Genomic DNA, 72,089 nt, shown 5'->3' on the forward strand with positions numbered 1-72,089 from the left:
TTCAGGAAGCCCTTGACAGGGTTCCTCACCAAAGGCTCTTAAGCAAAGTAAGAGGAAAGGTACTCTCATCAGTACCTGATCACAGGACAGGAAACAAAGGGTAGGAATAAGCAGTCAGTTTTCAGAATGGAGAGAGGTAAATAGTGGTGTCCTTCAGGGGTCTGTACTGGGACTGATACCTTTCAACATATTCATAAATAATCTGGAAAAAGGGTAAACAATGGGGTGGCAAAGTTTGCAGATGATACAGAATTATTCAAGATAATTAAGTCCCAAGCAGACTGTGCAGAGTTCCAAAGGGATCTCACAAACCTGTGTGACGAGGCAGCCGAATGGAAGATAAAATTCAATGTTGATAAATGCAAAGTAACGCAAATTGGAAAACATAATCCCAACTATACATATAAAATGATGGGCTTCAAAATTACCTGTTACCACTCAAGAAAGAGATCTTGGAGTCATTGTGGATATTTCTTTGGAAAAATCTGCTCAATGTGCAGCAGCCATCAAAAAAGCTAACAGAGTGTTAAGAACCATTATGAAAGGGATGACAGTAAATGTCATAATGCCACTATATAAATCCATGGTACATCCACACCTTGAATACTGCATGCAGTTTTGATCGCCCCATGTCAAAAGAGATACATTAGAAAAGGAAAAAATATAGAGAGAGCAACAAAAATGATTAGGGGTATGGCAAAGCTTCCATCTAAGGAGAGATGGAGCATCTGGCATTGGCCACTGTTGGAAGATAGTTTATTTTAAACTGGCATACAGGCTTCTGAAAATGCCTTTTAAAAGGTAGACATATTTTATCTTAATTAACAAATGGAAAAGATACGCCATAAGGTAGCTTGAACCAGTGGCTAAGCAGTTTGCCCAGGGTTGCACAGCAAGCCATTGGCAGAGATGAGGATGCGCTAAACACTAAACAAAATCTCTGCTGTAAACACTAAACAAAACAATCTCCTTTAAGTAAAAATTGTCAGATATCACAGAGAAGAACACCTCCATATCACATGGTAAAGTAAACTCTAGGGGCATGGGAGAGAAAAAAGTCCAATTTAAGATTTTAAAAATAAAAACAGTATATTACTCAACTACTAAAAAATCAGGAAAGGGTTTAAGATCATAGCCTACATGAGTATAAGGAACTAGTGAGACTATATTTAAAATACTGTGTGCAATTCTGCTACAAGGTGAGCATGATAGAGATGAAACAGGCAGCTATCAAAATGATTTATAGTATTAAGATTATATGTTATGATTTAAAGACAGTTTAGCCAGACACGGCCCTCTCATTTAAGTGGAAGGGAGGAGATGGTGTTATTAGGCACACAATATCTGTATTTATATTCAGGAAATGAAAGAAATGAATGGATAGCCATAAACCGCTTATGATAGTAGCATATAACTAATTTGAAAATAAAAAGGCAAGGATTAAAGTTAATGAGGGGACTAGCCTAAATGCAATTCAGCCAGAATTACTTAACAAAGAGTCAGGTCAAAATACGGAATAGAGTACTAAAGGGAGCAATAGAAGAAAGGGCTGTAAATCAGTTTGAGATAAAGAGAGAGCAAGAGCACTGGACCCACTTTCAGGGATGGAGGAAATCAGAAAGTACGTAGATTGATGGAATAAAAATGATGAGATAGAAGTTGGTATGTATTTGCTCTAGTTAATTATGAGCCTGGCTTCAATGGGTCATTTAGTTTTCCTGGGATCATTAAACATTTTAATGTGTTTGTATGAACTATCAGTGTTTGCATGTGTTATCAGTGTAACAGGGATTCTTGGGTATTTAAGCTTACTGTTTGGAATTTCTATAGATAATGGGGGGCTTAGAAAATGACATATAGACTGCAAACTTTATCACTTGGCAACTTTTCAGTGTTAAATGTTTCTCTAGCCAAATCAGCTGAGAAAGGAACAGCAAGAGACTGAGCCTTTAAATAATGTCTCAAACATTTTTATTTTTCTGTAAAAAAGGGAATGATAAAAGGGACATAGTCTTGATCTATATTATTCCTTGAAAAAAATACCCCAAACTGTAGATTGTGGACAATGTCAAGAATTTGGGAATTATAAGGAAACAAAGTGCTTTTAGATTGGATTTTTATAATAAATATTGTCTTTTAGTATACTTGCAACAAAGGGTTATAACATTTGAGTGTCCTTTCATTTGTTGTCTTCTGATAAGCTGATATTTCAGAAAGCTCCTTTTGATTAAACTCTCTGTGGTGTTCATTACTAGGACCTTTGAAGTTACCCTAGTTCGATAAACTGTTAATCTATTGGTCCCTTTGCATTAAGGTACCTGCAGGGTTCTTTCCCCTTGGAGCTGGAAAACAGGGTATTTCTCCAATACAAGTCTTAAACATCATTAAAGTTAGGTTCAAAAATAGAGCAAAAATAAGTAAACAAAAGCAATCATCTTGGTTAGGGTCACATATTGCTATAAGACTGCCATTCATAGCTCAGTTACAGTAAGCAACGAACAAACCTCACCTTCTGTTTCAGCCAGAAGCCCTGTCATCCTTCTGGTCCTAGCTAACTAACAGCCTGTCATACTGTTTTGGGATGGAATCTGTCTGTGGTTCAGGTTTTTATCAATTCCTTTGTCCTAGGACTGATGTATCAGATGCTTTGTTACTATCACAGTCACAGAGCATCCAGCTGAGGCAAGAGCAAATGCAGACTGGAGTATAGGCTGGCTAGTGTGGAAAGAGCCACAACTAGAGCAGGAGCAAGGGCAGACTGTGTGTGTTCCCAACCAAGTAGTGACATTAAGCAGACTGAAGATAATGTTTCCCTTAGGAGCCTATATAGCTGCCTTCGAATCACCAGGGTGCATCCTTGCCTGTGGATTGGCTGATTCCTGCTTGAATGTGTGGGCCGCTCACAAGACCTGCAGGAAATTGCTTCTGATGACTCATCATACACTCTGGTTCAGGGCTGACTCCTCATGTTTAAGCAGGCTCAGGCTCCAAGAAAGCTCAGGCTTAGGCAGGTTCAGGCTCAGAGGTTTCACAGATACACACTCCACACCACTAACTCAAGACCACTTCAATTAGTTGTGATGAAAGCCAATCAGGCTAATTAAAAGCAAATAGCCCCATGTGATTGCTGTATTGTCTGGGTGGATGGATCCATGGAGTATTAATAGTTTGTACTTATTATCCTGATTGCCCCATCCCTGAGGGTTGGAAGTTTGCAGATACTCAAATTTTCTTCCCAGTTGGAGCTAGTTGAAAATGTCAGACACTCTGCTGGCATGTTAAAATACACATTCAAATATACATACAAAAATAATTAATAAGGGGCCTTCTATTTGTCATAACTGCTAGCCTGTCTGATCTATAATTTTGTGGCCAGCTACCAGGTATTCCATCAAAAGGTCTTTATCATTTCCACATGCATGGATTCTCTATACCAAATGGCTTCCTACTTCTACCAATCATATGGAAAATAGAGCTTTAGCTCAAAACACAAAATGAGGAGGGGGTGTCTAAATTTAGCATTTTGGTTTGGTCCGGTATTTCCACTTATTTGACTACTTATCTAAATTCTTATATGATTCCTCTCACTGTAGTATCTGATTGTCTTTCCAAATTACAAATAAAAAAACAATATTAGTATCTCTCTCTTAGGAGTAAGTCACTTAATTAGGTTAGTGGAGTACATGGGTATGGGTGTGCACCTGCAACTTACTGAGGGAAAACTAAGTTGAAGCGGTACGTTTTTTTATTTAGCTCTGAATGCAGTGAGGTCCATAGTCATACTTATCTCTTGAGGGTGTAAGCTGCAGAGTCTTTTCCGAGCTCATGTAAAAGCTTTGCCTCCATTGTTGCTTAACTTCCCTTTAGCTGTCACAGTTTCAGGAATGTTGCGGTTGTGGAAGGCCGGGGTGGGAATCTCTCAGGTAGCTAGGGCAGTCCTATTGAATTCTTTGAATATTGGGAGCACTTCAATTGTTAGTCCAGTGGTTCTCAAACTAGGGCTGCCGCTTGTTCAGGGAAAGTCCCAGGTGGGCCGGGCCGGATTGTTAACCTGCCGTGTCCGCAGGTTCAGCCGATCCCGGCTCCCACTGGGAGGGTCCATAAACCAATCAGATGCAGAACCTAGAAGAAACATTTTCAAAAGAAGGGCCAGATTCTGCAAAGTGATGAGTGTTCTCAACTCCCATTGAAGTGAGTCAGTTTTTAGCACCACAAGCCCTGATTCAATAAAATACTTAATCGCATGCTTAACTTTAAACCCATGAGTAGTCCCATGGGAGCTAAATACTTTAAGTGATTTGCAAAACAGAAATGAATTTACTCACATGCTTAAAGTTATTACAACCTTAATCTTCTAGCTTCTGCAAGGCTCTGGGCATGATATAGTTCTTAAGACTTTTCTTCATTTCCTGCTACCTAATTCCCCCCTCCCTTCCCCACTTTATGAATTCTTCATTGACTTTAATTATAAGATTCCTCAGTCTGGTGACCCTTTTTCTTTTAAAGAAGCAAGCTTACTCACCAGGCAGGATTCTTAATCTCTCACAGCTCAAATAATGGCTTCCGACGTTAAGAGTTTCAACATGTACAGGCAATATTTCAGTGTCCTAAAATCCTAATCTGTTATAATCCAGATTAATTCAATTATTGATCCAATTACTCAAGAAACTCTATTAAATACTGGAGATATACGCATCAGGAAATTCAGCAAAAAGTGGTTACATTGATTTAACATTTGTCTGGAGGACTTGGGAGGGTGGGATAAAATTAATTGAGGAGAATTTTTATGAATAGGACTCTAAGGCAGGAAGAATAGACACTGGGCAGGCTGTTTTTATATACGGTCTGATTGATCAAAGCATTCCAAAGCATGAAGATACGATACTGGACTGGGAATATTCAAAGATTGCAAATTACTCAAGAAAAATATTGCATATATTCAAAAGGAGATTCTCATTAGAGTCAGAGTTATTAAACTGTGCTTCATGAACTCCTGGTAATTACAGAATAATTGCTCATGGTTTGAACAAAGTGGCCTGGTCATATGGTGCAAGCTACTCCTCCTTGTTTCAAGCTGCTAAAGTGCAGTAGAACACAACTTAAAACACATCAAATACTTTCCTCATTACTTTTCTAGGCAGCAATTGTTTTATTTACCAGGGGACACTGTGCAATCAGAAATGGGAGCAGGTGGTCTGTGCAATCACAAAGGGTAGAAAGTCTGACTTACTGTGAAGGAGAGGGTCCCATGCTTCTGTGGAAGGTTGGGAGAGGTGTCCACAAATTAATCTCTCCTTTAAATTGTAATCAACATTGAGAAAGTCAGTGGATTGGGGTCTGCAGGTCAAATTTACCCATACACTCAACCACTGAATTGGATCACTCCAACTTTTGGAAAAATTCACATCCACATCTGGATTCAACTCTCCCAAATTCAGGAATATTTGGGTCTGCAAGAACATCTATACCCATTATTGAGATACGGATTTTGTATGTGAATACAGAGTCTGGAACTGAGGTTTTAGTTTGGACTCATCTCTAATTTCTATGTTTGAGTCTGCATGATCAATATTTTTTTCATCATGTTGACCAGTTGCCCACTTGCATGGAATTTACTTGCACCAATAAGCAGGATTTGACACATTTATATTTGTGTACTGTTCAGCACCAATCACACAGTATATGCTCAACTCACAAGTAATTTCATCTACATCATTTTAAATCGTCTTGACGTAGCTGCTGAATAGACTTTAGCATACTGAATAGTGTAACAATTCAACTGTTGCCTTCTATAGAGACACAGTAGCTATCAGATAAATTATTGAATCCAAAGTTCAGGGTGATATTTTACAGAAAACAAGCCTAACAGGTATAACTTTTCACTGACCAGTGCATCAATCTGTTTGGACATTAAAGATAACATTTTCTATTTACTACTCTGAAACGTCAGAGTTATAACTATAGTTCTGCAATTTGGCATATGATTAATGAGTTCTGTTCTCAGTTGTATTAAAGAATTGAATGAAATCTTAACTACCAAAGGACACATACATCACTTCAAAACATATCAATAAATTAATTAAATATATAAATAAAAGATACACAACTCGTTCACAATTCCCTTGATGCTGGTAAAAATCTTTAGAAAAATAAACACACACACACAAATCAATAGTTGTACATCTTCAAAGTGAGATGCTGAACCAATTCTATGTAATGGCTCACATAGCTAAATAAAGGTCAAAATAGTAGTAGGGAGTATATGTAGTCTCTGCATTATTGATTTAAAATAATGTAATAGGTTACAGAAGTTGTAGACTAATCTGATATTCCAAAAAAGAACAGAAGCGAGCCCTCAGCTCAGGGTAGGCTACCCCAACAAAGATTGGAGCCTCATTGTGCAACTAGGCAATGTAATTAAACTGATGTGTGACACTGGGCAAGTTAGTTGGCCTCCCTGAGCCTCATTTTCTCCTGCCATCATTTGTCTGCCTTGACTTGTTAGTGTGTAAATTCTCTGGGGAAGAGATTGTTTCTCACTATATATACGTAAAGTGACTAGCAAAATGTGTCCCTGATCTCCATTGTTGCCTCTGGGTGCTACCAAAATACAAATAATATGATTATAATATAGCAGCTAGAAAGGAATGTTTGTTAAGAATTATAATCTGGTTCAAGTGTACAGAAACAGGAGGAAAAGTTTCCACAACACTAGCCAGGGAAGAGTGGGAGCTCTCCCTCTGCTTTTAGTAGACAAGGAGGAGCTGCATGCTAGCTTCCTTTTCCCTCTCACTCTCCCTTGCTTTAGTCTCTGGAATTATACAAACAAAACAGTTGATTCAGAAAGTACTGTATTTCAAAAGGTAGCAAATGTCATTCAAAAGATAAACCATATCAGTAGTAATAACAATTCATGCTTGTATAGTGCAGTTGAACCCCCAAAAGCATCTTTAAAAACTGTAGTCTATCTCATAACACCACTGTAACATAGGTAAATAACATCTCCATTTCACAGATAGTAAAATCAGGGTATACAGAGGTTAACTGAATTCTCCACAGTCACTGGCAGAGTTGGAACTAAAGGACTCCTAGTTACAGGTCAGGAAAACTCTGGCTCTATTTTAGTATGGTATTAGTAACAATACAATTCCCTTAAGAGTTCCATTGTAATTTTCCCTGCACAGATCAGAAGCGTTTTAAATCTAGAAATAACAAGTGTCTTCTTTTATATAAATGAAAAAATTGCAAAAACAGAAGGTAGGATGACTCATTCACGCAAAGAAAGTAAAGCTTGCACTAAAGCTATGAGTAGACATTTTGCCAGATAACTTTTTCTATAATCATAGTATTGATTCAATAGAAAAAGACTTGCCTGAGTTATCAAAGGACAAACTTATACTTTAAATTTCCAACTAAGAGAAAATGCATGCACATGGCCTGCCGAATGTTAAAATAAAGTTAACATAGGGTAGATTATTTAATGGCAGTCAATTTGTGATTTAAAATATAATGCTGAATCTCCCCACACACATTTTAAAGTACATTTTAGCCACAAATTCACCGCCAAAAAATATGGCAGACCTTGAACTTTATTTAATGTATTCTATAGAATAATTAAATGTACTGTAAGCATGCTGATAGTGACGATACATAATTAGAGTTTACATTTAAGTATTTGTTATGTGAAAGAAAAAAGAAAGAAGACGAAAGAAAATGAATAGATAAAGAAGGCAGAAGTAATTAAGAACCTAAAATACAGGCCCAGGGAAAATCTTGAACCTTGTACTCAACCTAAATAAACAGGCTATATGTTAAGGAGGTGTGGGGAGGAGGGGGAACTATTTCAGCCTCTCGGATGTAGTAGCCCCCAGCTTTGCCACATGCACCTGCAAGTTACATGAAATAATGGTCAACTATTCCACTTTGTTGTTCTACCCCCACGAAAGAGCCGTGTAAATGGGATACAGAGAGCTGTGACTGATCACAGCCATGTTGTAAACTACAGGTTCACAAGCCCATGTAGACTGCCAGAGTGAAACCATGGCTCCATTGAAGTGAACAGCAAAACTCCCATTGACTTGAATGGAGCCAGGATGTCACTCATATCATGCAGCAGAACCACACCAATTCCACTCCCAGGGTCTCCTGCAAGGAGGGGATGGGAGACTTGTCACATTGTTCCAAAAAAGATTTGTTTTTTTTTTTACACTAGTTATCAGGTCATTGCCCCATGTTGTTATATATTTTAACAAACTACACAGTATTTCAGTAAAAGCTTCAGAATCTCTAGAACCAATCAGTGCCCTAGCCTGGGTGTCTTGTTTTTCTGGTCAATTACACCTACCACTTATGTGCAGTACCTTCTAATCAATGGCATTAATGAGCACTACCAATGCATTTGAGAACCATTGACACTTGCTACAACTTTCTCTCTCCTTCCCATAAAGATGGATAGATACACACATTGAGTCTAGCTGGTTGGCTGCTTCTTACCATATCTAACACCTTTAAACCTTAAAAGGTCTTTCTGCATGAATGAATTTTAAACCAAAGTCTGAATGAATTTGAAATTTCCAAAATTATCAGATTAAAAAAGAAAGAAAGAAAACAAATAGCCAATAGGGCCAAAATCTGGAAATTTAGGTACCTAAAATTGGGCACCTACATTCTGAATTTAGGCACTTGAATAAAGCATCCTGACTTTCAGAGTTGCTGACCACCTGCAGCTCCCAAATGACTAATCTGAATTATTTGATTATTCATTTGGTATCTTGTCAATCAACAGGACTAGAAAGAACTCGTACATTTCACTGGAAAGTTGGGGGATTGTCCAGGGTGAATAGCATTAATTTCTATCCTTGGTGGTCTTAGACTGGCTCAGAAACTTGTCTAACCTGGCAGATAAAGACTGGGTAATGTTTCGGAGAAGAGGGTCCTCGGACAAATTTGAAAAGATTTGGTGTAACTTTCTCGAAATCGTTGATTTGATTTCTAGCACATGGAAACCAAGATGCCACTCTTGTCTCTCCTTCGTGCCCCCACCTTCATTTTCTTTCCCATTCTTCCCATTCCTTTACTTTTTTCATCTTTGTTTCTGTTCTCCCTTTATTTTTGAAAAACAACAATAAAACATAAATTAAAAAATTACCATTTCTAGATGTGGTCACCAGGCCTTCAAACCACTGAGTCCTACTGATGATTTACCAGCTACAGCAGAATATTTTCAATATCCCAATCTTGGCTCAGTCTGCCTTTGGCTGCAATAGGAGCTTGCCTCTATGCGGAGTGCCTAAATGGGCAGGATTGAAACACCCCTGTATCCTTCTCTTCTTTGCACTCATCTGGTTTAGTTCATTTGACTAGATGTAGTAGGATATGCAGCTGATGGCCAGGGATGCTGAGAGCAAACCCTGAATGAAAGTATATATATAATTTTCTGTATAAACCAATATTTACCATAAGCTCTAGCTGTAATTTTTGTTATGGCAGCATATGTTGAAATGGCTCACGCTGTGCTTGTTCTGTGGGACTAGATCCAGGTTTACCCTGGATTAACTGGAAATGAATGTAGCTGCTGTGCTGAGGTAAGGGGTAATGTGGAATTTCATGAATTGACTGCGAATAGTGGAGGAAGATAATAGTTTACAAGAAGCTCTTCTCACCCCTCTTTAACTCTATGGGGAGTGAGGACCAGAACATTTTTAAAAATCCTTTCATGACTAGCCAATTTTTAGATGAGAAAATAAATCAGTTCTTCAGCCTTCACTGACAATTTCTGCTTAGACAAGGTGGGGGAGGTAATATCTTTCATTGGACCAACTTTCTGTGGGTGAAAGATTCAAGCTTTCAAGCTTATCGTTGGTCCAGTGAAAGATATTACCTCATCACCCCCTTGTGTCTTTAATAACCTGGGACCAACATGGCAACAACAACACTGCAAACAATTTCTGCTGAAGACAGCCCTTCGATATAATGCACTTGAGTGCTGGATCCAAGAGATCAAGAAGACACTGTACGATTACAGCAATATATTTTGATAGCTTCCTTTCTTATCTGTCTTCATTGTCATTCACATGGTGATGCTAATTAATGCTGTTCATGTGTGGTAGAAGGATGTCAATATTCAATATTGCACTAATCAATTTGTAGAAAAAATATTAGTATGACTGATTGTACTTAGCGGTAGATTTCAAATTTTACAGAGTTGCATGAATCCATCTATAACAATAAATAGAGATCACAGTGAAAAATACTAATTAGTTTTGTGTTTTCAGTCTTGTATATTGTATGCTACTGAACTGCAATATTCAGTTGTAGGAGTCGTAAAATCACAGAGGAAAAAGTATACTGAAGATGTTAATTAAAATTGATATAATTTAATTGATGTTTTAATATAACAGGAGCAGCATGCATTGCTAAGTAGTAAAAGCAATATCACTACTGAAATAGATACTAAGGAGATAGAATACATAGCTGGGTAATGGGTGTGATACCTCACTTACACTTGTATAAATGAGGAGTAATTCCACTAAAAACAGTATGAAACCAGAATCAGGTCCAAATGTCCCTATTCACAAATGAATTACTCTTTGTCTGTGTTGAAGTATTGTGTGTCTGAATCCTTCTTACAACAGATCCTCCAACACGTCCTGATTCTTCACATACAGTTGATGGCCTTCTATATCCCAGTACTAAGCAACCAGAGGATCTAACGAACAGAAGCAACTAAGAGTGGAGTTTTCCAAGGAAGTTTAGAGGGGGAGTGGGAGAATGTATGTGTGTGTGGGGGGAGGGGCTAAATACATTTCATTAACATTCTTTAAACTTAAGGCAATAAACACCCCTCATAAAAACAAAATAACAATAAAGGAATGAGCTGCAGGAACAAAAAGAGAATGCAGGCAGAAGTCCAGCAACAGAGTGAGGACTATCCAGTTTATTGCACTGAATGCAGCATGTATGATTACCTGCCCTATGTGTGGGTGGCATATGTGTGCATTCGGCGCAAGGAGCATCTAGCCCTCAGAGACCACGTATGGGCTTTGGAGACAAGAGTGACTGAATTGGAGGAGCTAAGGGATACAGAGAGGCACATAGATGAGACTTTCTGGGAGACAGTAGAACAGTCCCACCACCGTCCCAGTCTGACGGCTTCTGTGCTGTTGAGAAGAATGGAAGTCTCAGAGAAGGAGAACATCAAACTGGAGCAGAGGGAAATGATTCCTTAGTTGGGACCCTCCTTCCAGATGATGTCATGGTATCCTCTGCTCCAGTTATTAGGAAGTGACAGGTAATAGTAACAGGGGATTGGATCACTAGAAACATAGATAGCTGGGTTTGTGATGACTGGGAGAACTGCATGGTGACTTGCCTGCCGGGTGCAAAGGTTGCGGATCTCTGGAGACATCTAGACAGATTTATGTGTAGTGCTGAGAGGAGGAGCTGGTGGTCGTGGTACATGTAGGTACCAGTGACATAGGGAAAGATAGGAGAGAAGTCCTGGAAGCCAAATGTATGCTGCTAGGTAAGAGATTGAAGTCCAGGACCTCCATGGTAGCATTCTGTGAAAAGCTTCCAGTTCCACATGCAGCACCAGTTAGATAGATAGAACTGCAGAGTCTCAATGTGTGTATGAGACGATGGTGTAGGGAGGAGAGGTTTAGTTTATTAGGAAATGGGGACACTTTGGGGAAAGGGGGAGCCTATACAGGAAGGATGGGCTCCATCTAAACCAAAATAGAACCAGATTGCTGGCACATAAAATTTAAAAGGTCGTAGAGCAGTTTTTAAACTAAAAGCTGGGGGAAAGCTGCCAGGTTTGGAGGAGCACATGGTTCGGACAGAGACATCCCTTAGGGGAAGATCTGTTAATGGAGATTGTCTATATCCTAGTAAGGAGGAGAGGGTGGAAGATGATAAAACATGGGTAGGATGTCTGATGAGAAACAATAAAATGAAAAAGAGTCCCAATCAATTACATCATGTAATGGCAGACAGCTAAAAAGTGACAATTTTAAAGTGCTTATATACAAATACAAGTATATATAAGTGCTTATATACAAATGAGTGAACTAGAGTGCCTTGTATTAAATGAGCATATTGATATAATAGGCATCACAGAAATTTGGTGGAATGAAGATAATGAATGGGTTACAGTAATACCAGGGAACAAAATATATCGGAAGGACAGAACAGGTCATACTGGTAGGGGAGTAACACTATATGTGAAAGAAAGTGTAGAATCAAATGAAGTAAAAAACTTAAATGAACCAAACTGTACCATAGAATCTCTATGGATAGTAATTCCATGCTCGAATAATAAGAATATAGCAGTAGGATATACTACCGACTGCCTGACCACGATGATGACTGTGAAATGCTTAGGGAGATTAGAGAGGCTATAAAATAAAAACTCAATAATAATGGGGGGTTTCAACTATCCCCATATTGACTGGGCACATGTCACATCAGGATGGGATGCAGAGATAAAGTTTCTTGACACCTTAAATGACTGCTTCTTGCAGCAGCTAGTCCTGAAACCCACAAGAGGAGAGGCAATTATTGATTTAGTCCTAAGTAGAACACAGGATCTGGTCCAAGAGGTGAATATTGCTGAACCACTTGATAGTAGAGACCATAATATAATTAAATTTAACATCCCTGTGGCAGGGAAAACACCACAATGGCTCACAGAAAGGGGAACTGCACAAAAATGAGGAAGTTAAAGAGAAATTAAAGATACAGTGCTAAAAGTGAAATACCTGCAAGTTGCACGGAAACTTTTTAAAGACACCATAACAGAGGCTCAAATTAAATGTATACCCCAAATTAAAAAACATAGTAAGAGGACCAAAAAAGTACCACCGTGGCTAAACAACAAAGTAAGAGAAGCATTTAGAGGCAAAAAGACATCTTTTAAAAAGTGGAAGTTAAATCCTATTAAGGAAAATAGAAAGGCGTATAAACTCTTGCAAGTGAAGTTATAATAGGAAGGCCAAAACAGAATTTGAAAAACAGCTAGCCAAAGACTCAAAAAGTAACAGTAATTTTTTTTAAGTACATCAGAAGCAGGAAGCCTGGCAAACAACTAGTGGGGCCTGTGGAAGATTGAGATGCTAAAGGAGCACTCAAGGATGAGAAGGCCATTGCAGAGAAACTAAATGAATTCTTTTCATCGGTCTTCATGGCTGAAGATGTGAGGGAGATTCCCAACCCTGAGCCATTCTCTTTAGGTGACAAACCTGAGGAACTATCCCAGATTGAGGTGTCATTAGAGGAGGTTTTGGAACAAATTGATAAATTAAACAGTAATAAGTCACCAGGACCAGATGGTATTCACCCAAGAGTTCTGAAGGAATTCAAATGTGAAATTGCAAAACTATTAACTGTGATATGTAAAACATCATTTAAATCAGCTTCTGTACCAAATGACTGGAAGATAGCTAATGTGACACCAATTTTTGAAAAGGGCTCCAAACATGATCCCAGCAATTACAGGCCAGTAAGCCTGACTTCAGTACTGGGCAAACTGGTTGGAACTATAGTAAAGAACAAAATTGTCCAACACATAGATGAACATAATTTGTTGGAGAAGAGTCAACATGATTTTTGTAAAGGGAAATCATGTCTCACCAATCTACGAGAATTATTTGAGGGGATCAACAAGCAAGGGTGATCCAGTGGATGTAGTGTACTTAGATTTTCAGAAAGCTTTTGACAAGGGTCCTCACCAAAGGCTCTAAAGCAATGTAAGCTATCACAGGATAAGAGGGAAGATCCTCTCATGGATCAGTAACTTTTTAAAAGATAGGAAACAAAGGGTAGGAATAAATGGTCAGTTTTCAGAATGGAGAGAGGTAAACAGTGGTGTCCCCCAAGGGTCTGTACTGGGAGCAGTCCTATTCAACATATTCATAAGTGATCAGTAAAAAAGGGGTAAACAGTGAGGTGGCAAAGTTTGTAGATGACACAAAACTATTCAAGATAGTTAAGTCCAAAGCAGAATGCGAAGAGTTACAAAGGGATCTCACAAAACTGGGTGATGGGGCAACAAAATGGAAGATGAATTTCAATGTTGATAAATGCAAAGTAATGCACATTGGAGAACATAATACCATTATACATATAAAATTATGGGGTCTAAATTAACTGTTACCACTCAAGAAAGAGATCTTGGAGTCATTGTGGATAGTTCTCTGAAAACATCCACTCAATGTGCAGCAGCAGTCAAAAAAGCTAACAGAATATTGGGAATCATTAGGAAAGGGATGGGAAATATATGGCCTCTATATAAATCCTTGATACTCCCATATCTTGAATATTGCATGCAGATCTGGTTGCCACATCTCAGAAAAGATATACTGGAATTGGAAAAGGTACAGAAAGGAGCAACAAAAATGATTGGGTTATGGAAATCCTTCCATATGAGGAGAGATTAATAAGAGTGGGACTTTTTGTCCTCGAAAAGAGACGACTAATGTGGGCTATGATAAAGGGATATAAAGTCATGACAGGTATGGAGAAAGTAAATAAGGAAGTGTTATTTATTTCTCCTCATAACACAAGAACTAGGGATCACCAAATAAAATTAATTGGCAGTGGGTTTAAAATAAACAAAAGGAAGTATTTCTTTACACATCATACAGTCATCCTGTGGAACTCTTTGCCAGAGGATATTGTGAAGGCCAAGACTATAACAGGGTTCAGAAAAGAACTACATAAGTTCATGGTTAGGACCCACATAAAAAATGCGTCACAGACTGTGAAATCTGGTCTTCCACTCTGAAATCTGGCCTTTTGTATGCTTTTACCCTATACTATACAGATTTCACAGAGGATACCAGCATTTCTCATATTGGGGGTCCTGACCCAAAAAGGAGTTGCGGGGGCGGGAGGGGGGGTTGCAAGGTTATTTGAGGTGGGGGGTTCATGGTATTGCTACCCTTACTTCTGAGCTGCCTTCAGAGCAGGTGGCCGGAGAGTGATGGCCGTTGGCCAGGCCCCCAGCTCTGAAGCAGCGCCCCATCAACAGCAGCACAGAAGGGTGGCATTACTATACCATGCCACCCTTACTTCTGTGCTGGTAGGCTGGAGAGTGGCAGCTGCTGACTGAGGGCCAAGCTCTACAGGCAGCAGCGCAGAAATAAGGGTGGCAATACCATACTATGCCATTCTTCCTTCTGCGCTTCTTCTGTCTTCAGAGCTGGGCTTCCGGCCGCTGCACTCCAGTTGCCCCGTTTTAAAGGCAGCATCACCACCAGCAGGAGCACAGAAGTAAGGGTGGCAGTACCACAACCCCCACTACACTAACCTTGCAACCACCCCACAACTCCTTTTTGGGTCAGGATCTCAACAATTACAACACTGTGAAATTTCAGATTTCAATAGCTGAAATCATGAAATGTACTATTTTAAAAATCCTATGACTATTAAATTGACCAAAATGAACCGTGAATTTTGAAGGACCCTATTCATGGAGGATAGGTCCATCAATAGGCAGGAATGGTGTCCCTAGCCTCTGTTTGCTAGAAGCTGGGAATGGGCAACGGGATGGATCACTTGATGATTACCTGTTCTGTTCGTTCCCTCTGGGGCGCCTGGCATTGGACACTGTCGGAAGACAGGATACGGGGCTATATGGACCTTTGGTCTGACCAAGTATGGCTGGTCTTATGTTCCAAACCTTTCCACTCATCTCCCATTCTCTTTAGAAGCACCCAGATCTTAAGGTGGTGGCCTTCTTTTCACTCCTTCATACCTCTTTCTTCAGGATGATGGGCCAGTTGTGCCTGCTCCCCAACCAGGTAGCCTAGCATTTAATGGGCCCTGCAGCTTTAGGCATGGAAAGGTTATTTTTTCTGTTGCTGCAGCTGCTACATGCATTGGCTCTGGGACTGAGAAATGTTGCCAGAATCCACCAGGGTTAAGGAAATTCCCTTTTTTTCCCCAAAGAGGACAAGTCAGTGCAATGGCAGTAACACTGTGCCTTGTGCTAGCCTGCAGTAGAGCCAGTTTCCTGGCAACCTAATGTGTGTAGTTGGCCCTGATAAAATCTGTCTGATTGCTTTAGCCACCTGATTGGCTGCAGGAGTCAACAGGCTGATACTTAAGCACAGTAGCTGCTCAGTGTGGTCCCCACCTGCAGCTATGCTTGGTCTCCTCCTTGCTGTCTCTTGTGCAGCCTCATAGAATATCAAGGTTGGAAGGGACCTCAGGAGGTCATCTAGTCCAACCCCCTGCTCAAAGCAGGACCAATCCCCAATTTTTGCCCCAGATCCCTAAATGGCCCCCTCAAGGATTGAACTCACAACCCTGGGTTTAGCAGGCCAATGCTCAAACCACTGAGCTATCCCTCTCCTCCCTTCTCTTCCCTTCCCCCGAACTGACCTGGTTTCTGACTCCTAGCTCTGACCTTTGGCTATGCCTCCTGACTGTGACTATGTATAACACTTCAAGTTAGGTTTCAGCTTCTGACTCCTGGCTCCGATCTTTAGCTTTGCTCCTGGACCGTATTCTCGCTTGATTCAGTTATAACTGCTAGGCTGGATTGTTGCTCCAACCTTTAAACTAGTCCATCACAACTCAGTTGCTCACACAGTGAGCACAAGAGCCTTTCTCTCCAGGTGCTGCAGAGAGAGGTGCTGCTATCTTGCCAGGCCCTCTAAGCATACACAATAGGGGGAGTGGACCAGCTAGCTAATTCCTGAAAACAAGAAATAAGAGTAGGGGAAGCAGAGGTTCAGATTGAATCTCCACCACTTAAAGGATCCTATTATTAACAATGATTAATAGTAAAATTATTGAGACTTTCCAGAAACCCTAATCAGATCAATACCCTATCATGCTAGCACTATACAAGTGTAAGGGGACTGTTGCCCCCTTACTAACATTCAGTGGGGGTGTTTTAGTTGCTAGCTCCCAGTACTAAAAAGGGGGAAGGGGGAATCAGGACCCTGAGACTGTCAGTGCCCAGGAACAATGGGGAGAGGCCAATGCTCCAGGTCAGCCTGAATGACAGGGCGGGCAGGCTAATCAGGGAGTCAGGAGGCCAGGGAGGTCCCGTCCTCCGTGTGAGCTGGATTTGCCTGGGTCAGACAGAGTGGGGCTGAGCTAAGGAAAAAGCAGGGGCCCAAGCTAAGCTGGGGAGCAGAGCTGTGCCAGATCCAGAGGGACCAGAAAAGCAGCCCAGAGAGAGCAGACCCTGTCCTGGGAGCAGAGCTGCAGCCCCAAAGCCAGAGGAACAGCCCATAGAGAGCAGACTCGCCCTGGGAGCAGAGCTGCAGCAACCAGAGCCAGAGGGGCCAGAAAAGCAGCCCAGGAAGCAGGTCAGTGCTGGGAGCAGAGTCACAGAAGCAGCCTGCAGAGCAGACCTGTCCTGGGAGCAGAGCTGTAGCAACCAGAGGCAGAGGGGCCAAAGAAGCAGCCCAGGGAGCTGGAGGCAGAGCAGGAGCAGCGCTGAGACAGAGTGGTGGAGCTGGAGCAGTTCGGAGCTGGGTGTGGTGAGCAGCTGGGGAGACCGAGGGGAACCCTGGGCAGCAGGCCCAGCACAGGGAGACGCCTCAGCCAAGGGGCTCTGCAGGCCAGGCTTGGATCGTAACCCCGACAGGGCAGGGGCGACACTGGGAAGAAGGGTCCTACCACTGAGAGCGTGTGGCCACCACCTGAGCAAGTGTCCAACCCACAGCATCCCTGCAACACAGCCAGGGCCTGAGAAGAAGGCCTGGGACTTACAAGGAACAGACTGTGAACTGCCCGGACATTCCAGAGACAGTGTGTGTGATGTTCCCTGCCACAGAGCGGGTTGATGTGTTTCCTTTAACCTTTCCCATTTTTCCTTATTCTTTTTAAAATTAATTGTTGATTAAATAACTTGCATTTGCTTTAACTTGTATGTAATGGTAAGTGGGTCAGAGAAGTGCCCAGTGCAGAGAGAGTACCCCGAAGTGGGGACACCCTAGCCCCTGTCCTAGGTGACCACAGCAGGGTTGGAGGTCGAGCCCCCCAGGAATCCTGGGCCCAGCCTTGTTGGGGTTACGAGGACTCTACCAGACAAGAGAGTGGAAGGGGAGTCCTCAAGGGCAGGGAGGCCACTGGGTAAAGGAAGTGGGAGCGAGGACTCAGATCCTTTCGCTAGCCCACTTCACCAGGGTAGTGCAGAAGCCAGGAAAGTTCCCCACAATAGCGGGACTATTCCCCCGCTTACACAAGCACCCAAGTAGAGACTTGACAGGTTTTAAGAGGACAGGAAATGGAGTCACTGGGGTAAGTGGAGAGGGCTGAGAAGAACCTTCCCTGTTGGTAACAGGGCAGAAGAAGGAAAAGATGTTAGGAGATAGGCGCAATGGAGGGTGATCACAATATCAATATCATTTCTTTGGAAAAAGTTGGCAAGATCTTATACAAAAATAGAGGATGGTGCAAGAGGGAGAATAGATTTTTAAAAGTAGGGGCAGATTTTCAAAGGTATTTAGATATAGATAGGCAGATACGTGCTTTTGAAAATCCCACTAAACAGGTTAGGTGTCTAAATTTCATCAAAATCATTCTATCAAATTTACAGTTCTTTATGTAAAGGAAATATGCTAAAAAACTATTTATAGGGCTCCTTGTTTGTCACGGAGGTTGCAGAAGTCACAGATTTCGTGGCTTCCTGTGACCTCCGTGACTTCTGCAGCAGCCAGTGTTGCTGACCCCAGAGCTGCCTGGGACCAGCTGCTCAGGCAGCCCTGGTGACAGCCACACCAGCCGCTGCTGGAGTGGCTCTGCAGTGAGCTGCTCAGGCAGCCCACAGGCAGCCACATCGGCCGCTGCTCTGGCGGGCCCGGGGACCACCTGAGCAGTGGCTGATGTAGCTGGCCCCAGGGACCACCTGAGCAGTGGTCCCGGGGCTGCCAGAGCAGTGGCTGGGCCCCGGGACTCCCCAACCCAGTGGCAGCCAGAGCAGCCGCTGGCCCCCTGGGGCTGCCCCCTTCTGGCGATGGCCGGAGCAGCCACTGGCCCCCCGGGGCTCCCCGCCCCCAGTGGTGGCCAGAGTTGACACTGGCCCCCCAGGTCTCCCTCCGGCAGCGAGCCCACCTGGACTCTTCCCCCCGCAAGATTCAGTCAGGGGTGTTTATGGTATAAGTCATGGACAGGTCATGGGCTGTGATTTTTTGGGTTTTGCCTGTGACCTGTCCATGACTTTTACTAAAAATATCCGTGACTAAATTGTAGCCTTAACTATTTCCCATCCCCATTCTGTCATTAAATGCATAACGCTTTAATTCCCACACAAGTAAATTCACTAGGCGAAAACTAATACTCCATTTGCTACTTGGGAATGGACAAATTGCAGCATTTTAGGGCCAAATCCATTCTTATGCAGTTTTTTGGGGGCTGCAAGAGAGTCCCATCCTCTGTGGATCAGGCACAGAGGGAACATGTTACATACACTCACCAGTGAGTGGCGTACTTCCTCTGGACAGAGGCCCAGGACAGATTGAATCCCAGGCAGGCGCCTACCTATGTGACAGCCATTATCCTGGCCTGCACAGTGGGGCTTCAGTCAGGTACTCTCACAGCTGAAAGCAGGAATCTCTACAGCTTGAGCTAAAGAGCCAGTTTCTGTAGCTAACAGACATAATATCCTCTGTGGATTGCGCACAGGGAGGGATATGTACACATACTGACCAGTGGGTTACATGTTTACCCTTATTTTAAGTACTTCAAGCAATAGGGCATCTGTCCAGAGGAAGTATGCCACCCATTGGGGAGTGTGTGTTACATGTCCCTTCTGTGCCTGATTCACAGAAGATGGGAGTTTCCTAGTATTCTAGTGGGTATCTAACCCCTTTGCCATACTGTATATATATTCCGTTCATGTTCTTTTAATCTTCCTCATAAATCACTCTTTCCGGCTGCTTAAATCATTTTTATTGCCCTCTTCTGAATTCCCTTCAGTTTTTGATAATGAGGTGCCCAGAACTGTGAGTATTCTAGGTGTATGGTCTCACATTGCCATATGGAGAGGGACTCTCATCCCCTTGGTCTATCATTTGATTATCCTGTGTACTGCACACAGACAAAATTGTCCTTTCTTTCCACTGTCACATTGCATTGCTGTATGTGCAGCTCAAAGCCACTTTGTTTCTAATTTGCTGCCACTTTAGAGCCCTGGGTCCCATTCAGTGTTACTGTATTTGCAAGTATCTCACACCCATTGAATATCTGTGTTTTGGATTATTATTAATCCCCAGGTGTATTTGGTATGCAGTTTTCCTGGCTGAAGTTCATTTTGTTATTTCCTGCCCATACTTCATTTCTCATGGTTTTAGATCCCTTTGTATTTCTCATGCTTCAGTAGTGTTTGCAACACCTCTTAATTTGGTATTATCTGCAAATTCAATTAATGCTCTGTTTATCCCTTCTTCCAGATCATTAATAAAAATGCTTTATGGTGCAATGTCCCACTGAGGCATAAAGAACTGCAGTAATCAATCTTGAGAATATATTAAAAAATGTGATTCCTATTGTGAGGATGCATCAGAAACCCAAAATGTTTGAAATGAAAACGGAAGAGAGCATATTCTGAGAACGAGGTTAAATTATATAAATATAGGGGGACTTGATGGTTCATGGCTCTGTTTCTAGGAAGCATAGCTTTTAACCATTAAACTATAGGTTCAAATCTGGCACAGGTTAGTTGTGACCAATGTTGTTGTCATGTTACACCTCTTTCTTTGGTTGTATAGTTTCCTGGTGGCCTTAGACCAGTTCCTAGGAGATGAGACAAGTAACCGCATTATAAATTAGATGTTACCCTTGCTGACTATCTAAGCTGAGATGGATTGAATTAAACATGGAGATTGAACTTCTCTTATACCTTAGGTTGGATCTCCCTGGTGTAGTTCACCCCAGTACGAGGCCCTATGCATCACTTCAGCACCTCAAGTTTCATGTTAAGGGCTAAATCCAGCCCCCTATTACATAGCTCCAGAGGTCCTCTAGGCAGTGGAATCAATTAGGGATACAACATTTGTGGGAAGAGGGAGGGCATTCATCCCCCCAGGTCACAGAGACCTCCACTCCATAAACTCTTTGCACGGACACACACAGAGTCAGGTCAGAGATATCCCACCTATCTCCCTGGACATGAAATGGCCTATGGTGGCTACTTTCGCTATTGAGCTGAAATATCATAATCAGCAGTGGCGCAGGAACATGTTTAATAGTGGAGGTGCTACACCCCTTTAACCCTATCCGAGCCTCCCACCGCTCCGTAGACCTGGGGCTGGGAGCAGGGCTGTGGCTCTGGGGTGGGGGTGTAGACAGGAGAAGGAGCAAGGCTGGGGCTGGCATCCAGGACCCTAGGCATCGGGCCAGCTGTTGGGATCCCAGGCGTTGGGCCAGGAGCAGAGCCCCACATAAAACATGGGGGTGTTGCAGCCCGAGTTCCCATGCCTATACGAATCAGAGTGGCTCTCCAGTCACTTTACAATCTAGCAGGAAGGATTACTCCCTGCTTTTCCATGTATGTATCCAGTATCCAATTTAGGGTTGCCAACTCTCAAGTCTCCAGGAAGTAAAGATTAATTAAAGAATTAAAGAAACCTCCAGGAATATGTTCAACCAAAATCGGCAACCCTAATCCAACCTGTCCACGGAGACTGATCAATGGGCAAAGGATCTTTTGGGAGGGGGCATAAGAGATGTATGTGGGGGCTCCCGAGTGAGTTTAACCCAAGTTTTGCCAATTTTGTACTACACATAACCAGAGGTTTTCTGCTTTCTGTGATCTCCATCTGGCACCTGTCAAAAGCACCATTCCTGCATTCTTTGTACACCTGCAACCACCACTGAGTTCAGCAGGAGCTACGTTTGTGGAAGAAATGAAGGATCAAATTCTATTCCACATTGTATAGTTTACCTAAACCTAATTTGTTAATAAACATAATTCAAAATTTAGTCAGCAGAGAATTTAAAACGTATCGGTACAGTGAACCAAATTTTTAATTTTAATTAAATCTTTCAAAAAGGGATTTTTGTAAGAGTTCAATTCAGTTTCATGTTAATTTAATATGTATTACTCATAAAGATGGTCAAAAATTGCTGAAACCTTTTTTCAGTGAAAAATGTCCTTTTCTAGGAAAAACACTTTATTTTTTTCAAAATTTTCTGAATTTTGACAAAAAAATATTTTTCCCCTTATTAAAAATATGGAAACTTTCAAATTTGAAAAAAGTCTGAAAAATTAAATTGTCATGAAACATATTTATCATTTTTTGACCAGCTCCACTCAAAAAACTCTAAAAGAACAAGGTACAAGTTACCTTTCTCAATTAGTGACTCTAACCAACATTAAAAAAAAAATTCTAAAATTAGGCAGCTAATTCTGTATATAGTCACTGAAATAAGTGGCTTGAAGTCAGTGGGAGATGCTGGCACCTCAGCACTTTTGAAAATAGGTCAAATTTTTGGTACCTTAGTGAAGATGTAGCAGCATAATTTAGGCAGGCATTTTTGAAAATCTTGTCCCCTCTCTTTTCTTGATCTCTTGTTTATGGCAACTATTGCAGGTCTCCTTCCAGCCAATCCTTCCAACAGGATCCTGGCTGGAAGCTATGCTTGACAAACTGAGACTAAGCCCCGGTCTACACTAGGAGTTGAGATCAAATTTAGCAGCGTTAAATTGATTTAACCCTGCACCCGTCCACACGACGAAGCCCTTTTTTTCAACTAAAAGGGCTCTTAACATCGATTTCCTTACTCCACCCCTGACAAGTGGATTAGCGCTGAAATTGGCCTTGCCGGGTCGAATTTGGGGGACTGTGGACGCAATTAGATGGTATTGGCCTCTGGGAGCTATCCCAGAGTGCTCCATTGTGACCGCTCTGGACAGCACTCTCAACTCAGATGCACTGGCCAGGTAGACAGGAAAAGGCCCACGAACTTTTGAATTTCATTTCCTGTTTGGTCAGCGTGGCAAACTGCAGGTGAGTGCAGAGCTCATCAGCAGAGGTGACCATGATGAAGTCCCAGAATCGCAAAAGAACTCTAGCATGGACCAAACAGGAGGTATGGGATCTGATCGCTGTATGGGGAGAGGAATCCGTGCTATCAGAACTCCGTTACAGTTTTCAAAATGCCAAAACATTTCTCAAAATCTCCCAGGGCATGAAGGACAGAGGCGATAACAGGGACCCGAAGCAGTGCCGCGTGAAACTTAAGGAGCTGAGGCACTCCTACCAGAAAACCAGAGAGGCAAACGGCCACTCCTGGTCAGAGCCCCAAACATGCCGCTTCTATGATGAGCTGCATGCCATTTTAGGGAGTTCAGCCACCACTACCCCAGCCGTGTTGTTTGACTCCTTCAATGGAGATGGAGGCAACACGGAAGCAGGTTTTGAGGACGAGGAAGATGATGATGATAAGGTTGTAGATAGCTCACAGCAAGCAAGCAGAGAAACTGGTTTTCCTGACAGCCAGGAACTGTTTCTCACCCTGGACCTGGAGCCAGTACTCCCCGAACCCACCCAAGGCTGCCTTCCGGACCCGCCAGGTGGAGAAGGGACCTCTGGTGAGTGTACCTTTTTAAATAGTATACATGGTTTAAAAGCAAGTGTGTTTAATGATTAATTTGCCCTGGCATTCACGGCCAGTACAGCTACTGGAAAAGTCTGGTAACGTGTCTGGGGATGGAGCGAAAATCCTCCAGGGACATCTCCATAAAGCTCTCCTGGATATACTCCCAAAGCCTTTGCAAAAGGTTTCTGGGGAGGGTATCCTTATTCCGTCCACCATGGTAGGACACTTTACCACGCCAAGCCAGTAGCACATAGCTGGGAATCATTGCAGAACAAAGCATTGCAGTGTATGTTTGCTGGCATTCAAACAACATCCGTTCTTTATCTCTCTGTGTTATCCTCAGGAGAGTGAGATATCATTCATGGTCACCTGGTTGAAATAGGGTGCTTTTCTTAAGGGGACATTCAGAGGTGGCCGTTTCTGCTGGGCTGTTTGCCTGTGACTGAACAGAAATATTCCCCACTGTTAGCCACGGGAAGGGTGGGGGGAGGCAAAATGAGACCTTGGAATGAAAGCACATGTACTATGTATGTAATGTTAACAGCAAGGTTTACCGTGAAAGAGTGTACACATTGTTCTATAAAATGTGTCTTTTTAAATACCACGTCCCTTTTTTTTTCTCCACCAGCTGCATGTGTTTCAAGGATCACAGGATCTTCTTCCCAGAGGCTAGCGAAGATTAGAAGGCGAAAAAAAAAGCACCCGCGATGAAATGTTCTCTGAGCTCATGCTGTCCTCCCACACTGACAGAGCACAGACGAATACATGGAGCAGACAATGTTAGAGTGCAGGGAAAGCACAAAATGACGGGGAGGAGAGGTGGTGGGCTGAAGAGAGTAAGTGTCGGGCTGAGGAGAGGGCTGAAGCTGAAAGGTGGCGGCAGCGTGATGAGAGGAGGCAAGATTCAATGCTGAGGCTGCTGGAGGATCAAACTAATATGCTCCAGAGTATGGTTGAGCTGCAGGAAAGTCAGCAGGAGGACAGACCGCCGCTACAGCCCCTGTGTAACCAACTGCCCTCCTCCCCAGGTTCCATAGCCTCCTCACCCAGACACCCAAGAAAGTAGTGGGGGGGCCTCCGGCCTCCCAGCCACTCCACCCCAGAGGATTGCCCAAGCAACAGAAGGCTGGCATTCAATAAGTTTTAAAGTTTTAAACTTTTAAAGTGCTGTGTGGCCTTGTCCTTCCCTCCTCCACCACCCCTCCCGGGCTACCTTGGCAGTTATCCCCCTAGTTGTGTGATGAATTAATAAAGAATGCATGAATATGAAGCAACAATGGCTTTATTGCCTCTGCAAGCGGTGATCAAAGGGAGGAGGGGAGGGTGGTTAGCTTATAGGGAAGAAGAGTGAACCAAGGGGTGGGGGGTTTCATCAAGGAGAAACAAACAGAACTTTCACACCGTAGCCTGGCCAGTCCTGAAACTGGTTTTCAAAGCTTCTCTGATGCGCACCGCGCCCTCCTGTGCTCTTCTAACTGCCCTGGTGTCTGGCTGCGCGTAACCAGTGGCCAGGAGATTTGCCTCAACCTCCCACCCCGCCATAAACGTCTCCCCCTTACTCTCACAGATATTGTGGAGCGCACAGCAAGCAGTAATAACGGTGGAAATATTGGTTTTGCTGAAGTCTAACCGAGTCAGTAAACTGCACCAGCGCACTTTTAAACGTCCAAATGCACATTCTACCACCATTCTGCACTTGCTCAGCCTGTAGTTGAACAGCTCCTGACTACTGCCCAGGAACAGTTCCTGACTACTGCTTCATGAGCCATGGCATTAAGGGGTAGGCTGGGTCCCCAAGGATCACTATAGGCATTTCAACATCTCCAACGGTTATTTTCTGTTCTGGAAAGTAAGTCCCTTGCTGCAGCCATTCAGACAGACCAGAGTTCCTGAAGATCCGAGCATCATGTACCTTTCCCGGCCATCTCACGTTGATGCTGGAGAAAAGTCCCTTGTGATCCACCAGTGCTTGCAGCACTATTGAAAAGTACCCCTTGCGGTTTATGTACTCACCGGCTTGGTGCTCCAGTGCCAAGATAGGGATATGGTGCTCCAGTGCCAAGATAGGGATATGGGTTCTGTCTATGGCCTCACCACAGTTAGGGAATCCCATTGCAGCAAAGCCATCCACTCTGACCTGCACATTTCCCAGGGTCACTACCCTTGATAACAGGAGATCTTTGATTGTGTTGGCTACTTGCATGACAACAGCCCCCACAGTAGATTTGCCCACTCCAAATTGATTCCCGACTGACCGGTAGCTGTCTGGTGTTGCAAGCTTCCACAGGGCTATTGCCACTTGCTTCTCAACTGTGAGGGCTGCTGTCATCTTGGTATTTTTGCACCTCAGGAAAGAGGAAAGCAAGTCACAAAGTTCCATGAAAGTGCCCTTATGCATGCAAAAGTTTTGCAGCCACTGGGAATCGTCCCAGACCTGCAACACTTTGCGGTCCCACCAGTCTGCTTGTTTCCTGGGCGAAGAATCGGCATTCCACCACATGAATCTGCCCCATTAGCACCACAATGCCCACATTGCCAGGGCCCGTGCTTTGAGAGAGGTCTGTGTCCATGTCCTCATCACTCTCGTCACCGCGCTGACATCGCCTACTCGCCCGGTTTCACTTTGCCAGGTTCTGGTGCTGCATATAGTGCTGGATAATGCGCGTGGTGTTTAATGTGCTCCTGATTGCCAAAGTGATCTGAGCAGGCTCCATGCTTGCCTTGGTATGGCGTCTGCACAGAAAAAAGGCGCGGAACGATTGTCTGCCATTGCTCTGACGGAGGGAGGGGCGACTGATGACATGGCTTACAGGGTTGGCTTACAGGGAATTAAAATCAACAGAATGGCCCCCTCAAGGATTGAACTCAAAACGCTGGGTTTAGCAGGCCAGTGCTCAACCCAATGCTCAATCCACTGAGCTATCCCTCCCCTTGGTATTTCAGGCAGGACTGAATCTCCATTAAACTTTTCAACGTGCCCCTCACAGACCTCAACAAAACGATTGTTGGCCGTTGATTTCATGGAGGGAGGGAGGGGGGAGCAAATGAATACAAAACAAATCTGGTGTATTTCTTGTTTTGATCCACTCCATCTATCTTTTACATCTTTGGCTGGCAGCAGATGGTGCAGTAGGACTGCTGGCCATCCTCATCTCCTGGCTGCTCGGCAGAAGACGGTACAATAGGACTGCTGGCAGGACTAAAGAGAATGACCTGGTCGAGCCACTCCTATTTTAGTCCCTGCAGCCATGTCTGCCCAGGTGCTCCTGACTGACCTTACCGAGGCGGCCAGGAGCACCTCGGACATGAGTACGATGGTTATCAGGGCTATTGCACTGTCTGCTGCCACAAGGCAATGGGTTGCTGCTGTGTAGCAATGCAGTACCGCGTCTGCCAGCACCCAGGAGACGCACGGTGACAGTGAGCTGAGCGGGCTCCATGCTTGCCGTGGTATGGCATCTGCACAGGTAACTCAGGAAAAAAGGTGTGAAACGATCGTCTGCCATTGCTTTCACGGAGGGAGGGCCTGATGACGTACCCAGAACCACCCATGAAAATGTTTTTGCCCCATTAGGCATTGGGATCTCAACCCAGAATTCCAATGGTCGGCAGAGATTGCGGGAACTGTGGGATAGCTACCCACAGTGCAACGCTCCGGAAGTCTACGTTAGCCTCGGTACTATGGAAGCACTCTGCCGAGTTAATGCACTTAGAGCATTTTGTGTGGGGACACACACAATCAACTATATAAAAACGATTTCTAAAAAAACGACTTCTATAAATTCGACCTAATTTCATAGTGTAGACATACCCTAGAAATAGAATGCAAATTCTTAAGTGAGGGTAATTAACCTTTGGAAGAACAAGAAGGGTTGTGGCTGATTCTCCATCAAGGAAAATCATAAAATTGAGATTAGATTTTTTTTTAAAGAGATGCTCTGGTTCAAACAGGAATTAATTCAGGGAAGTCCTATGGTCTGCATTATGGAGAAGGTCAGACCACTGCTTTCCCTTCTGACCTTTATAATCTATGAATCTTCAGTGCTGAAATATGCCATTCTGAGTGATCACTCTTTTACCTGTTATCTGCCTTATGGGTGTCATTGCTTAATGATATCAGTAATGACTGCATTTGCTTTATGTAAAAGACTTTCAGGAGAATTATTTTAAAGTTTTACCTATTCAAAGATGAAGGAATGTATTTATTCATTTAGAATTAGCATGTTTGCTGATTGTCAAAATTATTTGTATTTAAATGGGGATTTGTTTCTTCCCAGCTCATCCTCTTTTCCTTCTTAATCTTACAGGGAACCTATAATGCTGATTTTTTAAAATCACATTCATTTCCATCACAATAGATGGCATAGTGGCACCTACATATAGGCAAGGTTGTGGCGTCACAGCAAGATCAAGCAGATGACCAAACTGATATGAAGGAATAATAATAAGCACTTATTCAAATCCAAATATCTGAAATAATAGCAAAGGTATTATTAAAATGGCAGGCCAATAAATTGCCTTCCTCTCTGCCCCCTTTTGCTCTAGTGTGAAAGTTCCTTTTTCGCTCTAAACATAAGACGTATTTGTTTTCAATGGACCACATTAATCCTTTCTGTAACTCTCCTGAGATCTTGGAAGTTACACAGGGGATGAATTTGGTCCATTAGATTTTATCTAAACAGCAAATCTACAAAATGGATTAACCTTTAGTTTTAATGTTATATTATGAAGCACCTTGAGATGGCTTGTAATGATAAGGTACTATAAAAGTTTAAGCAGCTGTTGTTGGTATAACTCTGTGTTAAGTGATCACTGGCTATGTGGCAGGATCTAATTTGCTATATAGTTTTCTTTCAGCAAATGGCTTATAGTTTTAGCAAATGTAAATGCTGGTGAATGGGATGGGAGAGGCTTTGGAACTTTTTTAGATTGTTTGTATAACTCTTGCCTTCATGATACATTTTCTCTCTCATTATCCTTGACAGAGAGCTGCATATGTTCACCTTTTCTATTAGCAATTGCAGGTTACTTAACCTGAAATAAATAGTAACATTGAGAAACATTTTTGTGTTTCATGAAATAGCACTATTCAGTATAAAACCTGGAGCCACACAAAACTCACATGAGAACTCTGTGCCATCATGATTCTGCATGGTTCAGCAGGAAGCTGGGTGGTATGACAGAGTTTCTTGTGAGTTTATTTTAACCTAACACCACCAAAAGTCTTTGGTTTGGCTTTGAGGAAGAGGGGTAGACTTAAACATGTGCTGGAGTGCTTTCTGGAATTGGGGGCCTAAGGGCAAGATTGTCCCACACTTACTTTTACTGAGTGTATCTTACACCTCAAGGAGTACTTGGTATAAGTAAAGGTGGAAAAGCTTTATAGAATGTCTGAGTTCTTGTGTTGCCAGTGACATAAAACATCTGTGACATTTTTACCTCTTAAACTGGTAATTACAACTCTTTAAACGAAATCACTGAATTGGTATGCGGATATTAATAATATTTCATCACCCTTAATCATGTAACATGCAATCAGATTAATTGTAGGTCATACTGTACTGACTAGAGATGTGCATACAGTAAACAGCATCTGGTTCTACCAAATTAATTCTTTCTTCGAACACACAGATCATTAGCTAATATCTAGCTGAGAATGTTAATTAAATTATTTTTATAGTACTGAGCCTAATTTTCATCATCAAGGATTTCCTTTCATCCTTACATTTTCTGTACAATCCCATGAGAATGGTACTCTAATTCTGATGTTATCCAGGAGTTTAAGATGGTGTGGTGAGGGGTGAGGGACAAGAATTATGGGAGTGACTGCAGCAAGGAGTTAGGGTTTCTTGAATATCATTTCTACATAACCTTGAACATGACAAATGAGGAACTGAAGAGCATTAATAATATATGGGGAATGCAATCCATTTTCTGACTCCATGATCATAATTAGGTTCTGATAATGCCGTCTGTACAATTTACTGAGAAACTTTTAGTTTAAAAAAAACACATCTCAGAGTATTTGCCGATGATAGGGAAGAGACATCAAGGCCAACTGCAGAAGTAAAATGATGACTAAGATGATATAAGTTAACTCCCTTTCTACTTAGTTACACGCCCCCTGGCCAATTCTGCACAGAGGTAAGGGAGTCTAAACCAGTGTAATATATTAAGACCTTACTCCTGCAAAATGAAGTATGTGAACAGATTGCTGTGCCCACAAAGTGAGCTTGGACCTTGGCCTAAGAAGCCACTTCTGAATTTGGCTGATTGCTAAATACTTAGACAAAACAAACAGCACTCACTCTGTGCTAGAAATTCACATTCTCTCATTAATTTGGAATCTGTTTGGAAATTTGGAGCCATCTACTATGAAAACTCCTTTATTTGTTCTATAGATGTGCACATTCAATCAGTTTTCTGTGGTTGTGAAAGCATTTTCTCAAAAATAGAATAATTATGTGGTAGGAATTTTTACATTTCTAATGTAATTTTTTATAGGTAAGAGAAAATACCATATTACAGCATTGAAACCTGAGTGTAATGCATTTTCGAAAGAAATGTTGCTTGGAACAAAACCAGAAAAGGTAAAATGGAATGTCTGCAGATGTGATTAATCATTGTAACCTTTCACAAGCAATTTTTATCACATTTTCTTTTCTTTTTTTTAAAGAGGTTGATATAGACCATTTGATAATACTGGTTTATTCTAATGCTGAAGGAAAGCACAGTAGAGAATAATAAAATAATATTTATTTTCCGGAATTGGTGATAACTTTCACTCACAAGTGGCAAAGCAAAGCACAGTCATCTGTGAAATATACTAGGCTGTGCCAATGCAGTGCACACATATGTAGAAAAAAAAAAAAACCTGTGGACCAATGGCATTTTTGAAATGTGTCAGCTCTCACTGATCTCTGGGAGCAGTATCTGACCCAAATGTGTAACTCAGATTTAGCTAGTCTTGAGACACCAAGGGGTGCTGAGTAAAACTGGTCAAAATATGCTCATTTATTATTTTTATTAATAAAAATGAAAGGCACATTTTTGTGAAAATTTTAATGAAAAATTCCTCCCAGTTTTAGGTTAGTTCTAGAGCTGAGATCATGTGCACAGAGGCTGTCCTGAAGAAGGACTTTTATGTGCCTCAGTGACTATCATAGAATATTTTCCTCCTGGGCTTATAACGGCTGGCATAATGGCTGACCTCTAGTGTTACAAGAAGTGAATTATTAAAAGATGGTGTTAACAGGTATCTCAGATTTGACCCAGAAATGTTTCAACATGTTCCTAATATATATGTAACCCTTCTGCCAGGCCGAGTTGATAGCAGCAAGGGGCGGGTTCAGTATACAGGGGTTCCCTCTCATCAAAGCAAATGCAAAACTGGCTCGAGCCCCCACCCAGTGACCTGGGAAAATCTTATACACACCCCTGGGCGCCTCAAAGAGGCAATACTTCCCCTCTCACAAGCACAGAGTCTCGGTGTAGCAGAGAATATTTAATAACATGAGGTAAACGACATCAGCATTAAATTGGGAAAACACCACAGCTAGGTGGTGCTCCCAAACCATGAGCAAAGACCCACCCCAACAAATTGGGCCATGTCCTTTCCCTCGGGTTCTAGAGTCCAACAACCCAAACGTCTCTTGAGTCCAGCAATCCAAAAATCACCCAAAGTCCAAAAAGTCCAACAACCCAAAAGTCCAGCCCCAGAGTTCAAAGTTCATCTGCAGAGTGTTACTACCCAGTCTGGGTGAAAATGTGTATGTGTGGGGGGCGGGGGAAGAAGAGGTAAGGGGCACCTTACATGATCTGAAGCTGACTGCCCCACAGCTCCATAGGGCTTCACTCCGATCTGCTCCGCTCCGCCAGCCGTCCCACGAACTGCTCCGCTCCACATCCCATAAGGAGCTCCCGCCGTCCCATGAACTGCTCCACCAGCTGGTCCACAAGCTGCTCCAGCCGTCCCACGAACTGCTCCTCTCCGCAACAGATCTTCAGGCTCCCCACTACTTAACACAGTGCTCAGTGATTTCAGCTTGTAGTAGTGGGAGCCCCAGTGCTGGTGCACCATAAGGCCAAAGTGAATTCAGCTCAGCACCTGTAGTTAGACTCCTAATAGACCCAAAATTAGCTCTGATGTTCCACAGTGGAGAGAGACAGAGGTGTAATTGATGTTTCAGGCCCCCACAAGGGGGCCCACACCACCAGGTACTAACACCTGTCTCCAACCTCTCTCAATTCACAGAGTTTTGGAACCCATGTCCCTTGCCTAGCGACTTAGTTGATGGTGAGTCCCTCCATCATAACAAAAGACCAAGTACAGTTCCACTGTCCTTGATTCCCATAATCAGGGTAATAACAATTTATTCTTCCTGCCCCAATAACAGAGACACTGGGGATCCCACATCAGCCAAAATGACCATTTGGGCAACTATGGCCTCATTCTAGGCGGGGTGGGTGTGCTTATGCAAATGAGATCAGCCCCTGAAGTTCTTTTCCACAACTTGCCACACCTCACCATTAGATGTCAGGGTGGAGCTCATCCTGACTCTGCTTACATCTATGAGGAGTTATAAATAATAAATGTTTATTAATTTATTTCAATAAATTTATTAAATTTAAATCTGGAGGCCAAGTGGTAAGCAAGGCCATACAGAAGAGGAGGTTCAGCTCATTGTCGGGGGAGCTCATTTAAAGAAATGTTTGGATTCCAGTTGAGACCAACTATATATATATATATATATATATATATAATATATATATATATATATATATATATATATATATATAAATATATATATGTATGTATGAACTTGTTTGCCCATTGTCCAGTTGATACTGACCCCTGTCATGTGACACAAGTATTAACCATTTGTAACCATTTGTAACATTGTTCATATCCAGTGACTGGGGCTAGGAAATAAAGCTTTATTCCACAGCTTTATTACACTCAGGCTTCACAACTAATCGCTTCACTTTTCTCTTGTGATTATCAGTATTGCCAATCCCGAAAACCATGTGTTATGCTCCCCAAAAATCACATATTTGACTTGTAAATCACAAACAGTTTAAAAATGAGAATTTTGGGGTTCATTTGCATTCTGGTGCGTGAGCTTTTAGGGGTCACATTTTCAAGCTATTGGGCTCAACAATGAGGGATAGAAATTTACTTTAAAAAATGAAAGCTGAGATTCTCAGGCAAGCATATGGCTCCAGGAGCTGCACTTTAAGAAAAACACCAAATATAACGAAGATCATGATAAAATCATGAGAGCTGACAACAGAGGGTTACCATGTTAACATACTGAACTCTTTGTGTACCTGTTGGCATATAGCCAACATTAACTGCATCATATCTGTGGTTTGTCTGTACATCCGAATCTAAGGTATGTACACCCCCAAACACACAATCATATTTATTTATATTCAGACAAAATTACCATTGAAGCCAGTTGACAAGTTTATCTCCGCTTGTGCTCTGCAAATCTTTCCCTGCAGTACTTAATGATTTATAATGGAAATTTCTAATCTGTCCCACAGAATCCCTTGCCTCCTGTTGTGCACTTTTCAGTTTTACTTGTCTCTGTAAAAGTGACAACACTTTTCAGTTTTACTTGTCTCTACTGGATATAAATGCAGCACATTTCAGAGCAAACATCCATTAATGACATAGGTGGGGATCTGAAAGTCGGACATCCATGTTATTCAGTTTAGTATTTGAGATATTTATAAAACATTAGAGGGTAGGGAATAATTGTTAAACACATGTTCAATCAGTGTCTCAGACTACCCAATGGATACAGTTGTATAAAGAATGCATTCTATGAGACTTTCTTTGTTAGGAACATAAAAGTTATAACTACAGTAGTAGGGCATTGAGCTCTCCAACTCAGTGTTGTAGTTAAGCCAATTGTTATCAAACTCTCTAAGGGCTTGTCTTCAGTACCTGGGTAAGTTGACCTAAGTTACACTACTCCAGCTACATGAGTAATGTAGTTGAAGTCGACGTAGCTTATGTCGACTTACCCTGGTGTCTTCACTGTGCTGCATCGATGGGAGATACTTTCTCTGGTCGACTTCCCTTACTCTTCTTGGAGAGGCAGAGTACGGGGGTTGAACAGAAAGAGCTCTGCCATCAATTTAGTGGGTCTTCACTAGACCCGCTAAATTGACTCGTGCTGTCGATTGCAGCAGTGTCGATCTAGTGAAAACCAGCCCTAAGTAATGAACTTCAGGGGTGATACTCTAAGGAACTCTCTGTTCCTTCAGGAAGATGTATTTTATGCAAGTTAGACAACAGTCATAAGAAAATCAAAATAGATTCTGCTGTTCTACCTTAGGTGAATCATTTTTTTAAAATGTGTGATTATACACGTGAAACTTTCTATTCCTCCCTTTATCTATCTGTCAAACTGCTTTAATACATTTCAGGGGTAAAGGTTATTTAACAATTATTTTTTGTGAAGATCTTTGAGATCTCTGAATTCAAGTTCCTAAATGAGGGCAAATTATTATTTTAGGGGGAAAAATCCTATATTATATTTATGTGCACTGCTCCAGTGCTTTCTTTAGTGCGTAACAATACATTAGCCCACCTTGGGACTCCAGAGAACCATTAGCTGAAGCTCCATGCTGTGCTTTGCTAAAATGGGGCAGAAATAGATCCAGCAGTGTAAAGTAGAAGAACAATACTCTTGCACTGAAGGGGAGAGCTGGGAGATATGAAAGGAGTGAGGCAAGTGGAGTTGGGCTGGGAAGGGAAAATGAAAGAAGGCAAGGAGAGTCAATCAGACGTGAGAGGTAGCATGAGGCTTTCAGAGGGGACAGTAGAGAGGGATACAGATGAAAGGACAGAAGAGGAAGTAAGGGAGGAGATGATAATAACTGAACAGGTTTGAGGAGAATTTAGAAGAAGAACAAAGGATGTAGAATGTAGATGTTAGAATGTAGAATGCAGACAAGAGCGAGGAAAAGAGCAGCCAATGTGAAAAGGAGTGGGAATAGCTTCTGTCACTAAGATCTCACCTTATTATGGAGAAACCTTTGGATTCTGCGAATGGACCCTGTCATTACCATAGCATTTCTCCTCCCATGAGCATGCGCACACTTCCCTAGGCTCATTTTTAAATGATATTCGGTAGATTTGGCTCCTGAACTTCAAGAGTTACTATTTCCCTAATAGCTTTAGCTTCCAATTTACTGGTCATATTATAAATCTTAATTCAAACCAAATTTGGTTTTAAAACCTACATTTTTAAGAGTAGAACATCCATTTCAATATGTATAATATATTAATGTCATTATTATGACATTTATAATATATTAATATAAATTCTAAAAATAGCTTAATTCAAAGTACACAATAAGTATTTTAATAAGTTTGTTTCAACTGGATACCAGTGATGTCACTTTACTACTGAATAAAGTTATATTCTAAGGGATTGTTTCTCCCATATGATGGGAAAGAGATGTACACACATTTCAGAATTACCTGTATGACATCAAAGTATTTTTATTTTCTTAAAAATAATTTTAGTGAACTAAATGCACATTAACCATGCCAAATTGGAGAAGGATAGTTATGGTGACTGAAGTTCTTTATCAGAAGGCATATAGAACATGGGCAAGCTTTCACGTACTCTCCCTTCACTGTGCCACAGTCTAAATTGAAAGTATAACACCTGGGTTAAGAGAGTAGTTTAACTTTGATGTCCATTCAGTCCTTGAATTCTCTGGTATGACTGCCAACAAGGATTCCAAGTACAGTGTTCTCATCAGATGGATACATGTCCATTAGGAATTGCATGGAAAGCACCAGCTTATCCGTCTACTCCCTACCAGTTGCTAGACAGTAGAAACTTGGAAAGGATTCAGAAAAGAACTACAGGAATTAGTCAAGTTCTGGAAAATGTGCCTGTAATGAGAGACTAAAGAAGCTCAACCTATTTAGTTTATCAAAGAGCAGGTTGAAGTGACTTGTGGTCTACAACAAAGAGATTTCTGATAGTAGATGGCTTTTTAATCTATCAGAAAAAGGCATAACAAGATCCAATGGTTGGAACTGAAATTAAATTCAGACTAGAAATAAGGTGCAATTTTTAAAAGTGAGGGTAATTAACCATCTAAACAGCATACCTAGGGACATGGTCACTTGCAGTTTTTTATAAAGACTGGATATCCTTCTAAACGTGCTATAGCTCAAACAAAAGGTATAGGCTTGATGAAAAAATTATTAGGTGACCATAGTGATGCTGGAGGTCAGAATAAATTATCATAATGGTCCCTTCTGGCCTTAAAATCTATTAATGTATTAAATTTTTGATCCCTGCTAGAAATAACCTAAGTTGGACTCATTACTAGCACTCTGAGCCATTTGTCCACCATATTTAAAATGATTCTAAAACTTATTTATTTATTTTTATTCATTAAGGGAGTGATCCAACTCCCATTAAAGTCACTGGAAAGACTGCCTTTGGCTTGAATAGGAGCTGGATTGTACTTCAATGAAATACAATTGTAATTAACTAACAGTAAAAAAAACAGGACTGATCTGCAATAAATGATGCATGCTTTTCCTTTATAAAGGTTACTGTGCCTTTAAGTAATAGGCAACTGAGAACTTGGAGATAATGGTTGTTATTACAATTGTCAGTCAGTCTATTGCCTAACTGCTGTTCTGCATTTTGTTGGTTGGAATCATAAATAACTATTTCTATGTGAGCATTCCATTTATCTCCAGCCAGGCTGTCAAAGCTGTGATGGATACAAAAAAGCTTGTATCTTTTTTTTTTTTTCAACCAGATACCCAGACAGGAAGGATATCTATTCCTCATCTCAGACTAATCACTAGTTTCATAGTTAGTGACAAATCAGCTAAAATGAAAACTTCATTTACAGTTGGTTTTGAAAAGAAGATTTTACCCTCCAACTGTTTTGTGGTAATAAACCCACGTCTGCCATCAGAGTTAAACTGAGTCTCCTCATTGAATTAAAAACAATGTCTATGATAAGGATATACCTGGCAGCACAGGCTTATACAGTGTTTAATTTAGCTGAGTTAAAGATACTCCTCTCAGTTCTTAGTGACTTACTTACACTGTGTATATATATAAAACCTTCATGTTTTCCTTGAGGGGTGGATTTATACATCATTATAAAGTCTTGGCTTGATCAACAGCTTGCAACCAAAGAATAAAAAAAAATCCCTATGTCTCTCCTTGAGTTCACATGTGTAATAAATGTAAATTGAACATCTTAGGGGTTCATTTTCAAGATATTGTGTGGATAGTGTTCACACAAATCCCATTAATTAATATTAACAGAATTTATGCTTCAGGAACTGATTTAAAAACATATTCCTTTGTTCTGTTATTGACTGCGAGGGAACCAAAATTTAAGTCTCAATGATAAGGAAACCTCAGTTAGTAGTCTGTCTGAAGTACTTACATGGTCCCCATTACTGTAGAATCTGAGTACCTGTGTGTGTGTGGGGGGGGTGTTATCTGCCCTTTGTGGATCCCTACAGGATGCCCCAGGGTCACCCTACCCCAGTAAAGGAGCAGTGAAGATGGATTCTCCAGGCCTGCCTAGAGAAGCCTCATGGAAGCAGCCAATTAAAGCAGGCTCAGATAAAAGGAACTGCAGGGGCTCATCCAGTCAGGTACTCTGGTCTATTTTATCATCCCAGGCAATCTGTGATAAATGGTCAGTTTACACCAAAGATCACAAAATATTTGGGCTACTCCCAGTCCCAAAGGACCAGTCATTTACCCCAGGTCAATTTGCACCCTAAATCTCACACCAAAGAAAATGCTTGTTGTAAACTAAGGGTTTATAACTATGAAAAAGAAATGAGTTATTTACAAAGTAAAAGCAAGTAACATACATAAACAAAAATAATATCTTAAATTCCAAATGATAATCAAAACTGTTCTAATAAGCAAATATTATGTCTATTAGGGCTAGCCAAAGCTAAACAGTTGGGGACTCTTGCTTATGCTTAGAAATCCCCACCCCTCAAGTATTCAAGCAGCATAGGAATAATAAATTCTCCTTAACAGGCATTTGTATTATTTTCCCCCAGCATTCAAGCTGTGATGGGAGGAGGGATTGGGCACCTACCTGCTTCAGGGCTATGGGGAAAGCAATCAACAAAGTCTTTGTTCTACAGTGGCTCATTTGGATTCAACCATCCTTTCTGATGGGCAAGAGATAACACCTTCTGTAGCATTCCAGCATTTTGCATTAGGTAAAGTGCCATAGGCTGTATGTATCCCATGCTACCCCAGTGACTAAAGGGTTAAAACAGACCCTGCCAGCCACTATTGATAGGAACCTCTCAACAACTGGGGAGATAAAAGGGCTGAGAAGCAGAGAGATGGGACAGCTACCAGAAGGGAGTTAAGAGGTAGGAGGAAGGAGCTTCTGTCTGCAAGCTACCAGAAAGTTGCCCAAAAACTGTGCCCAGGGCAGGGGACAATCTGACCAGAAGACTAAAGAGACTGCAGAGACCCAAGGGGGAGGTAGGAAGGAGCTCAGGGCACTGAGAGGATTGTAACACATCTGACCCTGTTTACTTAATTTGAGGGCCCTGAGCTGGAGCCCAGTGGAGTGCGTGGGTCTGGGTTGGGACTCCCCGAACCTCCATTGGACTACATGAGTCCAGACTCTGTGCCACATCTGGCTAGAGAGAGGCATCGTTGAGCTGACATGCAACTTCACAGGATATTTTTTTCCTGTTTGAGTTATAGAGTTTCAGAACAAACATTTAACACTTGTAGAACAAACGCTTAAGTATTACATTATAGCATGGGCTATAGAGGTTATACGTGAGATTAATGCATGCAACAACTTACAAGCATTTCATAACATTTAAACACTAAACACATTTATATAAGTCCAATACCTATCTAACAATACACAGGTGAGACAGACTGGTTTCCAGCTATGTATTTGTCAGACCTAGGGGCCTTGGCATGAGCTGGCATCTGGTCTGCCAGCATCACAGTCCCCCTACCAGCAAAGTGGTGTTAACCCTGAGAAGCTTGGGAGCTTGAGCAAAGGAATGAATTTAAAGGGCCCAGAGCTGGGGCTGAAGATCCAGATGAGGACAAATAGACAATTTTGTTGGACTTTCCCTACTCAGAAAGGGTTCACTTTCATTGTGTGACTTGGGCAGAGGGCTGAGCTATTGAAGATAGATAGATAGATAGATAGATAGATTAGACTGGGGGGAGGGATAACTCAGTGGTTTGAGCATTAGGGTTGTGAGCTCAATCCTTGAGGGGGCCATTTGGGATCTGGGGCAAAAATTGGGGATTGGTCCTGCTTTGAGCAGGGGGTTGGACTAGATGACCTCCTGAGGTCCCTTCCAACCCTGATATTCTATGATCCACCAAGTGAGGTCAACAGCCTACAGAGGGCACCAGGAGCAGGAAAAGGACTGCCATACCATATGCAGCAACAGAAGGTGCTCAAGAGGTGTGTCCCCCTACATTACAGTACCTCAATATCTTTAGTATGTTTATCCTTACAACACCCTTTTGAGGAAGAGAAGTGCTATTATCCCCATTTTACCAATTATCCAATGCAGATTTAATCAAGAGACATTTCCCAAAATTCTCTCAAATGCTTTCACAAACCCTATTTTCTCCTTTTGAGCCAAAATATTCTGTATTTCCTTTTTTGATCTGATCTATAAAGTTATTGTTTCCCTATCCTATTTCAAATCTTTCCTCAAACTTTGTTTCTTCTGGGATGTCTACAATAGGCTGAACAAAAAAAAATAAAAAACCCACCAATTTTTCAAAAGCTAAATGTTTCCCGGGAATGTCCCCTTTGACAATTTTGAAACAAATTGAAGAAAAATTCAAGAAAGTTGAAACATTCCATTCTAACCTTTTTTGTTAGACTGGAACACTTTGATTTTCCTTTTCAAAATTATTGTTTCAGTGTTTTATATTATAAAATATAATATGAAACTTTAAAATGTCAAAATCAGAATTTATGCAGTTCTGTATCTGTGTTGGTCCAAGGGTATTAGAGACAAGGTGGGTGAAATAATACCTTTTATTAGACCAACTTCTGTTGGTGAGATTGACAAGCTTTTGAGTTTAGACTCTCTCTCAGAAGTTGATACAACAAAAGTATTACCTCACCCACCTTGTTTCTCTAAAATCAGAATGGAATGTTTCAGTGTGATCAAAATAAAATTTTCCTATCAACCTGAAATGCAATTGTTCTCAGAATTTCAGTTAATGGGAAACTTCCAATTTTGAGGGGGTTCTTGCATCTAGAACAAATTTCAAAATCACAAACTCCACCAAAATGTTTCCTCATAGCCGTGGTTTTAACAGCATTGTGTATAAATTGTCACTTTGTGTTTTGTACAGCACCTAGCACAATAGAATTCTGAACCTAGCTGGACCTTTGGGTGCGATTGCAGAACAATTAAATAATAAAGCAACAGAAAACTTGTAGTGTATTTGTGAACTGAACAACTTGTTTGTTTGTAAAGTATGGCGTGTATACACTTCTCCCCTCACTATCACTGGTTGTAACCAAGATACCACCAGAGACTCGGGGGGAGGTTAATACTGATTTACACCAGTTTAAGGGGGAATGCTGAATGCACATTTTCACTAAAAAATACATTTCTTTGGCTATCTAAATAATGCAAGTATTCATTTTTTTTCCTCTTTGTGTTATATCCTTACATCCATTTTTAAACAGTGGGTTTGATTCCTAATTTATGGCATTTTTACACCAGGATAACCTCATTGACTTCAATGAAATTACTTCTGATTTACGTCAGTGGAAGCAGGATCAAAATCAGGTCACATGTTTGTAACCTAAAACTAAAGCCATGGAGGGAGGAGTGTGAAATCTCCTGGTTTTGTTATAAGGAATAGACTGAGATCAGGTTCATAAAAGACTTAAGCCTTTAAGCAAACTAGGACCCAATTTTAATCCAGTTTGTGCAAGTTTTATAGTTACTGGTTGAAATCATGCCAAATTATGTAGCCTTTGAGGTGAAACCAGGTTAAACTTTACAGTTTGGAGTGAATTTCACTTTGAGATTTTTGAAGTCGTTTGAATATAAAAGCAAAAGTCTCTGGCTATTGTGAACAATGTGGATCAAACATGAAGAAAGTACTTTCATGAAATGCTAGTGATGTGCAACCACTGAGACTTATACAAGTTCTACCAGAATAGAACAGGAGTGAAACCTCTTGGCTCACATATTTACGTTTGAGGCTATGCTTACTTAGAAATGTAGGGATGCTTCCCTCATCTTCCTGTGCAAATGAAACTTTATACAGTAAATGACACCTATAAAAGTTTCCATTTCAGTTCATTCAGGACAGAATTTTTTGAAACTTCCTGTTAGATATCAACAAAATCTTTAACTAGTCTAAGATGCACGGTCTGTGTTAAAATATCTTGCAGGTACCTTTGCTCTCTGAGGTATTTTGGGAAAACTGATATGCCGAGATAGGAAAGGAATTAACTCTACAAATACAAATTACAATTTTTAGCACAGAAATATGCAACATACTATTTTAATAAAATATAAATAAAACCTTATGCAACTGTGACAACCGATGAGGAGGAAGCGTTAGGTGGGTGACAGCATGCAGTGGGTGGTACCTTTTTAGAATAAGTTGCTGATGGGATATAAAGACTTGTACCATGAAACGCAAGCTGATGGGCTTCAACAAAACTAAAACAAAGCAATTGAAAAATAGAAGAGTTAAATGCTGCCTGGGTGGTCTGATGATAGGAGATTTATTGCAGTATGTTGCACATAAAAAGGGACTCAAAGTAACCAGGAGGAATAGAGAGGAGAGGGATAGCTCAGTGGTTTGAGCATTGGCCTGCTAAACTCAGGCTTATGAGTTCAACCCTTGAGGGGGGCATTTAGGGATCTGGGGCAAAAACTGGGGATTGGTCCTTCTTTGAGCAGGGGGTTGAATTAGATGACCTCCTGAGGGTCCTTTCCAACCCTGATATTCTATGATTCTACAAGAGTATAAAACTTAAATTTAAAAGACACATAGGAGCAAAGTGCCAAAAACAGAGGCTCCTAAGGGAGACTGTAAAAACAAATAAAAATTGATTCACATTTCATTAGAGAAGTGAGGAGAAAGTGATCAACGTAGCCTGAAGAGCAACTTTCACACTGGCTGCAACTTTATCTTCCATAGATTTTTTTTTTAATAGGGCCTGTTAGGATTATCTGGCCTGACCTCCTAAATAACACTGGCCGTAGAACGTCATCTAATAATTCCTGCATGAAGCCCGTAACTTGTGGTTGAACTAGAGTATATTTTTAAGGCTACCTTTAAACTACAGGGTAGGCATGAGAGTCCCTGCTTGTGAACACACACTTGCACTCGCCAGCACTGAGCGTGTGCAAATATAAATAGCTGTGTAGCTGTAGTAGCATGAGCAGTGGCAGCAGTCGTACAGCTGAGCCATGCTGAGCACAAGCCTGCTTGGAATGGCTGGGTGTGTATTTGGTCTGGCTCAGCCAGGCCTCTGCTGCCACTACCCATACTACTGCTGCTATGCTGCTATCAAGCTAGCACACGTATGTGTGCATGAGCAAGGGAATTTACACCTCTAGCTCATTGTTGGGACATAACATAAGACAGACATCAAATCTTGATTTAAAGACTTCAAATAATGGAGAACCCATCACTTGCCTTGGTTAGCTGTTGCAGTGGTTGATTACCCTCACTGTGAAAAATGTGCACATTATTTCCAGGTTGAGCTTCTCTAACTTCAGCTTCCCCTAACTCAATAAAAAGCCCCAGGTATCAAAGATGCAAGACCACTTACTGCAACCAGATCTGTTCTAAAAGGGAATAAATTGTGGATTGGAATACTTTTATAAATCCAAGAGATTAGAACCTCTGGCAGGAATGGTTTAGCATTGTCTACAGAAGGAATGACTCCATTAAAGACAGTAGGAATTTTAACATGGGGCCCTTGTTGGAGTGAAGAAATCTTGCGATTTGAGGGTATCTCTGCAACTGTGCTTTGTTCTGAATCTGAAAATTCTAAGATGCCATTTACAGAGTAAAAGGTTGTGTGTCTTCCATTGTAAAGATACAGCTGTCAAAACACTAATCTAGTTTTTCAAAAAAATGTCTGAAGCCAAATAGCCACACCAAATAGGGGGAATTACTCCATCTTCCATACCTTGAAAACCCAAGATATATTTTAAAATGCTAAAATTATTAAACACAGATGATTTCTCCATGACAAAGTAAAGATACTAAATTAAAACAAAACTGAAATCCTACATCAATACAATCCTTAATGATGGCGAGTCAAACAATACATAAGTCAAGGTTCCAAAAGAAAAGTTAAGTGAGTTAACCTGTGTTGAACACATATAGGATTCTTTACTTCTGTTTTTATGAATGAATATTAGGGTTTATGATGTAAACTGTATAACATATCTAGGATGTGCAACATGGCAGAATCTTAACTTTACTCTATACTGTCTTCTTGTAATTTTATTTAATTATATTTCTTATTTAACAGTTATTTCTATGACACTCATCATAGTATTTGAAATTCCTACATCATGGAATTCACCCAAAGCCAATGAAAGAAATAGGACGCTTTCCACAAACTTCAAAGGCACATGGATTGGAGCCCACGCGAACTTTTGCAGCCTTATTTGTTTCATTAATGTGGGAGGACGGGAGGCTTTGTATTGAATTTAGTATCAGGTGAAATTCATGTGTAAGGCCCTGATCCTGCAATGAGCTCCCTCTGAGTAAGGGATTCATTGCAGTTTGGGGTCTAAATTGTTGCTGAGATTTCTTTCCCGTACCGTACAATATAAGAAATACTCAATTTGCTGAAACATTCATGTGTGAGTTTCCTGACACCACCATCATAAAGAAGTGAGAATCAGCCAGGTTACATCCTGGCAGTTAAAGGGAGTGGAAGCCTGTGCACCCACTGTATTATCTAATGACAGCTACTGTGAAACCTAATAGCATTTTTTTGCTTCAAGTGGTATATACCTTTTGCTGTAGTCAACCACTTCTTTAATACCTTCCCTCCCTTTATCTCTTATCATATTTTGTATTAGAATCATATAATCATAGAATAACAGAGTTGGAAGGGACCTCTGGAGGCCATCTAGTCCAACCCCCTGCCCAGAGCAGGACCAATCCCAGCTAAATCATCCCAAGCAGGGCTTTGTCAAGCCTGACCTTAAAAACTTCTAAGGAAGGGGATTCCACCACCTCCCTAGGTAACGCATTCCAGTGTTTCACCACCCTCCTAGTGAAAAAGTTTTTCCTAATATCCAACCTAAATCTCCCTCACTGCAACTTGAGACCATTACTCCTTGTCCTGTCATCTGCTATCACTGAGAATAGTCTAGATCCATCCTCTTTGGATCCACCTTTCAGGTAGTTAAAAGCAGCTATCAAATCCCCCCTCATTCTTCTCATCCGTAGACTAAACAATCCCAGTTCCCTCAGCCTCTCCTCATAACTCATGTGTTCCAGTCCCCTAATCATTTTTGTTGCCCTTCGCTGGACTCTCTCCAATTTCTCCACAGCCTTCTTGTAGTGTGGGGCCCAAAACTGGACACAGTACTCCAGATGAGGTCTCACCAATGTCGAATAGAGGGGAATGATCACGTCCCTCGATCTGCTGGCAATGCCCCTACTTATACAGCCCAAAATGCCATTGGCCTTCTTGGCAACAAGGGCACACTGTTGACTCATATCCAGCTTCTCGTCCACTGTCACCCCTAGGTTCTTCTCTGCAGAACTGCTGCCTAGTCATTCGGTCCCTAGTCTGTAGCGGTGCATGGGATTCTTCCGTCCTAAGTGCAGGACTCTGCACTTGTCCTTGTTGAACCTCATCAGATTTCTTTTGGCCCAATCCTCCAATTTGTCTAGGTCCCTCTGTATCCTATCCCTACCCTCCAGCATATCTACCACTCCTCCCAGTTTAGTATCATCCGCAAACTTGCTGAGGGTGCAATCCACACCATCCTCCAGATCATTAATGAAGATATTGAACAAAACCGGCCCCAGGACCGACCCTTGTGGCACTCCGCTAGATACCGGCTGCCAACTAGACATGGAGCCATTGATCACTACCCGTTGAGCCCGACAATCTAGCCAACTTTCTACCCACCTTGTAGTGCATCCATCCAGCCCATACTTCTTTAACTTGCTGACAAGAATACTGTGGGAGACCGTGTCAAAAGCTTTGCTAAAGTCGAGGAATAACACGTCCACTGCTTTCCCTTCATCCACAGAACCAGCTATCTCATCATAGAAGGCAATTAGATTAGTCAGGCATGCCTTTCCTTTGGTGAATCCATGCTGACTGTTCCTGATCACTTTCCTTTCATCTAAGTGCTTCAGAATTGATTCCTTGAGAACATGCTCCATGATTTTTCTGGGGACTGAGGTGAGGCTGACCGGCCTGTAGTTCCCAGGATCATCCTTCTTCCCTTTTTAAAGATGGGCACTACATTAGCCTTTTTCCAGTCTTCTGGGACTTCCCCCGATCGCCATGAGTTTTCAAAGATAATGGCCAACGGCTCTGCAATCACATCTGCCAATTCCTTTAGCACTCTCGGATGCAACGCATCCGGCCCCATGGACTTGTGCACGTCCAGTTTTTCTAAATAGTCCCGAACCACTTCTTCCTTCACAGAGGGCTGGCCACCTCCTCCCCATGCTGTGCTGCCCAGTGCAAGGGAGCTGACCTTGTTAGTGAAGACAGAGGCAAAAAAAGCATTGAGTACGTTAGCTTTTTCCACATCCTCTGTCACTAGGTTGCCTCCCTCATTTAGTAAGGGGCCCATACTTTCCTTGGCTTTCTTCTTATTGCCAACATACCTGAAGAAACCCTTCTTGTTACTCTTAACATCCCTCGCTAGCTGCAACTCCAGGTGTGATTTAGCCTTCCTGATTCCATTCCTACATGCCCGAGCAATATTTATATACTCATCCCTGGTCATTTGTCCAATCTTCCACTTCTTGTAAGCCTCTTTTTTGTGTTTAAGATCAACAAGGATTTCACTGTTAAGCCAAGCTGGTCGCCTGCCATATTTAGTATTCTTTCTACCATCGGGATTGTCTACACATTGTCCCTGTAACCTCAATAAGGATTCTTTAAAATACAGCCAGCTCTCCTGGACTCCTTTCCCCCTGATGTTATTCTCCCAGGGGATCTTGCCCATCAGTTCCCTGAGGGAGTCAAAGTCTGCTTTTCTGAAGTCCAGGGTCCATATTCTGCTGCTTTCCTTTCTTCCTTGTGTCAGGATCCTGAACTCGACCATCTCATGGTCACTGCCTCCCAGGTTCCCATCCACTTTTGCTTCCCCTACTAATTCTTCCCGGTTTGGTAGCAGCAGGTCAAGAAGAGCTCCACCCCTAGTTGGTTCCTCCAGCACTTGCACCAGGAAATTGTCCCCTACAGTTTTCAAAAACTTCCTGGATTGTCTGTGCACCACTGTATTGCTCTCCCAGCAGATATCAGAATGATTGAAGTCACCCATGAGAACCAGGGCATGCGATTTAGTAGCTTCTGCGACTTGCCGGAAGACTAAGGATTTTGCTTCCCTTCTTACTACAAGTTCTGACTGTCATTTCCTCTATGCTTTCAAGACAACTTTCCCTTTGCAACAACATCTCTCATTGCCATCCACTCCTTCCATTCATTCTAACGGGGCTTTTGCTTTTCTCTGGTGCCGTAAAAAATAAGTCATTTTTTCCGTATTACAGTTTTCTGTAACACACTTCTTGCTGCTGTCCTACAGATCCTATTCTTATTGGCCTTTTGATGTAACCAACATTAAATTTCGCCATCTTTTGAATTATTTGAAATCAACCTGATTAAGTAGTTCAATGGATGATTATAGGCAGTATGCCAGTAAAAATCTAGCTAACTACTTTGTGTTCTGTTTGGTCTATTTTTAGCATTTGTTTTCAAAGACTAAGGTATTTGATATGATGTCAAGGTTTTCCCTTTTTTTTGTAACTGCTCTTATTTTCTGAAACATAATATACTGACATATGTACTTATCCACCCATCACCAAATACATTTGTTATGGTAGTTCTAACATTTGTCAAACTTATCGCACATTTTCATATCTAATCATTCTAGAAATACTTTGCATTTATGGTAGTATATGTTTTTACAAAGTCAGCATTTTCAAGAGCCATAGTATCACAATGGCAGGCATCACAATTTCTCTTAATTGTTGCAACTCTTGGTAAATAGTGTTGTGTAACTGCCATTACAAAATATCAGTACTTCCAACCCCAAACAAAAAAAAAAAAACAACCCCAAGTCTGACCCAAAAATATCATAGGATTGAAGTAAAAATTACAAATTTTTTTTAAAAAATAAACTTTTAGGTTCCTTTTTATTTGACTTCTGGGTTTTGAGCCATAGGATTCAATTTTTCAACCTTTTATTCAAAATAATGCTTTTAATCAAATATAGACAAACCTGAAATATTTCAGGTTTGGGATTTTCATATTTTTTGTAGAAATGTTCTCTGGAAAAAGACTATTTCCCATTAATCTTCTCTCCTAGAAATATTTTCTTTTAAATGATGGATGACATTTCTACATAACCCATTACACCACGTGCTGGGGCTTTAAGAAGAACATCAGACATTTTCATACAACAAAACTGCAAGAGATGACATCAGCACTAGATAGTCCCTTTTGTCTAAGGATTTAAAATAACTTTACAAAATTGAATTAAGCTTAGACAAGTTAGATGTCTTCCAGTCACCAGGGCCTAATGAAATAAATCCTACAATACACAAGGAGCTGACTAAGGAGATATCTGAGCCATTAGCAAAGTCTTTGCAAAGTCATGGAAGATGGGAGAGATTCCAGAGGACTGGAAAAGGGCAAATATAGTGCCAATCTATAAAAAGGGGAATAAAGACAACCTGGGGAATTACAGACCAGTCAGCTTAACTTCAGTACCCAAAAAGATAATGCAGCAAATAATTAAACAAACACCTAGAAGATAATAAGATGATAAGTAATAGTCAGCATGGCTTTGTCAAGAACAAATCGTGTCAGACCAAGCTGATTGCTTTTTTTGACAGGGTAACAAGCCTTGTGGATGGGGGGAAGTGATATATGTGGTATATCTTGACTTCAGTAAGGCTTTTGACACTGTCTCAAATGAACTGGTTAAAAGACAGGGAACAAAGGGTAGGAATAAATAGTAAATTTTCAGAATGGAGAGGGGTAACTAGTGTTGTTCTCCAAAGGTCAGTCTTAGGACAAATCCTATTCAACTTATTAATAAATGATGTGGAGAAAGGGGTAAACAGTGAGGTGGCAAAATTTTCAGATGATATTAAACTGCTCAAGATAGTTAAGACCAAAGCAGACTGTGAAGAACTTCAAAAAAATCTCACAAAACTAAGTGATTGGGCAACAAAATGGCAAATGAAATTTAATGTGGATAAATGTAAAGTAATGCACATTGGAAAAAATAACCCCAACTATACATACAATATGATGGGGGCTAATTTAGCTACAACTAATCAGGAAAAAGATCTTGGAGTCATCATCGCCTTCCTCTGTAGCATGGGGCACGGGTCACTTGCTGGAGGATTCTCTGCTCCTTGAAGTCTTTAAACTACGATTTGAGGACTTCAATAGCACAGATATAGGTGTGAGGTTTTTTTGTAGGAGTGGTGGGTGAAATTCTGTGGCCTGCGTTGTGCAGGAGGTCAGACTAGATGATCATAATGGTCCCTTCTGACCTAAATATCTATGAATCTATGAATCTATGAATCGATAGTTCTCTGAAGTCATCCACGCAGTGTGCAGCAGCAGTCAAAAAAGCAAATGGGATGTTAGGAATCATTAAAAAAGGAATAGAGAATAAGATGGAGAATATCTTACTGCCTTTATATAAATCCATGGTATGCCCACATCTTGAATATTGCATACAAAGGTGGTCCCCTCATCTCAAAAAAGATATGCCGTTGTTCGAAAAGGTTCAGAAAAGGGCAACTAAAATGATTAGGGGTTTGGAATGGGTCCCTTATGTGGAGAGATTAAAGAGGCTAGGACTTTTCAGCTTGAAAAAGAGGAGACTAAGGGGGGATATGGTAGAGGTATGTAAAATCATGAGTGGTATGAAGAAAGTGAATAAGAAAAAGTTATTTACTTGTTCCCATAATATAAGAACTAGGGGCCACCAAATGAAATTAATGGGCAGCGAGTTTAAAACAAATAAAAGGAAGTTCTTTACACAGCGCACAGTCCACCTGTGGAACTCCTTGCCTGAGGAGCTTGTGAAGACTAGGACTGTAACAGGGTTTAAAAGAGAACTGGATAAATTCATGGAGGTTAAGTCTATTAATGGCTATTAGCCAGGATGGGTAAGGAATGATGCCCCTAGCCTCTGTTTGTCAGAGGGTAGAGATGGATGGCAGGAGAGAGATCACTTGATCATTACCTGTTAGGTTCACTCCCTCTGGGGCACCTAGCATTGGCCACTGTCGGTAGAGAGGATACTGGGCTGGATGGACCTTTGGTCTGACCCAGTATGGCCATTCTTATGTTCTTATGACCTTCTCATAAACAAACTAGAGAAATAAAACCTAGATGGAGCTACTATAAGGTGAGTGCATAACTGGTTGGAAAATCATTCCCAGAGAGTAGTTATCAATGGTTCACAGTCAAGCTGGAACGGCATATCAAGTGGGATCCTGCAGGGATCAGTTCTGGGTCCAGTTCTGTTCAATATATTCATTAATGATTTAAGTAATGACATAGAGAGTACACTTATAAAGTTTGAGGATAATACCAAGATGGGAAGGGTTGAAAGTGCCTTGGAGGATAGATTAAAATTCAAAATGATCTGGACAAACTCCATTAGTGGAGATTTTTAAGAGTAGGTTTGATAAGCACCTGTCAGGGACGATCTAGATAATACTTATTCCTGCCTTGAGTGCAGGAGACTAGACTAGATGACCTCTCGTGGTCCCTTCCAGTGCAATGATTCTATGATTCTCAATATCTCTGGCCTCAGGTAGCCTCATATTACAGATTGGAAAATTGAGGCTTAGATACATTAAGTGTCTTACCAAAAATCACACAGCAAGTCAGCAGCAAAACTGAAAATGAGTCTGAGGTTTTGGCTCCCAGTCCCTTTCTCTAATTACTGGGCACACTCCCACTCGGAGTCGTATTTATATTTAACATAAACTCAAGTAAAACTGATGTAGATGTAAATTGTTCTTCATGGCAGTTTATAACCTTTATTTTTACTGTGCTCTCTTTTATCCTCAAGATTGTAGCGTGTTTTTTTTCCTTCCTATAAATTAGACATACAGTTTCACATAGACAAAATAAGAGGTTCATCTTAGCATACTTTAAAAAAAAATCCTGATAATCCTTTTCATCACTTTCCTTTATTTTCCAAATCAGTCATGAATACAAATCTATATCCTGGCCTTTGCCAAGTTATATTCTTATGTTTAAAAACTGCTCTTTTGGTACCTAAATCAAATTCTGCCCATGAATAATTGCCTGCAAGTCGCATTGATTTCAATGAGAGCTACACATACATATCTCATGGTAGAATTTGTCCCCATATTTATAATGCATTGCACACCACTGAAGCTAAGCTTAGATATCTGTGTTTGTACCATCCTCTTCCCCCCCCCCCCACCCTTTAAAGGAGAAGTGCATCATAGTCATCCTGCAGTCCTCTAGTACTTTCTCTTTGTGAGCTAGCAAAAATCTCTGCCAATTGCATTTCCAGTTCTCTTGCTACTTCCTAGATAATTTTTTGGAAACAATTCATTTGCACTCACCATGTTGTCATCATTTCAGTTTATCCTGTTTTCTAACTATCTACTATGGCATGACCACGAAATTCTTTTTAAAATTTTTTATGCCTCCCTCAAGATCTCTCCCAGATTTGATCTTCAGTTTCCCTTGTGATTAGAAAGAGAGAGAAAATTACTTCAGGCTACCAGGAATATCAAATGCATCTATTACTAACTTATCATGTTTTTAGTGCTTCTGAGTCCAGAACTGGATTCTTCAGCTTTCCAAGAAAGTCTTTTATTCAGTATAAGATGCCCCTAGGTTACTTTATTTTATTTAAGTACTTTAGTAGGAGACTTTAGCAGACAGTAGCAGATTCATACCCTCAAGAATCTGTACATTTTGTGCTTTGTATTTTCTCAGAAGACGAAAACTTACCAAGAATCTATGATATTACCAAGGGATCTGCTACTGAAGTTACAGACTAATCATTTGAGATAATCCAACTAGAAGTTCCAAAAAAAGGATCATAATCCATATGTTATAACATCCATGTATTGTTGTCACTGAGAGAAAAACATAAGAGGCCAAATCCAGCCATAGTGTAACTGAGTTCAGTTGGTCTATTGAGTTCAATAGATTTGCAGCTACTTACTCAAACAGATTTTCCTATCTATTTTAAAGGGAAATGCTATTTTATACATCTTACAAAGTATAACTTGCATGATTTAAATTAATTTTACACTTTCTTGGGGTTTTTCTCTTGGGGGCCTGGGGTTCAAGTCAGTCTTCAGGCTTTCAACGGAAGCAGCTCACGCAAGTGTCTTTTCAGGTTGGTGGCCAGCTGTGGACTCTCTCCCTTCTGTTTTATAGTACATTCCGCTTTCTCCCTATTCCACAGAATTTCAGGAAGAGCAAAAACCTCTCTTAAAGTGACAATACACTGCACTCTGTGATCATAAAAATACTCCCAATTCTACTACAAATTAGAATTTATAACAAACATTCTGTTGTAATTAGACAGGAAGCATTAGTGGAGATATTATTATTGGCTGTGAATTTTTTATGTCAATAACTCTTGATATTCTCTTGGACCTTTTTCTATTGGTTTACTGATGGGTGCAGATGGGCAAGGCAAGTCCAGGTGTCTAGTCTCACCAAAGATGGGTTCCAAGACTATAACTTTCCCCCCCCATGGTATTGTTCGTGGTGGGACTCATTTTGTGATGAATAATACAATAGCGATAATGTTCAGGGCATCTTTGTTAATTTCAGAAGTCCCTCTTACTCTAGTTTGTTAAACCTGAAGAACCTATAAGAATGTAGCTCCTTAGGGGTTCCCCTGTCTGTTTTTTTTTAATTCTCCCCCTAGTTTCACTGTTTCATATTTCTAATGCTAAGATTTATTACAGACTATTGGTCTAGAACAGACAGGCTGGGGAGATGAGATTTTGCTGATAGAAGTCATACACAAAATCTGTGACAAATTGAAGCCTGTCAGAATCCTTAGTTTGTGGTGGAGAAAGTTTGTGGCATTCCTGTGAAAGGAAATAAATGATTCATTGTTGTTGAAGTGAGGAAAGTGCACACAAACAAACCCCCAAAACACACCCACACCCTTTAAAGGTGGTTGTGATTACTATGTTAAAATTTTAATCTAATTTCTCTTATTTATTGAGGTGTAAGCAGTGAACAATTGAAGTTTAGGTGCTCGTTCTTCTTTTTAACTGTATCACTCTACTAACTTTTCATAGAATCATAGAATCATAGAATCATAGAATATCAGGGTTGGAAGGGACCTCAGGAGGTCATCTAGTCCAACCCCCTGCCCAGAGCAGGACCAATCCCCAATCAAATCATCCCAGCCAAGGCTTTGTCAAGCCTGACCTTAAAAACTTCCAAGGAAGGAGATTCTACCACCTCCCTAGGTAACGCATTCCAGTGTTTCACCACCCTCCTAGTGAAAAAGTTTTTCCTAATATCCAACCTAAACCTCCCCCACTGCAACTTGAGACCATTACTCCTTGTCCTGTCCTCTTCTACCACTGAGAATAGTCTAGAACCATCCTCTCTGGAACCACCTCTCAGGTAGTTGAAAGCAGCTATAAAATCCCCCCTCATTCTTCTCTTCTGCAGACTAAACAATCCCAGTTCCCTCAGCCTCTCCTCATAACTCATGTGTTCCAGACCCCTAATCATTTTTGTTGCCCTTCGCTGGACTCTCTCCAATTTATCCACATCCTTCTTGTAGTGTGGGGCCCAAAACTGGACACAGTACTCCAGATGAGGCCTCACCAATGTCGAATAGAGGGGAACGATCACGTCCCTCGATCTGCTCGCTATGCCCCTCCTTATACATCCCAAAATGCCATTGGCCTTCTTGGCAACAAGGGCACACTGCTGACTCATATCCAGCTTCTCGTCCACTGTCCCCCCTAGGTTCTTCTCTGCAGAACTGCTGCCTAGTCATTCGGTCCCTAGTCTGTAGCTGTGCATTGGGTTCTTCCGTCCTAAGTGCAGGACCCTGCACTTATCCTTATTGAACCTCATCAGGTTTCTTTTGGCCCAATCCTCCAATTTGTCTAGGTCCCTCTGTATCCTATCTCTGCCCTCCAGCGTATCTACCACTCCTCCCAGTTTAGTATCATCCGCAAATTTGCTGAGAGTGCAATCTACACCATTCTCCAGATCATTTATGAAGATATTGAACAAAACCGGCCCCAGGACCGACCCCTGGGGCACTCTGGCTGCCAACTAGACATGGAGCCATTGATCACTACCCGTTGAGCCCGACAATCTATCCAACTTTCTACCCACCTTATAGTACATTCATCCAGCCCATACTTCTTTAACTTGCTGACAAGAATACTGTGGGAGACCGTGTCAAAAGCTTTGCTAAAGTCAAGAAACAATACATCCACTGCTTTCCCTTCATCCACAGAATCATAGAAGGCGATTAGATTAGTCAGGCATGACCTTCCCTTGGTGAATCCATGCTGACTGTTCCTGATCACTTTCCTCTCGTGTAAGTGCTTCAGGATTGATTCCTTGAGGACCTGCTCCATGATTTTTCCGGGGACTGAGGTGAGGCTGACTGGCCTGTAGTTCCCAGGATCCTCCTTCTTCCCTTTTTTAAAGATTGGCACTACGTTAGCCTTTTTCCAGTCATCTGGGACTTCCCCCATTCGCCACGAGTTTTCAAAGATAATGGCCAATGGGTCTGCAATCACATCCGCCAATTCCTTTAGCACTCTCGGATGCAACTCGTCCGGCCCCATGGACTTGTGCACGTCCAGCTTTTCTAAATAGTCCCTAACCACCTCTTTCTCCACAGAGGGCTGGCCATCTACTCCCCATGTTGTGATGCCCAGCGCAGCAGTCTGGGAGCTGTCCTTGTTAGTGAAGACAGAGGCAAAAAAAGCATTGAGCACATTAGCTTTTTCCACATCCTCTGTCACTAGGTTGCCTCCCTCATTCAGTAAGGGGCTTACACTTTCCTTGGCTTTCTTCTTGTTGCCAACATACCTGAAGAAACCCTTCTTGTTACTCTTGACATCTCTTGCTAGCTGCAGCTCCAGGTGCAATTTGGCCCTCCTGATTTCATTCCTACATGCCCGAGCAATATTTTTATACTCTTCCCTGGTCATATGTCCAACCTTCCACTTCTTGTAAGCTTCTTTTTTATGTTTTTTTGATACATAAGTGTTGTGTATTCTGTGCTCTTACCTTATAAAGTCCAGCCAGCATTTGTATTGTGTCTACTTTTTGATGATAAGACTTAAAGAAAAGTGAAGAAATGCCAGCTATACACTGAGACTTCTTATAGAGGAAAAATATTTAAATCAAAGATGAAAAGAAAAACCCTTGAAAATGTCAGCCTATGTGTGCACTGCCTCAAAAATAGTCAGAAGACAAGCTGGTAATCTATTGTTTTAAATTATATAAATGAATCTACATTATAGTGGTCAGTTAACTAGACTGGTCCAACTCACTTATACCATTTTCAGTTAAAGTGAATGCTGATGAAGTAAATGGATTTACACATCAGTGGATTGAGAGGATAATCAAGCCCATGAGTTCAATGCAGTGTGAGTAGTGGGACCTTGATTCATATGGCTACTATCAACATAGCAAAATATGCTTCACTGTGGAAACACTGGCCCAATTCTGAGGTCCATTCAAGCTGTCTGGCAGCTGGAACCAGCAGGGGAACAAAGCTGTCTATATGCCACTGTTTTGCTTTCTAGTCTAAGATCTGTAAAACTCCAGAGCACTGTCAGAGCTGTTCTGAATTATGACAGCTGGTACTGCCTTCCCAAGGGGCTGTTATACCCATAGGGGATCACCCAAATGTAGAAATACACCAATTCTTCCTCCAGTCATGTCTGCTGCACATGGCATTTTGATCTTAGTGCTGCTGTCTTTGTAAGATGGTCACGATATGTGAGAGTTCTATGTAACATGAAACCTAGATAGACCATGTGTGAATCATGCTTTATTCATTGACCATTGAGAACTATATTCAGTTCTCTGCCAGCTTGTGCATGATGTAAGTGGAAGATACTTGACACACTCTTATTTCCACTTGGTATCAGGTGCCACCGATGACAATATTTGCCATATCCACCATATCTGCATTCAGAACTCTCTCAAGTATGTCAAGGCAGTGTGATTGAGTGCTTAGGCATATGTCATCTGCATAAAAAAAGTTGCGAGACTCAGTATATGGCAGGTCATTTGAATATAAGTTGAATAACGTTGGAGATAATACTGATCCTTGTGGGAGGCCATTCTTCTGGTGCCTCCAAGCACTTTTTCTATCACCAATATGCATACAGAAATGGTGACTTCTCAAAAACAGAGCCTTTGCACATACTAGCATCTTGGCATAGTTCTAGACAATTTCACCAAAAGGCCCATGTGCCAAATGGTACCGTATACTGTGGTCAAATGGTAAATTACATGTCAGTCAAAGCACTTTGGGACATTTTTTGGTCTGACAGTGCTATTCTGATCAGCCCATCTGCAAACAGCTGTGCCATCAGAAAAAACAGACCATGCAACACCATGGTTAACAGATTTTTGGGAGGGAGAGAGGAAATCACTGCAGTAATTGTACCATCAGTTGTACAATTAACAACAGGAGTGTTGTTAATCCTCAGTTTTCTGAAACCTCAAATCATTTTCTTAAAAAATACTGCCAATATGTAGTATTGCTTAGTGCCTTAAGCCATGCGCTCACCTGCAACATGATTGATGTTCAGCTTACTTATTTGAATGATCTCCACTACCAAATAAGGCTCATTGTTTAAAATGGATTCAAATTAATGGGATCAGGCTGGGAATTATGTGGAAAATACTAAGGAAATAACCTGCATGGTACAATTCATTGCCGAGTACTCACTAATATTCTATGTGAATAAAGTTTCTGCTTAATTAAACCACATCCATTGCCTCTTGTCTTTCTTCTAACCTGGCCAGACAATGAATTTAGCATTTAGGTACTCTGTTAATGACCCAGGGTAATGTTCATATGCAAATGACTATGCTAATTTCCACAATGATGCTCTGAACGTGTCCAGTGTAAACTATTTGTCCGAGAAGCTGACTGAGTTGAGTGAGCCTGGAGTTAATGAGAAGCACTGTGTCTTCTCTCAGCCCAGCTTTAGGCTTGAGTGCCTTGAACATATTGGGTTAAGTCCCCTGCTGTAGTAAATGAGCACAGCTGCATTGATTTCAATGGATCTTCACCAATTTACACCAATAGAAAATTTGTCCTGTCTCCCTGATTATAATCAAAGGAAAGGAATTACACATACAAATAACATATTTAACAAAAGGAACCTTCACTCATATTTGCTTCCTTAAATAACTTGCAATTTAACATAATTTTTACAGCAGGTGGAACAAATGCTTGCACAATAACTATACAATGTGGCCCCAAATTTCTGCACCTGCAACTCACTGGCCAATAAGGCTCTTGAAGTTATGATTTTGCAGAAATAATTGGACCCAAGTACAAAAGCTTGTTTCTAATGAATGATGCCTAGTTAAAGGAGATTCACTATTGTAACACTTCTGCTGCCATATTCATTTCTATAAGCTTGGTGCTTTTCTTTAATACTCCACAGTTTTGCACTAAGGACTGAGCATTACTTGAAAAGAAACTTTTGTTCTCAATGAGTTTTAGCTTCATGTCTTGGCATAAGAGGGATGAAACATAAGCAGTGCCTTTCTGTGGGACAGTGCCTTCTGACATTATGCACAGAACATGAACTTCTATCCATTTTGGTCTCTTTGATTTCCTTCAAAAGTTTATTTGCTAACCCATGAGTGTCCTTATTCCTCAAGGTTCCATTCATGTTGTCTTTTCCCCCCTGACTTTGCAGCAAACAGTAATCATCCATTATCTGAATTCAATGTTGTGCAGTGAGTCTAAGGGTAGGAAGTCAGACACTGTCTGTAACATTCTCTGTTGACCCAATTGACCAAAGTTTTACTACTGAGTCTGACATAGGAAACAATGAAGGTTTTTTAAAACTATGTTGCCGTTTCCATTTCAATGTTGTGGAGTTTGATTTTTGTTTTGCTTTTTTTAAAAAAACAAAAACAAAAACAAATGTGTAATATAAACCCATTCCCAGAAATATTGAGCTGGCATACAAATGTTGAACACGTGAGGCTTTTCTGTTTTTTTCTTTAAGTGCTGAATTCAGTTTAGATAGTCCTACAAAGGAAATAAACTGCAGTCGCTTCAAAAAAGTTTTAAATTCCCCCCTAATTCTGATGGCCTTCTGTGGGCATGTATATGGAACCTTTAATCCACAAGGGCCATTGAAAGAAAACAAAAGCAATGACACTGGCGTTTTAAAACAGCTGCAGGACATAAGAATAACTGCTTTTCATAGGGCTCTCTAACACACTTACTGCATATGCAGGCTACAGAATGCAGATGAAAAACAAACAGTAACTTTATAAAAAAAATACACAACTGTCCAGTATAATCTAAGACTAGTGGTTCTGGTGAAAACATCTTAGATAAAGCTTCCTACATTCCAGCAATCCAGATTTTCACAGGGCCTCATTCAAGTCTGCACCTACTGTTGCCCAGTGTTTCAATTCCATTGTGCAGGGCTTTATTTTACATGACACCCATAAAAGTCAATGAATGTGAACACATGCTAAACCTCCTCACATCTTCCCATTCTAATACCTAAACAAACACCTTTGAAAATGTCAGGAAATAGTGGTCTAAATTTAGACAAAATAATGATCTGCATAATGATACATTTATGTACATATCACCACCCATTCACATAACAGGATCGGCTATGCTCTATTGTGTTTCTAATCCATGGATTAAACTCTACGTATACATTGGCATGATCAGCTGTAATAACTCTATTATGGCCCAATATACCAATGAGCCAAGAATTATAGAAAGACTCTCTCATACAGTTCTGTGATTTTTTTGTATCTCTTTTTATAGGCCATTGTAAATAATATTATACAAACAAAATAATGGAAACACAGACAAATGCTATATAAGTATCACAAATGTGACTTAAACCACAGAAGCAAGGACATTCAAATACGAATTTTTATTCTTAGCATGTCTCTTTTGGTTCCAGCACTGCAAAATCTGTCATGGCACTAGTCTGAGATCACTGAAATACCTTATCAAAACAAAGTAAATCCTAAAGATGGAGTGAAACCCTTAACTAGGAATTCCCAAGCTGTTATGGGTTTAAATCTGATCATTTCTGTTACTGTGTTAATTATTCTGTGTTGTTTATTAGAAAACTAGCAACATCTATGTAAGTGACCTGTAATTATTTCTGCTCTAGAATAGCTATCTTAAAGTCACATTTTAATCTACCATGCCATTGGCAATTGACAGAATGATGGCCTGAAACTAACCATCATGTAAGTTGGATATTGTTGTACAGTCCTGCTAACAGCGAAGTTCCTTTTTCTTAATACAGGATAAGTTTTGCCAAACAGCGGGGACAATGACTTTGCCAGGGGCATTGGATTCTACGACAGCAATTGATGGTGTAGCTTGCATATGTCAGCTTCTGATCTAATAAATCATTAAAAATGAGAAATGCAGAACTTCAACAACACACAAAGCCTTCAGCACATTGATGTAATCTCTTCAGCTACCACATTAGCCAGAAAAATGACATAAGAGAAAGAACAACTTCCTCTCCAATTTATTCTGCTGAGTCATTCACAACATGCAGTAGAAAAGAATCAGACCTTTCCTATTGTTAACCCCTTATCTATGCAAGGAAAAGAGCATGGCAGACAAGATGATCCTTGACACTTAAAATGGGCTTGCTTAACTTGTTTACTGTAATGTATAGTTTAATTTTAATTTGATTCTTATCAATGGAATATATGTTGAACAAGTTTACATTTATACAGGTTTACTTATAGTTAGGGCTGAACTTAGAGCAGTTGTTGTAAGTGTTAAGATTATTCAAGAAAAATGTTATTTCAATCCAAATAGCCTCATGATTACATCTGAGAAAACAGAAAAACCAAGAGGCCTTCTAATCACATTTTAATTATTTCCCATCCACCAGTGTGCAAATAACTCAGACATTTTCAAAGAGCAGACATCCTCTATATAGTATTTTGTTTGAAACAGTAGCCACCTTTTCTGTTTGTAAGATTTACTCAGATAAGTCTTTGGTTTTTGCGCCCTTGTTCTTATTCAAATTAGCTGATAAATGGATTATGCAAACATAATCCAGCATGTTTCAGAGTGGTAGCTGTGAACACTTCAACCTCCCTGGACACTCAATAACAGATTTAAAAGTGGCCATTCTTCAACAAAAAAACCTCCAAAAACAGATTCCAAAGAGAAACTGCAGAACTGGAATTAATTTGCCAACTGGACACCATCAAGTTAGGCCTGAATAAAGACTGGGAGTGGATGGGTCACTTCAAAAACTAAACTAATTTCCCCATACTAATTTCCACCTACTGTTACTCACAGCTTCTTGTCAACTGTTTGAAATGGACCACCCTGATTACCACTACAAAAGTGATTTTTCCTCCCGTTGATAATAGCCCACTTTAATTGAATTGTCCAGTTAGAATTGACCCCCCCCCCACTTGGTAAGGCAACTCCCATCTTTTCATGTACTGTGTATATATATCTTCCTACTGTATTTTCCAGTCTTTGCATCTGATGAAGTGGGTTTTAGCTCACAAAAGCTTATGCCCAAATAAATTTGTTAGTCTCTAATATTCCAGCATGATTTCCTCATGAAAAAATTAGTCTGACTTTTGCTTTGAGAGTTTATTGTTCTTAATTCAATTTCTGTGCAATGATTGGTCATCTAAAACACATGATATGGTTTCTGCTCTCTGATTGGATAATTGCCAAACTCAAGCTTTCAGAAAGATCACATAAATACTATTGTATATATGAATTTGCATGAGTAATCACAATACTATCTTTCCACTAATATTTTTGTGAAAAATTCCAAACACACTTCCACGGGAAGTGAATAAAATGGGTCACAAATATTGTCAAAGCAAATGTGCCATTTTTTTATTCAAGTGAATCTTCATAAATTCTCTACCTAGGACCTGTCAGAATAAACAGAAGTCAAGCTAGTACATTCAGGGCATGATCTATAGTCTAGTGGGTCAAAAAGTGTTGTTCCATCAATTTCCAAAGGGTTTTGGATCAAGCCCTCAACGAGTTCAATCTTTGATGTCTTGCAAAAAAAAAGAAAAAAGAAAAAAAGAAAAGAAACAGATTTAGAAGGTAAAACCAGTTAACATTCTTGATTCAGGAATTAAGTAGGTAACAATTATAACTTATCTAAGCTTAAGATAATAGGACAACTTCTTGGTGGGGTAAGCAGAATTCCTTTTGATGTACTTGTAAGGCAATGTTTAGTAATGAATTCAGTTTGTCATTTCTCTTATTGATATAAACAAATGTGTACGTACAACCAAAGTTCTTTAAGTAGATCTGCTAAATTATTTTTCTTATGGGAACACAGGTGTGAGTGCTGAGCTTGTGAATCTTGGTCTTCTCCAGCGCTCAGAACAGCTGAGGCATTTCAAAGCATATGCTTACTGATTCATTTAATAATTTGCAGTTGGTTTGGAATCAAAATCCCCCAGCACTTCAGTATATTTCCTGTCTGAAAGAGATTGTGGTACTAGCAGTTTCTCCTTGTGATGCAGTAAGTGCTTACATTTGTTGACTAATATTGTTTCTAAGTCCTTTGACAAGGCATGTAAACAAAGTCACTACACCATTATTATCCCTTCTGAGCTTTCCAAATGTACTGTCTCCGACAATTAGATTGGAGAAATTAGTCAGTCAGCTGCAGGATGCTGATCTTAGAAAGATAGTGTAGTAAACAGCACGATAACTTGCCTAAATACAGACTTTAATAACTCTGAACATACCAAAGATATTGCCACCTTGTAATGAATTACCGCAGTCAAAACCTTAGGGAAACTTCATATAGTGACAGTGTTCTTTGTCTACTTTCTCCTTTAACACAATCAGCTGATGAACTGAATAAATGTATATACTATAGTGACTCTAAGAACCCCTCAAAGCCAACTGGCAAAGGGTTCACTGATCTGTAACAGCAATGCCTCTGAGTCCCGACAAACTCATTACATCTACTGTACTGATTTCATAGTATTTACCCAAAAAAGGTTGTGCAATGTGTCTAATGGGAGCTTATGTCATAAAAATAGTGGATTTTGGAATATAAGTAGGCACCAGGACCCCTCTTTTATCCTGCACTTGAGTGGGTAAACTGGGCAGTGCAGTTACATCCATGAAAACAGTATCTAGACCAGTGGTTCTCAAACTTTTGTACTGGTGACCCCTTTCACATAGAAAGCCTCTGAGTGCGACCCCCCCTTATAAATTAAAAAACCCTTTTTAATATACTTTTTAATATTTAGCACCATTATAAATGCTGGATGCAAAGCGGGCTTTGGGGTGGAGGCTGACAGCTCGCGACCATCCTTGTAATAACTTCACGACCCCCTAAAACGGTCCCGACCCCCAGTTTGAGAACCCCTGATCTAGACCAATGTGGGTTGAAACACTGCAGAAAAGGCTTAGGTGAGATAAGACTGTTTTAGACAAGGATTGTAGCCTATTAAATTAAGTTTTTAGTCTCAAGAAAACATTATGCTTTTGTTTTATTTGTAACCTGTTTGTTCTTATTACCCTCCCTCGCTATCTCTTACATCTTAGTCTTTGTTAAACATATTTGTTTTCACTATAAATAGATTACGATGCTGTCTTCTTATATTGAGCTGATACTCAGTTGAATCAAATGAGCTGGTATTCCCTTGGGAGCAGTGAACCTGGTAATTACTGAGAGTGTCTGGTGACAGGGCTGAATGCTACAGAGGAATGTTCTTCCAGGGGGCTCGGGAATTGGGATCCCCCTATTGTTAACCTGCAAAGCAAAGTAAGACTGGTAGAGGATGTGTGCAGGCGCTGACACCCAGCTACCACAAGAGAGACTCCTTCATGCTGACGGCCCAGGAGTAACAAGGTGACTCACTGTCCTGGGCACTCTGAGAAAGTGGCACAGCTATATTTTGGTTCATGCCAAGCCTTCCCAAGTAGAATAATGACTGAGACTGACAAATTGTCTCATATTAATTTCTAAGGGCAGCTTCTAAACATGAAGCCATATTTAACTTTAAAGGAGGTAAAGTAACTGCTGCTTCTAATGCTAATGATGTGGTCTGTGCCACATAGTAAGGAAGCTTTTAAGGCAGACGTGAAATTATATAGTGGGAAGACTCTTTGTGAAGAAATTTGAACTTTTCCATTTGGATGCACAATGCAAAAATAATGCCGTTTCCTTTGTCACAGAGGTGCCCTTTTAACAGGCTCACTTGTAATTGCTACAAGGAATCCATATGGATGGAATAAATAAGTGCTCCCATTGAGATCCCCAGTGTGCAATCCACATCAGCCTCTAATGTTCCTAAATGATATAAAATAAAACTCAGATGCTTGCAATATATTGTCATGGGAAGGCAAGGGGTGAGACAGCGTATGAAATATATAAGGATGAAAATGCTTATAAAACAGTATACTGCATGCTTGCACTTTATGACAATTTTGTGGTCAAATAATAGCCCAATTCTGTTTATTGGACTTAGGAAGTTGGAACAGTATGACTGAGACCATATGTTGCTGGTGTAAAAAACAAATCCTTGACTGAGCATGGGCACATATCTCTAGTTGCTAAAGACAAATGCCTCTTATTGCTTTTTAAAAAACTGTAGATCCAGGAATACTGCTTTCTGGTTTATGGTTTGAGGCCATGTATGCAACATGTTTAAGAGAAACAAAGCTGGCATTTGAACATTTTTCTGCTTATAAGTTTCCTATTCTGTCAATAAAAAAAAAATGTAAAGATTCAGACTCCTGTCCTTGGCTATCAGCATGACTAAGGAGAGCATGATGCAGCTCAGGAGTGTAGTTCTATGGGAGGCTGACCTGTATTGCCATGTGCGGTACTGACGGTTCTCCCTGCCACAGTCTGCGAGGTCTGGCAACCAGCCGGGGGCCTGTGCCATGAGCTTGGTGACAGTCTTTAAACAATCAAGCAACAAAATAGCAATTTAGGATTCTGCTGTCTCTGCCTTTAAATGAAGAGCGGGGAAAAATCTTCAAATGCAAGTGGTGAATTGCAGCACTTAAGGCAAGGCCCTGACCTAGGCCTGGGCTATCTGTTATCCCTGAGGAATGTCTCATCTGTCCCAGTCCCATCCAGCTCTGCCCCTGAGCAAAGCAGGCAAGCCTTCTTAGCAGACCTGCTGGTCCTTGATTGGCCACTCTTTCCTTTTACAACCTAACTATGTTACTCAGGGGTGCAAAATATGCATGCCTCTGAGCTCCATAGTTAAGCCAACATACCACACACACACCCGTGGTGGCAAGCTCTTTCATCGACGTAGCTACCACCACTCGGGGAAGTGGATTGCCTACATCAATAGGAAAAACCACTCCTGTCGGTGTAGGAAATGTCTACACTATGGTGCTGCAGTAGAAAACCTGTCGCTGCAACTGTGCTGCTGTAGCACTGTAGTGTAGACATAACTTCAGTCACAAGCATTTCCTACTGGCTACTCTGCTTACTATCATGAATAGTTCCTCTATTCTGCTTGTTAGTATATAGATTGCAAGATCAAGCCATCAGACTGTGATCACTTTAGAACAGGTCTGTCCCACTGTTTTGGTGAAAGTTTGTCCTGTTGTCTTTGAGAGGAACATGAGTTTGTTGTTTTTCAAAAATCTCTTCCTCCTCCCTTCTTCATAATCACGCTTGATCCTTTTACCATCCACCCCATCGCCCAGCCTTACAATGCTGATGTTACATTTAATGCCTTTTCTCTCATGTATAAGATGCTACTAAATCATTTCAGTGCTTCCTTTATAACAGCCATACCATCTGCCCTTTCCTCTCCACCCCAACTCCGAAAGTCCTGGTTATCTCAAGCCTCCATTCCTATTTATGTTATACTTAGTATAAACCTTTAAATCTATCTGAGTCTGTAAATTGCTATTCTGCTGTCATAGAAATAGATAATAATGAATTTTACAGAATATAAGCCCTGGTCTACACTAGGACTTTAGGTCGAATTTAGCAGCTTTAAATCGATGTAAACCTGCACCTGTCCACACGATGAAGCCCTTTATTTCGACTTAAAGGGCTCTTAAAATCGATTTCCTTACTCCACCCCTGACAAGTGGATTAGCGCTTAAATCGGCCTTGCCGGGTCAAATTTGGGGTACTGTGGACACAATTTGATTGTATTGGCCTCCGGGAGCTATCCCACTCTCAACTCAGATGCACGATTGTTTGCCGTTGCTCTGATGCAGGGAGGGGCGACTGACGACACGGCTTACAGGGTTGGCTTACAGGGAGCTAAAATCAACAAAGGGGGTGGCTTTACATCAAGGAGTATTTCAGGCAGGACTTCACGGAGGGTTCCAATAAGAAATGGTGCACCTAAGTTATTGTTTTTATTGGAACAAGGAGGTTAGTCTGGCCTCTGATTGATACATAGCTAGATTTACCTTGCTGCACCTTCTCTGTGAGTGACTGCAGTGTGACCTAGAGGAATGAGTCCCCTAGACGGGGGGCGGGGGGGAGGGGTTTGCAAATGAGTACAAAACAAATCTGGTCTATTTCTTGTTTTGATACACTCCATCTATCTTTTACATCTTTGGCTGGCAGCAGACGGTGCAGAAGGACTGCACGCCATCCACATCTCATGGCTGCTCGGCAGAAGATGGTACAATAGGACTGCTAGCCATCCTCATCTCTTGCCTCCCTGGCAGAAGATGATGCAATAGGACTGCTAGCAATCCGTATCACCTGCCTGCTCACCATAAGATGGTTCAATAGGACTGACTGCAGGACTAAAGAGAATGACTTGATCAAGTCACTCCAAATTTAATCCCTGCGCCCATGTCTGCCCAGGCGCTCCTGATCGACCTCACACAGGCGACCAGGAGCACCTCGGACATGACGATGACGGCTGCCAGTCCTATTGCACCGTCTGCTGCCACAAGGCAATGGGTTGCTGCTGCTGTGTAGCAATGCAGAACCACATGTGCCAGCACCCAGGAGACATATGGTGACAGTGAGCTGAGCGGGCTCCATGCTTGCCGTGGTATGGCGTCTGCACAGGTAACTCAGGAAAAAAGGCGCGAAACAATTGTCTGCTGCTGCTTTCATGGAGGGAGGGAGGGAACGGGGGCCTGACGATATGTACCCAGAACCACCCGCGACAATGTTTTAGCCCCATCAGACATTGGGATCTCAACCCAGAATTCCAATGGGCAGTGGAGACTGCGGGAACTGTGGGATAGCTACCCACAGTGCAACGCTCCGGAAGTCGACTCTAGCCTCGGTACTGTGGAAGCACTCCGCCGAGTTAATGCACTTAATGCACTTAGAGCATTTTCTGTGGGGACACACACACTCGAATATATAAAACCAATTTCTAAAAAATCGACTTCTATAAATTTGACCTAATTTCATAGTGTAGACATACCCTAAGACTAGAACATGACATAGCAGTTGAGAATTAGAAGTATGTGAAATTCTGCATAATACAAATTCCAAACTTTAGATAATCAACTAACTGAGTCCTAGTATTGGTGGGTGCTCAGGATTTCAGTTTGCTAATTTATAGAGTTCCCTTAACAGAATAGAATAGAAACCTTAAATAATATATATAGAGAGAGGGTAAAACACTGTCCTAACTCTGGGAAAACTTATAAGCAATTCATTCCACGATATCCATGCCTTATTTAAGGAAAAGCACAAAAAACAAAGGACAACTGTGTTAATCACAATCAATGGCCTCCTAAACAGTTCCTGAGAGGGAAACCTTAACAAAGGAAGAAACATATACAAAAATTAAAAAGTGTGCTTAGCAGTCCAACTTTAACCATCAGGAACACAGTCAAGGCCAATCTTATCATGCTGTGCTCTGAGAAACAGTACATGGTTATTATGGGGTGTAACAATCATGGATAGCGATTTTACCCCTTGTATATGAACAAAATAAAAATTCTTTAGGAAAAGAATGAGCATCTGCTACTTCAGATATGAGTTTAAAATTCAAATGAAATAAATAAATAAGGACCCTGAGAGTATGTCTACACTGCAATTAGACACCTACAGTTGGCCTGTGTCAGCTCAGAGGACTCAGGGTAAAGGGCTGTTTAATTGCAGTGTAGACATTCAGGCTTGGGTTGGAGCCTGAGCTCTGGGACCTGTGAAAGGAACAGGTCCCAGAGCTTGTGCTCCAGCCTGAGCCGAAACCTTTACACCCCAATTAAACAGCCCTTTAGGTTTGTATTGGTTTAACAGGATTTTTTTTAAAATAAACTTAGTTGTCCCACGAGTGCAAATATTTTCATACAAAGAAGGCCATTCATATTGCTCATACCATGATAAACAAGATGGGTGAAATAATATCTTTTACTGGACCAACTTGAGCTTAGGCAGAGCTCTTCTTTGGGCTGGGAAACTTACCTTTCCAAGATATGCACTTATGGTATACTTTGAGGCAAGGAGCCTAAATCTAGCTGATTTCATATAGCTAGTTTATCTTTTAAATGCTTGCTTTAAATATTGTGGGCTAGATCCTCAACTGGGCATATCAGCACATGTCCATCAAAGTCAAGCTGAGGATGTGGGCCTAAGGATATGACCCCTATGATCCTGTAACTGACTAGAATGGGAGTAGCAAGGAAATACAGGTCATTGCCAGCATGTCCTTGGAATGGGTTTGAATAGTTTATGCTTTGCTTACCAGCAGACTTCATTTCAGGAGAGATTAAAAACACACTGAAAAATACAAATCACATACCTCTTTGGTCTACAACAGTCCAGGTTTCTTCAGTCTGAGGACATGCTGCAAATCCCATCTTTCACATGTGGGGAGGGTGGGGTACAAGTATGGTCCAATGCAACCACAACCGGAAATCGCCTTGTTGCATGGACAAATTTCCTGCGCCTCTTTCTGCCTCTTTCCAAGTGGTGGAGCTGGGTGATCCTCCAGTCAGGGTTCCTGTGGTTGGTGCCTTGGCTGAGGCTATAGTACTACTAGCTTCTTGGCCCACCAAGTTTCAGATGACATTGGGCGGAGGCCAGGGTGCAGCAGCTGTCTGGGGACTCCAGCCCTGGTTTCAAGACCTGGGACATCACGTTACTATTCTATCACCCAATACTCTAGAGATTATGCCAAAATAAGTCAAACTGTATACAGTCTGTGTGTACATGAACTCCCATCCCTCGCCTAGATTACTGCTTGGGAGTCACTAAGAGTGGAATGTATATGTGCAATCACTTGACGAAGAAAAAACAGTTACTAACCTTTGGTAGCTGTTGTTCTTAGAGATGTGTTGCACATGTCCATTTCCCGACTTGCCCTTCTACCCCTCTACATTGTAGTTATCCAGAAAGAAGAAACTGAGGCAATTCGGGGTCGGCTAGGCCCTTAATACCAATGCATTCAAGCAGCAAAGGGCGCTCAAGCTGCCCAATGGCTCTCATTAAGGGGAAAAATTCTGGCCACTGTGCACAGGGCGTGCACACACCAAGAGTGGAAGGCATGCGTGCAACACATCTCTAAGAACAACAGCTACCAAAGGTTAGTAACCATGTTTTACTGTGTTCAATACAGGGCCAACTGGGTGAAATGTAATTGTGTGTGATATAAAAGAAGTCAGCCTATATGATCTAATAGTCCCTTCTGGCCTTAAACTCTCTAAAATCTAGGAAGTCTTCTGCTTCTTGAATTATCTCCACATTTTTTATACCTCAGCTCTTTTGCTTCTGTTAAAATCATACCAACGAATACTGTAGAGTAAGGAAAAATCCTGATTTACTGCAGAGTGGCAAAGACTTGGAGCAGTATCGGCCAAGAGGAGCGGCCAGGAGCAATCTTGCCACCCTACGGCAGGATGGTTAAGGGAGGTTTTGCTCAATATTGTACATTCTCAAAGCGCTACATCCCAGAGAAGCAAGATGGAAAATGTGACTGCCTCATAGCTAACTGCCTATTTTCTTGGCCCAGGACATTGCTTGTGGAAAAACAACAACTCCTTTCAGATAACTGCCTTGTTTTTTCCTTTTTATTGACAATTGTGCAATAGATTTAGACTATTAGAATGAGATTTTATCAATACACTTCGTTGTATGCAGATATCCTGGCTAGTGTTTGTTGAATAATTAACTTGAGTATCAAACAATTTCCATTTGGTGTGGGTGATCAGGAAGTGAGGCAAAACTGAAGAAGAGGGAACATCTTCAGTCTACCTAAGCCAAAGTAAGGAGCAGGCCTATCAAAACGATACACTGCTATTATTAACAACACTATGTCAGAGTGATGATCTGGCAGCAATGAAAGTGAAGTGATCTGTTCATTTCTGTGTCAGTGTGATAGAGGTTTACACAGATAAAGCTTCCCTGTGCTCCTTCTTCAGTGATTGAGGAGCTGATTTAAGAAGGAATTATTGTCTTTGTATTGGAAAGTAATTCATTTTCCGTCCGATGGTCCCAGCACAGGTTTTGAAATGTTCAAAATGATGCATGATGGTTTTGTAATACGGAATGCTGTATAGAAGATACAGACTTGAGACTTCCAAGCATATTCCAATTATCCCAAAGACTTGGAATTAAACTGCGGACCTCATATTGGTCTTTATCCAGGGCTTGAAACTAGCCCTATAGAGAAGACATAGGGTGTTGAAAACGGAAGCCTGTGGCAGAAAAAATAGCCAAATATAAACTTTTGTTTGTTTTAACATTTAAATTTAAGATGTGCTAAACATCTTGGAAACAATTATTGGTGATTAGTTCAGTCTGCTGGTTCCTGAAAGATGCAGATGGTATAGCAAGTAATGATAATAATTACAGTTCAGATACTTTACATCCATTTGCAGTGTATGCACTTTAAAAACTTTTATGAATAAGCAAGATTAAAAGTGGCTGTACAAAAATAAAAATCCTCTGCCCTGTATCCTGTTTCACTCAGAAGCTAGTTGAATATCTTTAGAAATTATACAGTATGTTAAATAAAATGCACCATGTCTCTGAGTACAGAAGCTATACATATAAAGAGAATGGACTGTACAATATGGTCTTATTTTTACAAAGAGCTTGTAAATAATTACTATAAATGCAACATTTCCACATGGAATCAATCATTTATTTATAGTGATTTATAACAACATACAATGGCCCCCATCCGCTACTCTGGGTGCCATTATGTAAAGGAATATTACAATAAAAATGGGACTTAAATCATGCACAGGCCCGTGGTGAACCCACTGCACAGGAGTCAGTTTCATCCCCAAAGAGTTTTCCATTCAGAAATGACAGATTAAAAGTCGATTGCAAAGTACTATTGGACAAAACCAGATTCAGTGGTGCAAAATTAGGGGCTGCTTTCAGTGCCAACTGCAGCTAATGGAAAGGCTTAAGTGATCAATGCACTCAAGTGGAGCTGAATCAGTTGCATCAGAGGGTAGGGCAGTTTTACGTCCTGCACACAGTGTTAGGATGAGCTAGATCATGGCAATAAGCAGGGCAGGTGTGCTGCAGAACACAGCTTTCAGAGGCAAGCAGAAAATAATGAACACAAGAGGCAACTCTTGTGACAGGTACCATCCAAAGTCAGCGGAACCAAATCAGAAAGAGGAAAGCATCTCCAATGAATCCCACTCAGTGTCCAAGACTATCTTAGGCCCATATTTGGGAGAATTTTCTCCCCCACCCCCCAACAGATGAATTCCAAACTGATGCAGTTTTAGAACTTTGACTCTTACACACATTTGTGACTAATACACATTGTACACCATTACCACACTGATAAATATAGTCTTGAACGACTTCAGGCTTCAAAATATGTGGCTCAAATTGAAGTCATAGACAGTGATTCAAGTTCAGTATTTGTGTGCATAAATTATAAATCCTAATTTGTTCAAATCAGATGCAAGATCTGATTTTTCACTGAGATTTTGTGTTGTGCCCAATTTTACACTGGGATTAACGGAGGTAAAAAGAAGTCAAGTGATTTGTCTGAGGCCACAGAGGGGTTCAGAATGCATTGTGAATGTTATCCTTGGAAGTTGCCATTGCATTTTCTCATTAATATTTATTTTGTTGTATTCATACTCTTCCCTACCAATTTATAGAAACTTAATGGAACAATTGATTAACTCTACGTGCATTTCATATCATTTATATTTTTCTAATCCTGTAAACTTCAGATACATTCAATATTCCAATATAGCCTACAATGTGGCAAAAAGCTGACATTTCAATGTTAGGATTTTTCTTCATGTTAACAAAAATAAATGCTAATTTGTTATGTCCAAAAGAGCCAAGGCTGCAATTCATACTGATAAAAACTATTTGATTAAAATAGAGAGATATGATCTATCTTCAGTAATAGCAAAACATTTTTAAGTACATCAGAAGCTGGAAGCCTGCTAAACAACCAGTGGGGGCACTGGAAGATCTAGACGCTAAAGGAGCACTCGAGGACGATAAGGCCATTGCAGAGAAACTAAATGAATTCTTTTCATTGGTCTTCACGGCTGAGGATGTGAAGGAGATTCCCAAACCCTGAGCCATTCTTTTTAGGTGACAAATCTGAGGAACTATCCCAGATTGAGGTATCATTAGAGGAGGTTTTGGAACAAATTGATAAACTAAACAGTAATAAGTCACCAGGACCAGATGGTATTCACCCAAGAGTTCTGAAGGAACTCAAATGTGAAATTGCAAAACTATTAACTGTGGTATGTAAAACATCATTTAAATCAGCTTCTGTACCAAATGACTGGAAGATAGCTAATGTGACACCAATTTTTAAAAAGGGCTCCAGACATGATCCCGGCAATTACAACCCAGTAAGCCTGACTTCAGTACCAGGCAAACTGGTTGAAACTATAGTAAAGAACAAAATTGTCAGACGCATAGATGAACATAACTTGTTGGAGAAGAGTTAACATGGTTTTTGTAAAGGGAAACCATGCCTCACCAATCTACTAGAATTCTTTGAGGGGGGTCAACAAGCATGTAGACAAGGGGGATCCAGTGGATATAGTGTACTTAGATTTCAGAAAGCCATTGACAAGGTCCCTCACCAAAGGCTCTTAAGCAAAGTAAGCTATCATGGGATAAGAGAGAAGGTCCTCTCATGGATTGGTAACTGTTTAATAGATAGGAAACAAAGGGTAGGAATAAATGGTCAGTTTTCAGAATGCAGAGAGGTAAATAGGGGTGTCCCCCAGGGGTCTGTACTAGATCCAGTCCTATTCCACATATTCATAAATGATCTGTAAAAAAGGGGTAAACAGTGAGGTGGCAAAATTTGCAGATGATACAAAACTACTCAAGATAGTTAAGTCCCAGGCAGACTGCATAGAACTACAAAAAGATCTTTCAAAACTAGGTGACTGGGCAACAAAATGGCAGATGAAATTCAGTATTGACAAAGGCAAAGTAATGCACATTGGAAAACATAATCCCAGTTATACAAATAAAAGAATAGGGTCGAAATTAGCTCTTACCACTCAAAAAGAGATCTTGGCGTCATTGTGGATAGTTCTCTGAAAACATCCATTTAATGTGCAGCGGCAGTCAAAAAAGTGAACAGAATATTGGGCATCATTAAGAAAGGGATAGATAATAAGACAGAAAATATCACATATCCTCTATATAAATCCCTGTTGTGCCCATATCTTGAATACTGCATGCAGATGTGGTCACTCCATCTCAAAAAAAGATATATTGGAATTGGAAAAGGTTCAGAAAAGGGCAACACAAATGATTATGGGTATGGAACGGCTGCCATATGAGGAGAGATTAATAAAACTGGGACTTTTCAGCTTGGAAAAGAGACGACAAAGGGGGGATATGATTGAGGTCTATAAAATCATGACTGGTGTGGGGAAAGTAAATAAGGAAGTGTGATTTACTCCTTCTCATAACACACGAACTAAATGGGTCACCAAATGAAATTAATAGGCAGCAGGTTTAAAACAAACAAAAGGAAGTATTTCTTCACACAATGCACAGTCAACCTGTGGAATTCCTTGCCAGAGGATGTTGTGAAGGCCAAGACTACAACAGGTTTAAAAAAAAACT

This window comes from Natator depressus, chromosome 3 (genome assembly GCF_965152275.1).
Source record: "Natator depressus isolate rNatDep1 chromosome 3, rNatDep2.hap1, whole genome shotgun sequence".
NCBI classification, from domain to species: Eukaryota; Metazoa; Chordata; order Testudines; family Cheloniidae; genus Natator; species Natator depressus.